This window comes from Antechinus flavipes, chromosome 4 (genome assembly GCF_016432865.1).
Source record: "Antechinus flavipes isolate AdamAnt ecotype Samford, QLD, Australia chromosome 4, AdamAnt_v2, whole genome shotgun sequence".
Taxonomy (NCBI): Eukaryota; Metazoa; Chordata; class Mammalia; order Dasyuromorphia; family Dasyuridae; genus Antechinus; species Antechinus flavipes.
In genome coordinates this window covers 456,469,079-456,541,167 of record NC_067401.1, presented here as the reverse complement: position 1 = coordinate 456,541,167, position 72,089 = coordinate 456,469,079, and the positions used below count along the sequence as shown (strand labels likewise).

Here is a 72,089-nt window from a genome sequence, read left to right as displayed (position 1 = left end):
CCCACATAAGAAGACATCATCCATTCACCTGAGAACCCACCTTCCTGATCCAGGCTGTCTCTGGGCAGCTACAGGCCATCACAAAGCCAGGGGTTCTAGAAAACACAGAATTCTGTTTGCTTGGTCTCCTTGGCAAGTCCTTCTATGAGGAAGCAAAGGGTGGGTTCAACACAAGCCATCTCACAGCCGACATTTGACTCCCACATGCAAGGTGACCATCACAGGTAATGGCTCGGACACTGTGCACCTGAGACCTCTTGGCTCCTCCTCAATACAACAGAGCGTGGGCCTGAGACCTGCTTGTCTCAGGCCAGTGCAAAAAGTTTAGGTAATTTTCTTGCTTTGAACTGCTCTTCCTCCAAAAGGGAACTCTGAGCATAACAGATCTGAGCTAGAAGGGATCCTAAAAGTCATAGTCTTCATTGAGGAAAATAAGATGAAGAGAGGGTAATCACCCAGTCATATAACCAGTAAATATCTGAGGAAAGATGTGAACTCAGACCGAGTCAAAACTTCTTTGGGCCTCAGTTTCTACATTTGTCAAATGGGCTAAATGGCCTCTGGACCTTTCTAGCTCTAGATGTATGATCCGTTCTTTAATGGTGAGAACAAAAAAGGGGGCAGGGGAGGATATAGATACTACTAAGCTATTCTGAGAACTCCTTGGGAGTAGGGGCTATTTTTGCCTTTCCTTCATCTCCAGCCCTTCACACAGTGCCTGGTGCGTAATGGATATTTAATAAGTGCTCTTTGACTGTCTGGGTCACTGATAAGGTGGAGTAAGTACCGGAGCAGTCCAGACGCTGATTCAGAGCTCTCTGGTCATTCTAAGTAAAGGGAAAAAATTGACTATCTTAGGGCATTGAGAGCAGGAAAAGGGCCACTTAGACCTCTCTCTTATCAGGTTGGAACAGATAATGGCTTCCCTTAAAATCTGTGGAGAGGGAAGAGGGGACAAGAGAGGGACAGAGAGGAAGGGGGGAGAAAGGCCAGGAGAGCTGGAGTATGCCATTTGGAAGAAGGGGTAGCTGAACAAGATGGCTGTATGAAATCACATCATATGTCCTAACAGAGCTAACAGATGGTGAGTAAAAATCAATTCATCTGCCAGGGAGGAAAAGGGTGCTGAAACCAGCAAAGTTGGCGGAAAGCTACCATAACTTCAATAAACTCCCCAATTTCTGCTTTTGTTGGGGACAAGCCAGAAGGGATTTTTCACTTTAATTCCTTCTCCTAAGGGTTGTGTTTGGAAATCCTCCAAACCACTAGTTAAAAGACTTGCTTCATTTGGAGCCTTGAGTCCAGGAGAATTCTATGAGTCTTACATCATCTTCCGTGACCCATGATAGCCAGGATGTGTCCCAAGATGGCAGGTGGGGATGCATCTTGAATATTTTGTTCATCAGACCTAGATATCAGCTCCAGGGCAACAGAGCATTGGGAAGGATTTAACAAAGGGTAGTTATCTTGGTGTATATGGATTGCTGGTCGTGGAATCTGAGGTCAAATCTCATGTCCTGCACTTATTAGCTTGTCATCCTGAGCAAGTCATTTAACCTTTGTTTCCCTCAGTTTCTTCATCAGCAAAATGGGATAATATGAGCTCCTACTTTCTAGGTTTGTGAGCCTCAAACAGAATCCTAATTGTCAAGTGCTTAGCAAATTACCTGGTATATCGTAGATGCTGTGTAAATGTTAGCTATTAATAATTAGTGGCAAATTTCCATGTCAGGTAATTTGGAAGAAATAGAACTGAAATATCTAATAATTGAGAGGCCATGGCCGCAGTCAAGCGAGTGCTGAACGATGCCTAGAGTGAAGCGTTCCACTGATGAGTTTTAGCTGATTTTCCTTCAACTGCTGTTTTATCATGGGAATGATGAACATCACTTTGGCCTTTCCCCCCTCAGCAAATTTAAGAGGGCTCATTTAAAGGCTTAGTTCTCCAGAGGTACCATTGTGCTCCTGCTCTGTGGCTCGGCAGGTTGAATCAATATTCTTCCTGCTGCCCTGTCCATGTTTGGACTGAATAATCCTAGAGTTGGGTAATTTGGGAGATCACGCTTGAATTAAGTGGAGCACTAATGGGCAAAACACCTAATTTTGGCTGGGTTATCAGACAGCCTTAGAATCTTGCAAGTGGCAAGAAGGACTCCAGGAGCCATCTACTATTTTTTCCTTGATAAGAGGTGATGCAGTTTTGCTCGCATATAGCTGGTGACCAAGAAATCATTACTTAGGGGGAAAAACCCATTCTGTTGGTATATGTCAAGTAGGTAGAAAGCCATATCTCATGCTGAGCTAAAATCGACTTCTTTGTCGGTTCTTTGTTGGTTCTAGGTCAGTCCTTTGGAACTACACATCTCCATTCATAGCATATTCACAGCAGCACATGACATTTCCTAACCTTCCTGCCCTTCCGGTTCTGGAACTGTTCACCATGTCCAGATTAACTTTGTCATCGTCTTGGATGGGATGCCTTAATCTACTCCCCTGTGGCTCCACTCAGCCTAATCTACCCATCCTGCCTCCAACTCTCTGCTGGCCTTCAATCTTTCATTTTCCACTGTCTTTCAGACATTGTGCACTCAGGATGTGCAAAACTAAACTCATTCTCTCTTTCCCTAAACCCTGCCCACCTCCAAACTTCCCTATTGCTCTCGAGGGTACCACCATCCTCCCGATCCACCAGACTAATAACCTAGAGATATCCTGGATTCCTCACTGTCTCTTCTATTCCATATCCAAGATGGTGCTGTGTCCTTTCAATGCCATCACTGTAGCTTTTCTAGAAGAGTCCTTTCCCAACGCTGCCCCCCACCCTGGTAGGGGCACTTCATACCTGCATTAATGTAAGAGCTGATGGAGAATCTGCCAGCCTCCAGTCTCTCCCTACTCACTTCATTCAGAAACTAAAATGATTTTCCCAAAGCGGAGGCTCCTTTTTCACTACCCCACTTAATAAAGTCTAGTGCTATTCTATAACCTTAGGTAGATTGAATGAGCAACAGTAATCACATCATTCCCTTAAGAGTAACCACAAAATCCTCTGTTTGCCATTCAGTTTTTCAGGACCTTCCCCCTTTTACCTTTCCAGTCTTTGCTCATCTTTCTCCCTGACACTCTGTGACTCAGTGACACTGACCTCCTGGCCATTCCATGAGCAGGACCCCCATCTCTCTGGCTATGTGCATTCTGTCTGGCTGGAATTCTCTTGCTCCTTTGCTCTGCCCACTACCTTGTCTGGCTTCCCTTAAGTCCCAATTAAAATCCTTTCCTCTGCTTCTCCCCTCTTAATCCCAGTGTTTTTCTTCTGTTGATTATTTTCTGTTTATCCTGGGTGCACTTTGTTTTGCATATATTTGCTTGCATGTGCCCTCGTCCCTCCCCCCCCCCCCAAAAAAAAAAATCGCCAGCTTTAAGGTGGGGACTTTTCATTGCTTTGTATCTGAAGAACTTAGCAAAGCTTGACTTAGAGTCAGTATTTAATAAAGCCTTCTACTGGGCGCCAATGGGGTTTGTCTTTGATATCTCTGCACTGGGCAGTTTCCTGCATTTCACCTGCCTTGGTATCCCCAGAACTTAGCATGGACCTGGAACCAAATGCCCACTTAATGAACACTTGTTAACTGACTGATTGAAATGGCAAAGCCAGGGTTCAAGAGGGACTCCGCAATTCTAGGTCACTTGACTCCAAATCCAGTGCTCTCTCCGAGTCCACTTACCATGCTGCCTTCACTGACTCTTTCCCTGATTTAAGTCCATCCACCTTGGCCATAATCTATCTCACCATATATCACAGGGTTCCCTTTTTGTCTGCTCTGTATCTGTGACTAACCAGATCATGGCGTGCCCTTCATCCTGATAAATTGGAGCACGTTCCAAAGGATGGTGAAGAGAACAGAGACAGAGAAGTAGAGAGAGAAAGACAGAAACACAGTCAGAGAGACAGAGAGAAAAATGGAGATAAAGAGGGACAGAGAGACAGAAATAGAGACAGAGACAGACAAAGAGACAGAGATAGGGAGACACTTACACAGAGAAAAAGAGAGACAGAGAAAAAGAAAGAAACAGACAGAGATGAATATGGCTATCTATCTATGTGTATCTCAATTCTACCTGTCCAGATTCAATATGATAGAGTAAATGAGTACCCAACTTCTAGTCAAAAGAATGTGGTTTCCTTCTCAGCTGAATCTCAAGCAAATTCTTTAACCTCAGTTTGCACATCTGCAAAATGAGCAAATAAGCATAGCAGAAGGTTCCTTCCTGCTTTAATCTTAAATGCATGTAGTTTGCCCCACTGGCAAGGACGATTGACTCACAACAGGCATAAAGCAGTTTAATTCACAAGTCCAGCAAATAACTGTTCTGGGTGCTTATCAGAGAATAGCCAACATGGAAGTCACACAAATGAATAATTTGAGGCCTCCTCCTGTTCAAAGATAAGAAATGTCACAAGCCTAAGTTCCGTGGGCCCAAGGGGAAATGCTTATCACATTGCAAATCGTCAGTTTGCTGAGAGTTATAACCATTTGTTTTCCCTTTGGTCAAGCTGAACTCTGCCTGTTTACAACTTCAGCAAAATTAATAAGGCCTCAATTTAGCTCCTACTGTGTGCAGAGCACTTGTGAGATGCTGGAGAAAGATCAAAGTCAAACATGAAACAGTAGTTCACATTCTATTGTGTGTATATTGGGAGGGGTATATGGAAATTTATATATTACAATAATCTACAATGTGATTCAGATAAGTGAATAAAAGTATATAGAAAGAAAATACAAAATTTTGGGTGGAAAGGACAACAGAAACTTTTACCCATTGCTTCTCATTTTGCTTGTCTCAAGGTCCTAGGTGTACACTTACGGGGGGCGGGGCGGGGGGGGGGGGAGTGATTATCTAACTTCATCTGCTAGAAAGCCTTTCTGATATGTTGTCCTCAGGTGAGCAACTGTTGATTCATACTTCAGTATCTTTTAGCCAATTAACAAGAGGTAATTTTTCAAAGGGAAGTTTACTGCAAAGATATAGCAATAATAGACATTTAAAAATTAAGGCTGGAGAGGGAGTGTTCTATCACCCTCTTCTATCTATTATCTCAGCTTTTGCAAAAGTAAGCTCTACCTTAAAGTCATTGCCACAGAGCATCCCTCCACAGAGGTCATTTCCAAATGTGGACTAACCATTGGATAATCCAAGGCTCTGCTTATGTGGAATTGAGAAGGTGGTCCACAACAGGATGATTTCAGGAAGGCCTGGAGAGACTTACACGAACTGATGCTGAGTGAAACGAGCAGGGCCAGAAGATCATTATATACTTCAACAACAATACTATATGATGACCAATTCTATTGGACCTGGCCATCCTCAGCAATGAGATGAACCAAATCAGTTCCAATGGAGCAGTAATGAACTGAACCAGCTACATCCAGCAAAAGAACTCTGGGAGATGACTAAGAACCATTACATTGAATTCCCAATCCCTACATTTTTGCCCACCTGCAATTTTGATTTCCTTCACAGGCAAATTGTACAATATTTCAGAGTCCAATTCTTTTTATATAGCAAAATAACGGTTTGGTCATGTATACTTATTATGTATCTAATTTATATTTTAATATATTTAACATCTACTGGTCATCCTGCCATCTAGGGGAGTGGGTGGGGGGAAGGAGGGGAAAAATTGGAACAAGAGGTTTGGCAATTGTCAATGCTGTAAAGTTACCCATACATATAACCTGTAAATAAAAGGCTATTAAAATAAATAAATTAACTAATTAAAAAAGAGAGAGAGAGAAGGTGGCCCAACTAGCTCTTCTGCTGTTCACAAGCTTCTTTGAAGACTTAGCTCAAAGGCCATCTCCTAATAGAAGTCTTTCATGACTCCCCCAATTCTTAGTGTCCCCTTGAACTACTAAGAGTTGATTTTGACTCTATTTTATCTTTTCTGAACATATATAAGCACATCCTCCCCCAGTAGAATTTAAAGTCTTTTGGGGCATGCAAGAGCTGTTGCATTAAAAAAAATCTTTATATGTTTGTTACCAAGAGTCAAGACTGAACTGAACCTAATGGAATGATGTGCCCAGCAATAGTATACTAACAGTACTGGACAGCTCCCCTTTCCATCTTTAGGTCCAGAATCTGATTTCTATACATTTCCCTCTGCCCCTTGGTACAACCTTCATATTATTGCCAATCAACTCTTGTCTATTGAGAGCACTCAAACTTCAAACTGCGGTTTCTCCTGGAGGTTGTGGCAATATCGTGGCTCAGATACCTTTCAATGGCTTCAGAGAATTTATTACCCTTCCTTGCTCAGAAGCTGAGGGCTTTTCAAGAGGGTAATTAATACTCATAAAGCACTTTGCAGATGAAAGGTGCTATCCTTCATAAGTTTTAAGTAGCATTGAAATGCGATAGGCAGAAAGTGCATTAGCAATGAAGCTATCAGGGTCCCTTTGGCTGAAGCAACCCCGTAAGAAATAGTTGAGCGTGAAATACTTTAGCCAGTTCCACGTTTGCCTGCTTCACTTAAAGAGGTGAGACGTTAAAATCTATAATTGCTGATAAATCACTGGCTCTTGATCCCCAGACTCCACAAAAGAAGCAGTCAGATGCATGACACTGTTGCCAACTAATGAATGAATAATGATCTGTTGAATGTTCTTAACAACGATAAACCTCGGGTAGACTTGTCTAGTAAAGAGAATAATGGATAGAGGGTGCCAGGAGGAAAATTGATGCTCCATGTTAGAAGGAACACCCCTCCCCCCACTTCCTGTTAGAGCCATCCTAAAGAGGAAAGGGTGTTCAGGAAGTGGAGAGTGTTCTTTCAGTGGAGATCTCAAAGCCAAGTGTAGGCAACCACTTGTTGGGTCTACGGAAGAAGGATGTGGTTTGCAGATATGGGCTATTCTACATGGCCATGGCGGTCCCTTCCAACTCAGAAATTCTGTATTTCTGCAAGAGGATCTTTTGTGTTGAGAGAAATGTAGGAACTTTGACAACTAAGAAAGTAATAGATGAAATTCAATCAATCAACAAACATTAAACACTAAAGGATGGAAATCGAAGAACACCTTGAAAGCTCACTGTTTTTAAGGGACACAGTGCATTTGCAATTACTGCAGAGTAAGAGGACAATTCTTATTCTAAAATAATTTTTATGATATCTGCTTATAATTGTTTGTGTGTGATTCCACAGATGAGTAAAAGTATATTTAAAAGTCCTATTTCTCTTGAAACAACTGAAATACCTCATCATCCATCTATTATTTACCAGGAACTGTGCTATGTGTTAGAAATCCAGGAACAAAATTGAAATAGTGCTTGCCCTTGAGAAGTTTACAACAATATGGACAACATATACATGTATAAATATATAAAGAGTATATGCAAAATAAAAATAAGACCATGATGGGGGGGGCAGACTGTTGGGGAAAACGCAGAAAGACATAGATAGAAGGTCCCATAGGGAAACTCTGGATTTTAAAAGAGAAAGGTAGAGAGAGGGTCCATTACATGTATGGGCACAGGCTGAGCAAATACATGTTGATGAGAGTTGGAAGGTTATATGAGAGGCACAATAGGGAAGCTTAACTAAGGAATAGTAAGAATGATGTGTAATGAGACCAGAGGTTGTGGTGGGATCTCATTGGTGCTATGCTTTAAAGGTCAAACAAAGCAATTAATATTTGACCCCATAGATCATAGGAACCCACTGGAGTTTGTAGAACGAACCTAAATTCAGATCGTGGCTTTTTCAGTTACTGATCATGAGCAAACCTGATTTCTGAAGGCAACTTCTTCTATTTAATGAGATCGATAATAATCACATTTGAACAACAATTCACAAGGTTTCTATAAGGAAAAAAATCCAACCCTTTGTAAATGTTAACAAGGCCTGTAGAAATGGGAACTAATTTTATAGAACAAGAGAATGATATTGGCTTTGAAGCTAAATGGCCTGGATTCACATCTCAAATCTGACATGTTATTTGTGTGACCTGGGGAAGTCTCTTTAAGTTGCCTTGCCCTCTGTTTGTAAAATAAATGGATTGAATTCTCTATGTCTGAAAGTTTTTATCTGGGATATAATTCTATGAGTAGCTGAAGTGAGACTTTTTGAAAAATATGCAAGTTGAAATAGGACCAAAGGGCTCCTGTTACTCTTATTTCTCATTTTGGGTGTTGAAAAATGGCCTTTAAAGGATGGACCCTAGCAAGACACCAAAATTGCTTTAAGAATAACGTGGGAAGAATTGAATGGAAAAGTCAGGATTTCTGGACATATTTTTGAGGGAAGAGTTAGTTTTTGTAGTTTAAATGGAGCAGCAGAAGTTGGTATTTTTTTCTCCCTCCACCCCCAGGCACCCACTGTTTGGGCCAAATGTGCTTCTGCCCAAGTGCCAAGGAGCCACGAATTCCCAAGTCATTTGATCAAAACCAGTTTGCATTTTAACCAAACTTTCTATATGGTCATTTGTTCTATTATTCAACTTATCATGAGATCTGTGACCATAAAGACCTCCTATCATGTTTGAAGAAATATTAACTCCTATTATGAAGAAGTTTTAAAAAAGAACTCAATGAAAATAGATAGCATTTTACTCTTCCTTTTCCCTCCTATAATTGGCTTTAGTCTTTCTTTGGTTCTTCTTCAGGACCATACTATCTGGCTTTTGTCTTTGTGTCTCAGCCTCCAGCTCAGGGTCTGCCATATAAAACAGTGGTTAACTGACTTTTTAGGTTCACACAGCTAGAAAATGTCTGAGGCCATATTTAAATGCAGTTCTTCCTATCTCCAAGCCTGGTATTCTAACCACTGAGCCACCTAGATGCCCTTCCATTACAAATCTATGAACCTATGATACTTAAAAAAATAAAAATGTCAGCTAAAAGTATGAAATAAAAATTAAATTTTCTAAGAAGTAATATTTGTATTAGTCTGAGGTCTTTTTCTAGCAGTACAAATAATAATTCAAATAAGCAAGTATGTATTATGTGCTTTTTATGTGTCAGAGTATGGGAAGTGCAGGAGGGTTGATATTCAGGTTCACGATTTCACTGGTCTAAGGCAATCGGTCTCTCTCTCTTTAGTCTTAGGATCCCTTTATACTCTTAAAAATTAAGAAGTACAAAGGGTTTTTAATGTGGCTTACATCCTTGGATGTTTACATTATTAGAAATTAAAATTGACAACATTTTAAAATATTAGTTCATGGAAAATAATAATAAAACCATTACATGTTAGAAAAATTGCAGGGCATTCTGGAGGGAAAATCAATCAATCACAAGAAATTTGATGTTTAATAATATATGAGTTACCAGTTTAGAGAGAACCATAAACTTTTTATTGGTCCTGAGGTGACCTCTTCATCAATGGATATGAATTGGGAATGGAAATAGTGTAGAACACAAAGAATACTCTCATGGTTGTCATATCATAAAATAATCTATTCATAGAACTGTCCTTTTTATGAATCTGATTATTTTTTATTTAGGTGTATTTTATTTGTTCATTGGAATGAATGAAAACCTAAAAATGGGTGAATGTCATGACTGTTATTAGCACAATATTTTAAAGTTGGCAAAACACTTAACATATGCTATCTTATTTGATCTTCACAATGACCCCAGGAGGTAGAAGCTGTTTTTACCTTCATTTGATGATGAGGAAACTTAGGCAAACAGAGGTTAAGTGATGTTCACACAGCTAGTAAGATTCTAGATTTAGGGGCAGCTAGGCATAAATGGATAAGTGGATAAGAGGACTGGCCCTGAAGTTCAATCTGGCCCCAGACACTTCCCAGCTGTGTGAACCTGGACAAGTCACTTAACCGTAATTGCCTCAGAAAAAAAATTCTGCATTTGAACTCAGGTCTTCCTGACTTCACGTTTAGTCCTCTATCCATATACGCTGGCTTTTTTGAGAAAAAAAAAGGACACAACAATTTGAGTCTGGAGATGTATAGGACTTGTATTATTTATCTTCTAGGGCTATTGTGGGGCTTAGTTGAAATAAAGCACCTGAAGCCTTGTAAACATCAAAGTGTTATATAATATAAGCAAATCATCATAATAATATTATGAGCGACATTGTTTTGATTAAATCAAGTCTAGCAAATGCAGAATTTCTCAAATAAAATTCAAAATCACTCAAAACGTTTGCTATGAATAATAAATAAATGCATATTGATTGACTGACTATCTATTCAGGAAAAATCAAGTAGATGAAGAGTGTCATTTGTCTGGACTATTTATCCAATTGAATGGACAATCTATAGAAAGTATACATCAATCTCTATATCTGGGAGACACCTTACAATTGAATGATAAGCAGGGGTGAGAAATGAAATGAACAAAAGAGAAGAGCATGACACATTTTAAGGGGTAAATAAAAAAGTTCTTTTAATTATCCCAAGATTCTTCATGAAACATAATTCTAGGCTGTTTTTTTAATATTCGTATTCTTCCAGTGAAACCATATGGTTACAAATCCAGAAACAGTATGATTTCCAAAACTCATGGAATAAGCTTAGAATAAAAGATAGAGGGGTTTCAGAAGTCATTTAGATGGATTCCTTTCTTTTATAGAGCAAAGAAGTGAAGAGACATCTAAGAAGACTCAGATATTGGATTGCAACCCTAGTCCTTGAACTCTTTTTTTTTTTTAATTTAATTTTTTATTTAATAATTACATCATATTGACACTCGTTTCTGTTCCGATTTTTTTCCCCTCCCTCCCTCCACCCCCTCCCCTAGATGGCAAGCAGTCCTTTATATGTTGGATATGTTGCAGTATATCCTAGATACAATATATGTTTGCAGAACCGAACAGTTCTCTTGTTGCGTAGGGAGAATTGGATTCAGAAGGTATAAATAATCCGGGAAGAAAAACAAAAATGCAGATAGTTTACATTCGTTTCCCAGTGTTCTTTCTTTGGGTGTAGCTGCTTTTGTCCGTCATTTATCAATTGAAACTCAGGTCTCTTTGTCAAAGAAATCCACTTCCATCAAAATATGTCCTCATACAATATCGTTGTCGAAGTGTATAATGATCTCCTGGTTCTGCTCATTTCACTTAGCATCAGTTCATGTAAGTCTCGCCAATCCTCTCTGTATTCATCCTGCTGGTCATTTCTTACAGAACAATAATATTCCATAACATTCATATACCACAATTTACCCAGCCATTCTCCAATGGATGGGCATCCATTCATTTTCCAGTTTCTAGCCACTACAAACAGGGCTGCTACAAACATTTTGGCACATACAGGTCCCTTTCCCTTCTTTAGTATTTCTTTGGGATATAAGCCCAATAGAAACACTGCTGGATCAAAGGGTATGCACAATTTGATAATTTTTTGGGCATAATTCCAGATTGCTCTCCAGAATGGTTGGATTCGTTCACAACTCCACCAACAATGCATTAGTGTCCCAGTTTTCCCGCATCCCCTCCAACATTCATCATTACTTTTTCCTGTCATCTTAGCCAATCTGACAGGTGTGTAGTGGTATCTCAGAGTTGTCTTAATTTGCATTTCTCTGATCAATAATGATTTGGAACACTCTTTCATATGAGTGGTGATAGTTTCAATCTCATCCTCTGAAAATTGTCTGTTCATATCCTTTGACCATTTATCAATTGGAGAATGGCTTGATTTCTTATAAATTTGAGTCAGTTCTCTATATATTTTGGAAATGAGGCCTTTATCAGAACCTTTAACTGTGAAAATGTTTTCCCAGTTTGTTGCTTCCCTTCTAATCTTGTTTGCATTAGTTTTATTTGTACAAAGGCTTTTTAATTTGATGTAATCGAAATTTTCTATTCTGTGATCAGTAATTTTCTATTCTGTGATCAGTAACCTAGTCCTTGAACTCTAAAGAAAATTCTCTTCCCACTGTGCCATGTGACAAGTCAGAGATCCATGTTGGATATGGGTGGGTTGCAACTCGTTGTAGATGAGTAACTACACGGGAACAGCAGTATAAAGAAATTCATTACAGAATATATGATTAGAAAAATAAAGAATTCAAGGAAGGGCTCTATCTACTACATTGGTTTGATCGCCTGTTGTGAGCTTTTTGGAAGACAAGAACAAGAATTGCATTGGATGGTCAATAAATGGATTTCAATCTGCATCACTGCAGATAATATTCCTGCAATTATTATCACAGATTCATTGGAAGTAGTTGAGCATCGGAAAATGAATGGATGCCCATCAATTGGAGAATGGTTGAGTAAATTGTGGTATATGAACGTTATGGAATATTACTGTTCTGTTAGGAATGACCAGCAGGATGAATACAGAGAGGACTGGTGAGACTTATATGAACTGATGCTGAGTGAAATGAGCAGCACCAGGAGATCATTATATACCTCAACAACGATACTGTTTGAGGATGTATTCTGATGGAAGTGGTTCTGTTCGATAAAGAGAGCTAATTCAGTTTCAATTGATCAAAGATGGACAGAAGCAGCGACACCCAAAGAAAGAACACTGGGAAATGAATATAAACTGCTTGCATTTTTGTTTTTCTTCCCGGATTATTTATACCTTCTGAATTCAATTCTCCCTGTGCAACAAGAGAACTGTTCGGTTCTGCACACATATATTGTATCTAGAATATACTGTAACCTATTCAACATGTAAAGGACTGCTTGCCATCTGGGGGAGGGGGTGGAGGGAGGGAGGGGGAAAATCGGAACAGAAGTGAGTGCAAGGGATAATGCTGTAAAAAACTACCTTGGCATAGGTTCTATCAATAAAAAGTTATTAAAAAAAGGAAGTATTTGAGCATTAAGAATAGTTATGATGTCAGAAAAGCAAGGTGAAAAGTTTCTAAACAGGGAATACCTTTTGACACAGACATTCTACGGCTAGACCTATGATCCAAGACGATCAAAGAAAGAGGAAAGAGTCTTAAATGTACAAAAATATTTGTCGTAGCTCTTTTGGGGTGGCAAAGAATTGCAAACTACAGGAGCACTCACTGATGAGAAAATGGCTGAATTGTGGTAGATGAACTTAATGGTTTCTATTCTGTTATTTGAAAGGATAAAAGAGAGAATTTCAAACAATTTTGGGAAGACTTGATAAACTGCTGCAGAGTAAAATGAGTAGAAGCAGGAGAATCAGAGAACAATTCTGAAAGACTTAAAAAAATTTCTGATCAACCATGATTCCCAAGGATCATGATGAGGAATTCTGCTTACCTCCTGACTTAGAGATGAATGGACTAAAGATGCCCAATGAGTTGCATTTTTATATATGGCCAGTGTAGAAATTTGTATTGCTTGACTGCAAGTAAAAAGAATCCTCATATTTTAGCATTTATTATATGTATTTTTTGGGGTAAGAGGAGAAGACAGAAACAAGTGTTTATTCATTGAAAATATGAAAGCAGCATTTATTATGACAGCAAACTAGCTCTCCAGCCTGTGTGTTCAATGAACTTTTCATTTCCATGCTTTGTACTTCATTCTCTGCAATAGATAGAAAAGACTTGTGTATTTAATGCTTAATAATCTATCCTGATAAATGAAGGGAATAGCTGATTTTTATTTTAGAAGAAGCTGATAGTAAAGTTGTCAATTACTATCACGACTCAACCAAGATGATTCATCAATGACAGTCTGTGCCATTATTTCAGATACTCAAACCCCTCATAAAATCCTAATATCATCAACATCCAAACCAGAAATGCTTCTCCCATGTCAGAGAAGCCATGAATGCTAATAATCAGAGCCAGAGGACCATGGTCTAGGGCAGTGCCCTAGCAGACCATACCAGCTCATACCAGGGAAAGGTCCATATTTCTCTTTCTAAAATATTAAGGCTGAAATCAAGGGATAGTTTTTTAAGTGTTCAAAAAGCTGGCTTTGCTATTTGTCAAATGAGTCAGCATTTTACAATCATTTAAACATCATTTTACATTTTCAGAGTGCTTGGCAATAATGTTATTTTATAATGTGGTTAGTGCCACAGGAGATAGAAAGCTGGGTTTGGGGTCAGGATGACCTAGGGCCAAGTCTCGATTTTGACAAGGGGTGGCTGAATGATTCTGGGAAAGTCATTTAACCTTTTAGTGCCCTAGACAACTCTTAAACACAGATTAGTAAACTTCAGCCAGAAAGCTAAATCCTACCTTCTCCTCCCATTTTTGTATGGCCATAGCTGAAGATTGGTTCTGATATTCTAAAATGTCAAAACCATTTTAGCTTTGGGTATAAAACAGTTGATGGGATGGACTTAGTAGTAGTTTGCTGTTCTAAGGATTTAAACTTTTTTTGTTCTCAATAAGATTTTATTTTCCCAAATATACATAAAGCTAGGTCCCAACATTTATTTTTGTAAAATTCTGCATTTCAAATTTTTCTCCTTCCTTTCCTTACCTCTCTCTTCCCCAAGACAACAAGTAATCTGGTATAAGTTTCACATGTATAAGCCTTTCAAACATATTTCCATGTACAAAAAAAAAATCAGACCAAAAGGGAAAAATGAGAAAGAAAATTAAATGAAAAACAAATAACAACAAAAAGGTGAAAATACTATGTTTTGATCCACATTCAGTTTCCATAGTTCCCTCTCTGGATCTGTATGACACTTTTTAACACGTCTACTAGAATAGCCTTGAATCACCACATTGGTAAGAAGAGCCAAGTCCCTCAGTTGACTGTCATGTAATTTTGTTGTTACTTTGTCCAGTAATCTCTTGGTTCTGCTCGTTTCACTTAGCATGAGTTCTTGTAAATCTTTCCAAGTTGTTCTGAAAATAGCTTGCTCATCAATTTTTATAGATTAATGATATTCTATTATATTCATAGACCATAACTTATTCAGCCATTCTCTAAGTGATGGGCATCCCCTGAATTTCCAATTGAGGACATAAATTTCAAAAGATTTACAAATCTGCAATGGTAGGGAATTGTCTCATTGAGAATTTCTTTCTAATGATTATTAATGAAATCAAAGGTCCTATTTTAAAAATAGTTATGGAGTTATCATTTATCAGACCAAGTCAGAAATTAGAGCAAGAAGAATCCTGTAAGATTATCCAGTCAAAAAAAACATTCTTTTAGAGATGAGAAAATTGAGGTTTAAAGAAAAGAAATTACTTGCTTAAAATTATGTTATGAGTGTCTCATGGAGTCTGAATGCTTATCTTGGTGTTAGTAAATGTACTTTAGTGATTGATAGATTAGAAACTGCATCTCCTGGCATGCTGTCCAATGCTGTTTCCATAACTTCACCTGCCTTCCAAATGATCTTAATCTTTTGGGGATGGTGGATGAATATTACATTTTGAGCAAATAGACATGGGTTCATATCCCAGCTCTGCCATTTATTATCTGTGTGACAAGGGCAAACAGCCTAATGTCTCCAAAACTCCTTTTTCTCATCTATAACTGGAGAGGGTTGGACTATTTAGTCCAATTAAATCTCACACCTCTGAGATCTTGTTGAGCTTTTGCTCTGTGATTCTGTGAAATGTATATTGCTATTTCATAGAGACAATAGGACCTGTATAGAATGGATTTTTTTTTAAAGCTTATTCAGTTGGGAATTACAAATAGGGAAATTTTACTGCACAAAATTTCCTCACAATTGGAGCTATCCAACAGTGGAACATGTTTCCTGGACAATTGTCAGTGGTGAGATCCAAGCAGCAGCTGCAAAGGTACTTGCTGGTTAGGCTGTAGAGGGGAATATGGAGCTGTATAGAACTAGCTCTTGAGGACCTCTCCAACTCTGAGTTTCCAGATATAGGGCCTAAGCTGGCTACAAGTTAAAGGAGCAATGAAGGCCAGCAAGATAACATGAAATTTTGGAATTTGGCACAAATTTAATGGCGAGTGGGTACTATTCAGCCAACAAGCATTGTCTTGGGCCATCTGCTAAGTCTTACAGACACAAAGAAAGACAAACACACAGTCCTTGCAGTCAAGGAGGTTGTACTTTACTGAGGAAGAAAACAGACAAATAACTATACTATATATAAAAATAAACTGTCAGTGAAAGCTTCACTCAGAGGAAGAGACTACTAGTAGGAGGTGTGAATGGACTTTTACTTCAGATGGGATCTGAACTATCTTGAAGCATATGGAATAAAGTTAGAGTCCAAGGAGTCTTACTTACCAGGTAACATAAGTTCTGTGAGTGGTTGAGGCATATTAGAAACAGAAAGGATGGTTCTTGAGAAGACTGAAAAAACAAGGGGTGAGGATATGTAAATGGTAGAGGCAGGGTTAAGTTAAAAAAGACTGGGAGCCAGGGCATGAGGGTGAAAGACTGAGAGGTCCATAAATGGCAGCACTAAGGATATCATGAGGGTGGAAAAAAAAACAAGATGGCTTCTGAGTCTTGACAGCCAAGAGAGTCTAAAATGGTCATGGGTAATAAGGCATATGCCAGTTTTTCTTAGCTCTCTGGATCAGTAAATATGAGGGTAGCATCCATTCATAGAAAGGATGATAAGACATCATCTACCTCTATGAGAAGCCTAAATTTCTGTGAGCCCCATGGGACCATAGGTTTGGAACTGGAAGGATTGTAGATATAATCTATTGCAATTCCTTCATTTTGGTGATAAGGAAATGAGGCTCAGAGTGGGGAAGTGATCTGCCCAAATATGAGTAACTAAGGTATGAAATGAAGGATCTTGGATTCTCTAAATGCAGAGATCTTCCCAATGTACTACAATGGAGGAGGGGTCCACAGAATCCAGTGGAAATTGGAGTATAGAATAGGGATCCAGAAGAGGGAGCATGGAATTTGGGAGAAGTGAAAGAGGCAGTACAACAATCTGGAAGGGACTATAGAAATCGGCTAGACCAACTGTTTTATCATTTGCTTCATCTTAGATAAACGGAAATTTAAGTCTAGAGAACTAACTGGGCTTTTCCAGGAAATCTGTTAATTATAGCTCAAAGACAGCTGAAAAAGCAAGTCATTGCAATCAGTAAAGGCAGGAAGGCTCATTCTAAATAAAGACTCACTTACTGGAGGAACCTGCTATGACAGAGCCTTCTATGTAGTGAAGGGATGTGGCAGTTAGCCAAATGAACCACTCACAAAAGCTAGCACTAAAAGTGAGAAAAGTTGGGGGTCTCATTTCCAGAAAAGTACAGAGGATAATAAGAATCCCCTTGTAGCCCAGGAAGTGTGTGCCATGTTTGTTAAATCTGACAGTTTTGAATATTACTTTATGGGTGTATGAAATTCAATGATTCTTTTAAAAAGATGAAAGGGCTGAAGGGATGTCTTTACATTTCAGGCTATCATGGATAATGAAATATTCCTCAAAATAAGAAAGGTATCAAAGAGAAAACAAGAAAGAAAAGAAGCTCTAATAAGAAAGAGAGGAATTCTGATTGTGGGATGGGAGTTTGAAGGGAGAAAAAATGTGACACACAGAAAGAAAATATGAAGAAATGTTGAAGGTTTGAAGTTATATAAAATGTATGAAGGAGATAGAACTGGACTAAGTTTAGAGAAATCTAATGTCCAAAAGAATCTTACTAAGTATATTCAGATGATGGAGGAAATAGCCTGAGGAAAAAAATTAGTTTTTCTGTGATTTGGCTTCAGATACAAATCTGGATCTGCAATGAAGTCAATCTGAAAGGGCTGATCAATTTGCTTTTAGATAGATTTAAAAACTAGATCAAGAGAGCTTTAAATGGAAAATTAGGAGACTGAGAAAAGTACCTGCCCACATTCACCAAACCAGATGTCACAGAGAGTAGCAAGGATAGAATGATAAGAATACCAGTAACTTAGAAGAGGAAGTATCAGAGAAAAAAGACAACAATGAAATCCATGCTGCCATTTATCAATGAACAAAGTTTGCATAACAAACAAGGTAAGCTAGAAATTCACAGACAAGCAGGTAAATTCTGCCCTCAACATCATGAGTCTTACTGTGACTTGATGAGATAGAATTCCAGATCAAATTGTAATACAGAATGAAAAGGAATAATCAATAAAACAGTCAGCATTTGTTAAGTGCTGACTATATGATAGGTACTGTACTACAAACACACACACACACACACACACACACACACACACACACGAAATAATCCTTAATGTTATATTCTTTTTGGTCTTGGAATCTTTTTATATTCATTTTTTTAATTTTTATTTTATGTTTATATTTATTCATTTATTTATTTATATTCATAAAAATTATTAAGGACCCTTCCTGAAAGGGCATTTATTTTATATGTTATATCGAATGAGTATTTTTACTAGATGTTAGAAATGAAAACATTTTTGTATTTTTAGGAACATAGTTTTTGCCACCCAGATCCCCTGAAAGGATCTCAGAAACTCTCAGAGATGGTCTCTGGATCACATTTTGAACATTATTGCCTTATGCAAAAAGAAAAGAATAGTTGAAAGATTTGGGGATTGTTTATTTTTTATGGCTATATTCAGGTGAAGAAGTCCATAAGTTGGAGAGGAAAAAGCATAGTGGAAAGCAGTTGGATAGAGATTAATTATTAATATAGACTAAGGAGTCCCAGGCCTTAATATTCTTAACATTCTAATTTTAAGACTTCTGAGATTTTTTTCACTTATCCTTCACTAAATTTAAGTAAGCTCCTTGAAAGCAGGGATTGCCTCAAATTTTCTATTTTAATCTGAGTACTTGGCAAGCACTTAATAAATGTTTTCATTCTTTCATATTTTCATTCATCCATTTATTCATTCATGGATGAAATAACAGAAGCAATATCAGAGCGGAGTTCACTTGAAACCCCCTAATTAAAACCAAACAATGGATAAAGAATTTGAGAAACCTGATTTAGAGGAATGGTCCATAGGAATGGAGAAATTCAATTATCATGGCACTGTCTAGAAGACTTGTCTCTGCTGAAAATAAAAGAACCTGAAAAATTATAAAACTTGCTTTAAAGTAAAATGTTTTTTCAATGTAGAGGGGACAGAGCATAAAACTATTATTCTGGGTCTGATTATGATCAACAAGGAGGGACTGGTTGATGAAGTAGAAATTTCGAGAATGTTTTAAAGAACAAATCATAGAAACAATCAATATTTTCATTAAAGAGAATGAAAATAATGAGACAATGTATCAAAACCTATGGGATACAGCAAAAGCAGTTATCAGAGAGAAAATTATATCTCTAAATGTTTGCATCAATAAATAAAGATGCAATTAGTACATGAATTGGGTATGTAATTAAAACTAGAAAACAACAAACTAAGACTCTCCAGTTAAACATAAATTAGAAATCCTAAAAATTAACAGTGGGATTAACAAAATTGGATATAAAAATATTGAATTAGTAAATAAAACTAACATTTGGTTTTATGAAAAGACCAATAAAATTGATGAACCAATAGCTAATGTGATTTTTAAAAGCGAGGAAAAACCAGATCATTATTATTATAAATTAAAAGTATGAATATGTCACCAACAAAGATGAAATCAAAGCAAGTATAAATAGTTATTTTGCCTGATTATATACCAATAAATGTAACCATTTAGGTGAAATAGAAGAATATACACATACATATAAACTGCCTAGGTTAACAGAAAAGGAAAGAGTATCTAAATAAACCTATTTAAAAAAAGAAATTAAATATGCCACAGGTGAGCTTCCTAAGAGAAAAAAAAGCACCAGGTCAAAAAATTTATAAGTGAATTCTAGTATAAATTTAAAGATCAACTAATTCCAATATTAAATAAATTATTTGAATAATAGAAAAAGAAGGTGTCCTACCAAACTTCTTTTATGAAACAAATATAATACTGATATCTAAACCAGGAAGAGTAAAGGCAGAGAAAAAATTATAGAACAATTTCATTGATGAATATGTATACACAAACCACAAATAAGATATTAACTGAAAAATTGAAACAATCTATTATAAAGATATGTTAGATCAAACAGGATTTGTATAAGAAATAAAGGCATGGTTTAGCACAAAGAAAGCTTTTTAACATGATTCAGTAGACCAATAATAAAGGTAACAACACACCTCTCAGATTAGCTAAAATGACAGGAAAAGATAATGATAAATGTTGAAGAGGATGTGGGAAAATTGGAACATTAATATATTGTTGGTGGAGTTGTGAACTGACCCAAACTTTCTGGAGAGCAATTTGGAACTACATCCAAAGGGCTATCAAACTGTGTATATCTTTTGATCCAGCAGTGTCTGCTTATTTTTTCCCTGATTTGATTTTTCTCATGCAGCATGATAATTGTGGAAATATGCATAGAAGGATTGCACATATTTAACATATATTGGATTGCTTGTTCTCTAGGGAATGGAGTGGGAAGAAGACAGGCAGGAAAAGTCTAGAACATAAAGATTTGCAAGGGTGAATGTTGAAAGCTATCTTTGTATATATTTTTAAAATAAAAAGCTATTAAAATAATAAAAGTGACAAATCATATAATTACATCAATAGTGCAATTCACAAATGAGAAAAAGCTTTTGATAAAGTACAATACTCATTTATATTAAAAAAAATTGAAAATCAGGTATAATCGTTTTTTTTTTCCCCTTTAACTTGATAAAAACTATTACCTAAAACCATCAGCAAGCATTATTTGTAATGGGCTAATGTGTGACATAAGGATACCCATTATGACCAATATTATACAAAATTGTATTGGACATCTTAGCAATTGTAATGAGAAGAAAAAAACAGAAGAAATCAGAGTAGAAAATAATAAAGCTATTTTTTTTTTTTGCAAATGATATACTTGAAAAATCCCAAAGATTTAATTTTAAAAGTTAGTTGAAATGATCAATTTCAGTAAAATAGCAAGATATAAAGTAAATCCACATAAATCATTGGTATTCCTATATATCACCATAAAATTCTGCAAGAAGAGATAGTAAGATATATCTCGCTTAAAAATACAAGTATAAAATACCTGGTAGTATACCTGCCAAACTCATGAACTATGTGAACAAAATTATTAAGAAAAGAAACAAACTTTTTCATACAAATAAATTGGACATATGATTGGAGAAATGTTAATTGTTTATGGTTAGAAAGGGCAATATAATAAAAAATACAATTCTATATAAAATAATATATTTATTTAAATCCATCCTAATTAAGTTACCAAAATAATATCTTACTGAGTTAGAAAAATACTAACAAAATTCATTTTAAAGAATAAAGGATCAAGAATATCAAAGGAACTAGTGAAAAAATGTAAAGAAAGGAGGCTTAGTAGTACCAAATGTTAAACTATATAATAAGGCAGCAAGTATTAAAATTATCTGGTCCAGTCTAAGAAATACAAAATAAAGTAAATATAAAATTTACAGCAGCAAATAAATATTTGATTTGACAAGTGCAAAGACAAATTTTGAGGATAAGAATTTATTATTTGGTAAAAGTTTTTGGGAAAGCTTTAAAGAAGTCTGGAAGAAATTAGACATAGATAAATACGTTATGCCATTTGCCAAGATAAGGTTAAAATTGATACATGACCCAGATATAACGAGAAATATTACAAGAAAATTTGAATAATAAGGAAGATATAACCTATCAGACTTATGAATAGATGAACTATTTATGAGCAAATAAGAGATATAGAACAGTGTGAAGTGTAAAATCATGGTTTCAATTACATTAAATTAAAAAAAAACATTTTGTACAAATAAAACAAACGTAGACAAAATGATAAGAAAACCAAAAAAAAAAAAAATGGGGGGAGATCTTTATATGTAGTTTCTCAGATAAAGATCTAATTTCTCAAATATGTAAAGAACTTTGACAAATCTATAATAATACAAGTCATTCTCAAGTTGATAAATGGTCAAAGGATATGAAGATGCTTTTTTCCCCAATAAATCAAAACAATTTGTATGAAAAGTGCTCTAAATCATTATTATTATAGAAATGCTTATTAAAACAACCTAGAGATATCATTTTTCACCTGTCAGAGTGACTAAAATGATTGAAAGAAAAGTCAACAAATGTTGGAGATGAGATGAAAAACTTGGGATATTAATTGACTAATGGCAGAACTGTGAATTGATCTATTTTGGAGAGCTATCTGGATTATGCTCAAAGAATTATTAAAATGTCTTTATCCTGTGACCCAGCAATATCACCACTAGTTTATTTCTCAAGCTAATTAAGGACAAAGGAAAAGCAGTCCTATATTTTCTAAAATATTTATAGCAACTTTCTTTGTGGTGTCAAAGAACTGGAAATTTCAGGGATGCTTGCTAATTGAGGAATGACAAAGCAAACTGTGGTATATGATCATGATGAAATACTACTGGGTCACAAAAAATGCTGAGCTTAATGATCTTATGATATATATAGACTTGCATGAAATAATAAAGAGTAAATGTAGCATAATCAATAAATATTGTATAGTAATATTGTTTTAAGAATAACTTTGAGCAAATAAGTCATTTTGGCTATCATAAATACCCACATTTGCTATAAAGGATCTATGAAGAAAGACACCATCTGCATCCAAAGAAAGAACTGATAAATGTAATAATGTATAGAATGATTTTACACACACCACACACACACACACACACACACACACACACACACTTTTGTCTAATAGTAGTTCACTCTAAAGTTGAAGGGGAAGAGAAGAAAAAATAGGGCAAAAAGAAAGTTATATTATAACTTCAGTATATATGTAAAAGGAATAGCAAGTTGTACACAATTTTTATATTGTGCATCTTTTTTTCCTATCTACTACATTATGAAAATGTTTATTTTGTTTTTAAAATTCAAAATAAAGTAAATAACTTTAAAAATTATGAGAATTAGGGAAATGATGAGTATATTTTAGAATTTGTGATAAGCGAGGAGAGAAAATCCAGGTAAAGTTAGAAATGTACCCTACAAAACAGATTCCAAAGAGTTCAGAGCAAGGACAGAAATTCCCCAGAGGGACTCAACCTAAGAGAAGGGACAGAACTGCAGCCTGAAATTCATATAATGAACAAAAAGGAAAAGAAAGGTAATTGTATACATTGAGGATTATCAATTTGTAGTCCATAATTTTCCAAGGGATCCATGAATCTATTTCCAAGAGTCCATGAACTGGGACAGAAAATAAATGACATCTTTATTTTTATTCATCTCTAGTTGAAATTTAGTATTATTTGAATTGTGAATATAGATAACTTTTTTTTCCTAAATGAGGTTAATGTTTCATCAGCCTAGGAGATTCACCACACACACACACACACACACACACACACACACACACACACAAATTCTTTAGAAGTCCTGTCTATGTAGATCATTGTGAATGTATAGAGAATTCATCAATTAACTTAGAATTTTATAAGACATGCAAGAATTGGCACCCATAAGGAAATTTTAGATGAACACAAAAAAGTGGTCTGACCGAAGTGAGTGTGTAGTAGCTGAAGAACCAGTATTGATCTGGATCCAAGTGCTGGCTTTGACTCAGTTTTTCTATGTGACTCCATCAAATTCATCTCATTTTTAAGGGATTCCACATGGTCCAGGGGGTTCTTGATTTTCCATTTTTTTTGGAGCTATATTGGGATCAAAAACAAAAAAGGACTACCTTCCATGGTACATAGGATGAAGATCACTGATGACAAGACTACTCAACATTCATTTTGCTTCTGTTTTCTCTGAAAAAGTCTTGAGATGGGAATGAATAGGAAAAAAAATAATAGGGAGTTGATAATCATGAAAAGTAGAGAGAGCAAATATTTACTCTTGACAGGTTCAAGTCATCAAGCACAGATGAGCTAAATCATTGAATACGGAAAGAATGGGCAGATTTAACTACTAAACTAGTGTCTGTGATCTTTGAAAGATTGTGAAGAAGAGATTCCATAGCCAAGTCAGTAAGCAAACAAACATCTATTAAGCTCTTACTGTATTTCAGGATGGGCAGCTATTTAGTGCAGTGGATAGAGTGACAGCTCGGGAGTCAGGACTTTGAATCTGATTCAGACACCAACTAGCTGTGTGGCCCTGGGCAAGTCAGTTAAACCTGTTTCCTCATCTGTCAAAAAAGCTGGAGAAGGAATGGAAAGCCATTCCAGTATCTTTGCCAAGAAAACTACAAATGGGATCATGAAAAGTTGGAAAAGACTAAACAACAACAACATAGGTCAAGTACTATGAAAAGTGTAAATATTGTTCCAACTTTTTTTTAAAAAAGGGACAATGTGAACAATAGACTAGCAATCCTGTTTCAAATAGTGTGAAACAATATAATGATCCATGACAATCCAAGAGAACTAATGATGAAGGATACCACTATTTACCTCTAGAAGAAGAACTGATATTGTTTAAATAGAAATTGAAACTTATTGTTTTTCACTTTCTTTCTTTTCTTTTGTTTTGTCTTCTTATACAAAATGACTAATATGTAAATGTTTTATATAATTGCATGTGCATAACCTATATCTGATTGCTTGCTGTCCCAGAAATGGGAAATTAAGAGAAAGATTGAGAAATAGAATTTGGAAATCAAAACTTTTTTTTTTTACTTTTTTTTTATTATAGCTTTTTATTTACAAGTTATATGGGTAATTTTACAGCAAAGACAATTGCCAAATCCTTTGTTCCAATTTTTCCCCTCCTTCTTCCCCCTTCCTCAGATGGCAGGTTGACCAATACATGTTAAATATGTTAAAGTACAAATTAAATACTAAATAAGCATACATGTCCAAACCTTTATTTTGCTGTACAAAAAGAATTGGACTTTGAAATAGTGTACTATTAGTTTGTGAAGAAAATCAGAAATGCAGGCGGACAAAAATAGAGGGATTGGGAATTCTATGTAGTGGTTCATAGTCATCTCCCAGAGTTCTTTCACTGAGTGTAGCTGGTTCAATTCATTACTGTTCTGTTGGAACTGATTTGGTTCATCTCATTGTTGAAGAGGGCTACGTCCATCAGAATTGATCATCATATAGTATTGTTGTTGAAGTATATAATGATCTCCTGGTCCTGCTCATTTCACTCAGCATCAGTTCATGCAAGTCTCTCCAGGCATTTCTGAAATCATACTGTTAGTCATTTCTTACAGAACAATAATATTACATAACATTCACATATCACATATCACATAACTCACAATCTATTCAGCCATTCTCCAATTGGTGGGCATCCACTCAGTTTCCAGTTTCTGGACACTACAAAGAGGGCTGCCACAAACATTCGTGCACATACAGGTCCCTTTCCCTTCTTTAAGATCTCTTTGGGATATAAGCCCAGAAGAAACACTGCTGGATCAAAGGATCACAGTTTGATAACTTTTTGAGCATAGTTCCAAATTGCTCTCCAGAATGGCTGGATGTATTCACAATTCCACCAACAATGTATCAGTGTCCCTGTTTTCCCGCATCCCCTCCAACATTCGGCATTATCTTTCCCTGTTATTCTAGCCAATCTGAAAGGTGTGTAGTGGTTTCTCAGAGTTGTCTTAATTTGCATTTCTCTGATTAATAATGACTTGGAGCATCTTTTTATATGGCTAGAAATAGTTTCAATTTCTTCATCTGAGAATTGTCTGTTCATATCCTTTGACCATTTATCAATTGGAGAATGGCTTGATTTCTTATAAATTAGAATCAATTCTCTATATATTTTGGAAATGAGGCCTTTATCAGAATCTTTGACTGTAAAATGTTTTCCCAGTTTATTGTTTCCCTTCTAATCTTGTCTGCATTAGCTTTATTTGTACAAAAACTTTTCAATTTGATATAATCACAATTGTCTATTTTGTGATCAATAATGATCTCTAGTTCTTCTTTGGTCATAAATTCCTCCCTCTTCCACAGGTCTGAGAGGTAAACTATCCGATGTATTTCTAATTTATTTATAATCTCATTATCCTAGGTCATGAACCCATTTTGAACTTATCTTGGTGTACAGTGTTAAGCATAGGTCAATGCCTAATTTCTGCCATACTAATTTCCATTTTCCCAGCAATTTTTGTCAAACAGTGAGGTCTTATCCCAAAAGCTGGGGTCTTTGGGTTTGTCAAACACTAGATTGGAAATCAACACTTAAAAAACCTCAAATGTTAAAACATATTTTAATATGTAATTGTGGAAAAATATTAAATCAAATAGTGTTGAAATTTAACTAATATTAGGTGGTATTTAAGAGGAGTGAGAGGATTAGGACAGCAAGTAGTTAATGGTAGGATTTGAGTGAACCACACAAACTCTAGCTTGTGACTCGATTCTGAAATTAGCTCAGTTCCTTTTCTACTCAGTTATGGGTCTAGTACAAATTTTGTTCTATGAGAAAACCTTATTATATTGTTTGAACCTAATCCTGTATGGCTGAGAAACTAGACAAACTCTATTTGCTGCTTAAAGATCCTTAATTAAGGACTTCAGTTATGCTGACCAGAAATTCAAATATTGATGTAAGGAATTTTCTTATAATTGTATATTTCAAATCCACATGTTTTATTTGAAAATTGACCCCATATGGAACCATTAGTTATAGTTTCCATGCTTCTTTGATTGTTCACAGACACTTGGGAGGGTGGGTGACCTCCTTTACTAAACTTGGAATTGGGGTTAAGATGGCGGAGAGGAGGCTCACAGTTGCATAAGCTCCGCGCTTTCTCTCACTATCCACTTCATTACAAGCCTCTGAATCAATGCTTGACTGAAAAAAACCCACAAATAGTTACAAAGAGAAGCCATCCTTGAGATCCGCCAAGAAAGGTCTGTCTTTACTGGAGGGCTGGGGCGGTTTTAGATCGGGCGCAGGCGGCGGGCAGCAGCAGTGAGGGCACAGGAGCAGACTGGAGAGGGGGTGGGGAGTGATCGCAGCCGTCTCTGCGGGGAGAGCTTCGCTACAGGTTTGGAACCTGCAGCAAATCAGCAGCCCAGCAGAGAAGCTAAAAACACCGGGGCTGAAGAACACAACCCCAAACAGCTGGAGTCTCTCAGGACCTGGCCGCCCCCCCCCTTCCCCCCCCTCAGTGACTCAGCACGCTTTGGGATCTCAGAGCGCAGGCGCAGCACAGTCCTGCTAGTGCCTCACTGCTGCCACCTGCAGTCTGTAGAGGAAGCTCGGTAACACACCCAGCCCCTCCCCCAAAGAAAGACTCCAGTTTTTTCTGTTTTTCTTGGGTAGTTTGTCTCTGATTAATAGACAGAATGAGCAAGAAGCTGAAGAGGACTTTAACCCTTGACAGCTTCTACACAGATAGAGAGCAGACTCTAAATCCTGAGGAGACTAAAAACAGGCAGTCCCCAGGTGAATCCCCAAAGGAGGAGATCGTCTGTTCCTCAGCACAGATGAACCTCATAGAAGTGATTAAAAAGGCTCTCACAAGGGAGCTAGAAGAAAAATGGGAAAAGAGCCTGGAGAAGTCAGTTAAAGAGAGAGTGGATAAAGAAGTAAAATCCTTGAAAAATAGGATTAGTGAACTGGAAACAGAAAACAGCTCTCTAAAAAACAAAATTGGCGAAATGGAAAAAAATTCCACAGAACAAAAGAACTCAATTGGACAATTAGAGAAAGATTTTAAAAAAGTGAGTGAAGAGAATACTTCACTGAAAATCAGAATTGAACAAGTGAAATTGAATGACTCGAGGAGACAAGAAGAATCAGTCAAGCAAATCCAAAAAAATCAAACAATGGAGAAAAATGTGAAATACCTTCTGGGAAAGACAACAGACCTGGAAAACAGATCCAGGAGAGACAATCTGAGAATCATTGGACTCCCAGAAAAACATGATGAAAAAAAGAGCCTGGACACTGTCTTCCAGGAAATTATCAAAGAGAACTGCCCAGAAGTCATAGGAACAGAGGAAAAAATAAACATTGAAAGGATTCATCGATCACCCACTGAAAGGGATCCTAAAATCAAAACACCAAGGAATATAGTGGCCAAATGCCAGAACCCTCAGATGAAAGAAAAAATATTGCAAGCGGCTAGAAAAACCCAATTCAAGTATCAAGGAGCCACAATAAGGATCACCCAGGATCTGGCAGCATCCACATTAAAAGATCGAAGGGCCTGGAATATGATATTCCGAAAGGCTAAGGAACTTGGTATGCAACCAAAAATAACTTACCCAGCGAGAATGAGCATCTTTTTCCAGGGAAGAAGATGGACATTCAACGAAGTAAGCGAATTTCATCTATTTCTGATGAAAAAACCAGAACTTAACAAAAAGTTTGATCTACAAATATAGAACTCAAGAGAAATCTAAAAAGGTAAAGATTAATCTTGGGAACTATATTTTGACTATATAGATGTATAAAGAATACATGTATACCTTGTTCTAGAAATTGATGTGGAAAGGACATTGTACCAGAAAAAGGGTAAAGTGGGGGTAGTACATCTCATGAAGAGGCATAGGAAACCTATTATATCTGAGAGAAAGAATGGAGGGGGATGAATATAGTGGGTATCTTACTGCCTTCAGAATTGGCTTTAAGTGAAAAATCTTAAGACATATTCAATCTATGGTGAAACTTCTCCCATCTCATTGAAAAGTGAGAAGGGAAAAGTGGAAAGGGAAGGAATAAGCTAAGCGGAAGGGAATACGGGAACTGGGAGGGAAAGGGGTAAGATAGGGGGAGGAACTCTAAGGCGGGGGGAGGGACACTAAAAAGGGAGGGCTGTGAGAAGCAAGGGGTGCTCACAAGCTTAATACTTGGAAGGGGGGGAAAATGTAAAGAAAGGAGGCTTAGTAGTACCAAATGTTAAACTATATAATAAGGCAGCAAGTATTAAAATTATCTGGTCTGGTCTAAGAAATACAAACTAAAGTAAGCATATACTTTACAGCAGCAAAGAAATATTTCATTTGACAAGTACAAAGACAAATTTTGAGGATAAGAATTTATTATTTGGTAAAAGTTTTTGGGAAAGCTTTAAAGAAGTCTGGAAGAAATTAGACATAGATCAATATGTTATACCATTTGCCAAGATAAGGTTAAAATTGATACATGACCCAAATATAACGAGAAATATTACAAGAAAATTTGAAGAACAAGGAAGATATAACCTATCAGACTTATGAATAGATGAACTATTTATGAGCAAATAAAAGATATAGAACAGTGTGAAGTGTAAAATCATGATTTCAATTACATTAAATTTTAAAACATTTTGTACAAATAAAGCAAATGTAGTCAAAATGATAAGAAAACAAAAAAAATGGGGGAGCTCTTTATATACAGTTTCTCAGATAAAGATCTAATTTCTCAAATATGTAAAGAACTTTGACAAATCTATAATAATACAAGTCATTCTCCAGTTGATAAATGGTCAAAGGATATGAAGATGCTTTTTTTCCCCAATAAATCAAAACAATTTGTATGAAAAGTGCTCTAAATCATTATTATTATAGAAATGCTTATTAAAACAACCTAGAGATATCATTTTTCACCTGTCAGAGTGACTAAAATGATTGAAAGAGAAGTCAACAAATGTTGGAGATGAGATGAAAAACTTGGGATAGTAATTGACTAATGGCAGAACTGTGAATTGATCTATTTTGGAGAGCTATCTGGAATTATGCTCAAAGAATTATTAAAATGTCTTTATCCTGTGACCCAGCAATATCACCATTAGTTTATTTCTCAAGCTAATTAAGGACAAAGGAAAAGCAGTCCTATATTTTCTAAAATATTTATAGCAACTCTCTTTGTGGTGTCAAAGAACTGGAAATTTCAGGGATGCTTGCTAATTGAGGAATGACAGAGCAAATTGTGGTATATGATCATGATGAAATACTACTGGGCCATAAAAAATGCTGAGCTTAATGATCTTATGATATATATAGACTTGCATGAAATAATAAAGAGTAAATGTAGCATAATCAATAAATATTGTATACAGTAATAGCAATATTGTTTTAAGAATAACTTTGAGCAAATAAGTCATTTTGGCTATCATAAATACCCACATTTGCTATAAAGGATCTATGAAGAAAGACACCATCTGCATCCAAAGAAAGAACTGATAAATGTAATAATGTATAGAATGATTTTACACACACCACACACACACACACACACACACACACACACACACACTTTTGTCCAATAGTAGTTCACTCTAAAGTTGAAGGGGAAGAGAAGAAAAAAATAGGGCAAAAAGAAAGTTATATTATAATTTTAGTATATATGTAAAAGGAATAGCAAGTTGTACACAATTTTTATATTTCTTGTGCATCTTTTTTTCCTATCTACTACATTATGAAAATGTTTATTTTGTTTTTAAAATTCAAAATAAATAACTTTAAAAATTATGAGAATTAGGGAAATGATGAGTATATTTTAGAATTTGTGATAATCAAGGAGAGAAAATCCAGGTAAAGTTAGAAATGTACCCTATAAAACAGATTCCAAAGAGTTCAGAGCAAGGACAGAAATTCCCCAGAGGGAGTCAACCTAAGAGAAGGGACAGAACTGCAGCCTGAAATTCATATAATGAACAAAAAGGAAAAGAAAGGTAATTGTATACATTAAGGATTATCAATTTGTAGTCCATAATTTTCCAAGGGATCCATGAATCTATTTCCAAGAGTCCATGAACTGGGACAGAAAATAAATGACATCTTTATTTTTATTCATCTCTAGTTGAAATTTAGTATTATTTGAATTGTGAATATAGATAACTTTTTTTTCCTAAATGAGGTTAATGTTTCATCAGCCTAGGAGATTCACCACACACACACACACACACACACACACACACACACACACACACACACACAAATTCTTTAGAAGTCCTGTCTATGTAGATCATTGTGAATGTATAGAGAATTCATCAATTAACTTAGAATTTTATAAGACATGCAAGAATTGGCACCCATAAGGAAATTTTAGATGAACACAAAAAAGTGGTCTGACCGAAGTGAGTGTGTAGTAGCTGAAGAACCAGTATTGATCTGGATCCAAGTGCTGGCTTTGACTCAGTTTTTCTATGTGACTCCATCAAATTCATCTCATTTTTAAGGGATTCCACATGGTCCAGGGGGTTCTTGATTTTCCATTTTTTTTTGGAGCTATATTGGGATCAAAAACAAAAAAGGACTACCCTCCATGGTACATAGGATGAAGATCACTGATGACAAGACTACTCAACATTCATTTTGCTTCTGTTTTCTCTGAAAAAGTCTTGAGATGGGAATGAATAGGAAAAAAATTAATAGGGAGTTGATAATCATGAAAAGTAGAGAGAGCAAATATTTACTCTTGACAGGTTCAAGTCATCAAGCACAGATGAGCTAAATCATTGAATACAGAAAGAATGGGCAGATTTAACTACTAAACTAATGTCTGTGATCTTTGAAAGATTGTGAAGAAGAGATTCCATAGCCAAGTCAGTAAGCAAACAAACATCTATTAAGCTCTTACTGTATTTCAGGATGGGCAGCTATTTAGTGCAGTGGATAGAGTGACAGCTCGGGAGTCAGGACTTTGAATCTGATTCAGACACCAACTAGCTGTGTGGCCCTGGGCAAGTCAGTTAAACCTGTTTCCTCATCTGTCAAAAAAGCTGGAGAAGGAATGGAAAGCCATTCCAGTATCTTTGCCAAGAAAACTACAAATGGGATCATGAAAAGTTGGAAAAGACTAAACAACAACAACATAGGTCAAGTACTATGAAAAGTGTAAATATTGTTCCAACTTTTTTTTTTAAAAAAGGGACAATGTGAACAATAGACTAGCAATCCTGTTTCAAATAGTGTGAAACAATATAATGATCCATGACAATCCAAGAGAACTAATGATGAAGGATACCACTATTTACCTCTAGAAGAAGAACTGATATTGTTTAAATAGAAATTGAAACATTGTTTTTCACTTTCTTTCTTTTCTTTTGTTTTGTCTTCTTATACAAAATGACTAATATGTAAATGTTTTATATAATTGCATGTGCATAACCTATATCTGATTGCTTGCTGTCCCAGAAATGGGAAATTAAGAGAAAGATTGAGAAATAGAATTTGGAAATCAAAACTTTTTTTTTTACTTTTTTTTATTATAGCTTTTTATTTACAAGTTATATGGGTAATTTTACAGCAAAGACAATTGCCAAATCCTTTGTTCCAATTTTTCCCCTCCTTCTTCCCCCTTCCTCAGATGGCAGGTTGACCAATACATGTTAAATATGTTAAAGTACAAATTAAATACTAAATAAGTATACATGTCCAAACCTTTATTTTGCTGTACAAAAAGAATTGGACTTTGAAATAGTGTACTATTAGTTTGTGAAGGAAATCAGAAATGCAGGCGGACAAAAATAGAGGGATTGGGAATTCTATGTAGTGGTTCATAGTCATCTCCCAGAGTTCTTTCACTGAGTGTAGCTGGTTCAATTCATTACTGTTCTGTTGGAACTGATTTGGTTCATCTCATTGTTGAAGAGGGCTACGTCCATCAGAATTGATCATCATATAGTATTGTTGTTGAAGTATATAATGATCTCCTGGTCCTGCTCATTTCACTCAGCATCAGTTCATGCAAGTCTCTCCAGGCATTTCTGAAATCATACTGTTAGTCATTTCTTACAGAACAATAATATTACATAACATTCACATATCACATATCACATAACTCACAATCTATTCAGCCATTCTCCAATTGGTGGGCATCCACTCAGTTTCCAGTTTCTGGATACTACAAAGAGGGCTGCCACAAACATTCGTGCACATACAGGTCCCTTTCCCTTCTTTAAGATCTCTTTGGGATATAAGCCCAGAAGAAACACTGCTGGATCAAAGGATCACAGTTTGATAACTTTTTGAGCATAGTTCCAAATTGCTCTCCAGAATGGCTGGATGTATTCACAATTCCACCAACAATGTATCAGTGTCCCTGTTTTCCCGCATCCCCTCCAACATTCGGCATTATCTTTCCCTGTTATTCTAGCCAATCTGAAAGGTGTGTAGTGGTTTCTCAGAGTTGTCTTAATTTGCATTTCTCTGATTAATAATGACTTGGAGCATCTTTTCATATGGCTAGAAATAGTTTCAATTTCTTCATCTGAGAATTGTCTGTTCATATCCTTTGACCATTTATCAATTGGAGAATGGCTTGATTTCTTATAAATTAGAATCAATTCTCTATATATTTTGGAAATGAGGCCTTTATCAGAATCTTTGACTGTAAAATGTTTTCCCAGTTTATTGTTTCCCTTCTAATCTTGTCTGCATTAGTTTTATTTGTACAAAAACTTTTCAATTTGATATAATCACAATTGTCTATTTTGTGATCAATAATGATCTCTAGTTCTTCTTTGGTCATAAATTCCTCCCTCTTCCACAGGTCTGAGAGGTAAACTATCCAATGTATTTCTAATTTATTTATAATCTCATTATCCTAGGTCATGAACCCATTTTGAACTTGTCTTGGTGTACAGTGTTAAGCATAGGTCAATGCCTAATTTCTGCCATACTAATTTCCATTTTCCCAGTAATTTTTGTCAAACAGTGAGGTCTTATCCCAAAAGCTGGGGTCTTTGGGTTTGTCAAACACTAGATTGGAAATCAACACTTAAAAAACCTCAAATGTTAAAACATATTTTAATATGTAATTGTGGAAAAATATTAAATCAAATAGTGTTGAAATTTAACTAATATTAGGTGGTATTTAAGAGGAGTGAGAGGATTAGGACAGCAAGTAGTTAATGGTAGGATTTGAGTGAACCACACAAACTCTAGCTTGTGACTCGATTCTGAAATTAGCTCAGTTCCTTTTCTACTCAGTTATGGGTCTAGTACAAATTTTGTTCTATGAGAAAACCTTATTATATTGTTTGAACCTAATCCTGTATGGCTGAGAAACTAGACAAACTCTATTTGCTGCTTAAAGATCCTTAATTAAGGACTTCAGTTATGCTGACCAGAAATTCAAATATTGATGTAAGGAATTTTCTTATAATTGTATATTTCAAATCCACATGTTTTATTTGAAAATTGACCCCATATGGAACCATTAGTTATAGTTTCCATGCTTCTTTGATTGTTCACAGACACTTGGGAGGGTGGGTGACCTCCTTTACTAAACTTGGAATTGTGCCTTTTTGTTCTCCCCCTCCCAACTTTGAAAGTCCCTAGAAATCAGATAATCTAAGATCACATTATTGCCTTTTAATTCATGGGCCTTATTTTATTTTTTTAATGCATAGGAGTATATTTCTTCTTATATTCAGGTCCAGGCCTAACCTAAAAAGGCATGGTACTGCTTTGTTAGGCAATTAATATTCATTGCTTAATAAAGTGATGTGCTTGAATGATCAGATCTTTGTTTCCTCAGATATTTCATCTTTCCCCCCACCACATATAGCAGATGGAACCAAGATGAGATGAAGTTAAATTTTTACCTCTGATGCTTCTGGATTGTGTGACATTGGACAAGTCACTAAATCTCTTTAGGCCAGTGCTTCTTTATCTGTAAAGTTAAATTAATAAAAACTATAGTAACTGCTTCAAAAAGCTTTTATGAGGCCTAAATAATTCCTCCAAGCTTCCCCTAATGTAATAACAACAAAAATAATAGCTAGTAATTATATAACTTTGTAAAATACATTTCAAATGTCTGGGAGGTCAGAACTATAAGTATCCTCATTTTACAAATGAGGTAACTGAGACAGACAGAGGCTAAGTGAATTGTCTATGATCAGTAAGTATCTGAGGCTGGATATGAATTCAGGTTTTCTTGACTTTGGGTCTAGCATTCTATTCACTGAGCCACCTAGCTCCCTCTTAAATTTAGTCTGTATTCAGTTAAGATCTGTTTTTACATGTTCTTATAAATGAAGATGTTTATCTGCCTTAATAGAAAATTGACTCCTTGAGTACAAGAATCGTTTCCTTTCTGTCCTGATATTCTTAAATCTTGGTATCCTCAGTACCTTGGACAGTGCCTGAGGCTTAGGAGACTCCTAATAAATATTAATTTCTTAATAATTTAGTAATATACTTTAAAAACTTTTTTTGTGTTATGTGAATATGTGAATTTTAGATGTTCTGATTCCCTCTTTCTGCCTTTCTGTCTCAGTCTCCGTCTCGGTTTCTCTCTCATTCCATATATGTGTGTTTATGTATATAGGTATGCACACACTTGGTATGTATATATAATACACAAATGGATATATATAAAGACATATACATATATACATGCATATATGCGCACATATCTCACATATATGTATGTATATATACATACACATGCACATACATACATGCACAATTAGGTGGTACAATGCATAGAATACCATACCTGGAGTGAAGAAGACTTTTCTTCCTGAGTTCAAATCCAACCTCAGATATTTCCTAGCTATGTGATCCTGGCAAGTCATTTAACCTTGTCTGCCTCAGTTTCCTCATCTATAAAATGAAATAGAAAAGAAAATGGCAAATCACTCCAGAATCTTTGCCAATATATGGGATCACAACGAGTTGGATATAATTGAAAAAGGACTAAATGATTAAAAATAAATGTTAGCTAGTACTAGACAAATTAGACAAGAAGTAAATAGACTTTACTATGTTCTAAAACTTGAGAAGCTTTGTGGACAGTGGATATCAGAGAATTTACCAGAACAGGGAGCCCTGTGCTTCTTGGGTGTCTCTTGAGTGTGGGGGAGAGAATGGCATGGGAGGGGAGATCACAAAAACATAGATTTAAAGTCACAAGGGTCCTTAAATTATCCAATGCAGTGCATTCCCCTCTATTTCATAGATAATCGTCATTATTCAAAGAAACCTCTGGGTTAAGGGGATGACATATCCAGTCACTCCTCTAGATATTATTGATTATATGCCATTATTCGTGTCTCAATTACTTCATCAAGTTGGATGTAAGAACAGGGTTTCTACTACTGTTACAAATGAGAATAGATCATGATTTTGTTAAATGCCAAAACATCCATTCCATTTTATATTGCTTGGTTGTCCTCCTACCAATCTCATTCATGGATTGGAATATACATTGAAAACTAGACTTGAAGTCTTAGTGTTGTCAAGCTACAAAAGCTTAAAACAGCATAGACTTCTGGGACACTAAATGCTCGCTACTTCCAAATACTCTGGGGATTTGAGCAACTTGCCTAAAGTGACACAGTTTAGTTGGTTTTTAAAAGCAGCAAGAAGCCCAATGTCATTAGATCATGGAGTGTGTCATGGGCTGTGAGGTAGGTGAAGATTGGAAAGCTAGGCAGGTGCCAGCTTATGAAAAGCTCTGAATGCACTTATCTCAGAGGTGCTAAGAGGTCACTAGAGTTCCTTGAATTGGAGGAGAGGTAAATGCTCAGATCCATGCTTTAGCAAGGTCAGTTGGGTAGAGGATGGACAAGTTGACTAGGGCTTCCATCCTTTCAGAAGATCACAATAATTATCTTCAAGAGTCTGAAGAGTTATCACATGAAAAGAAGTTAAATTTCTATATTTCTATCATTTCATGAAGTGAAACAATTTGGGATCAGATATATGAATGACTCTGCAGGTAAAGATCAAGGGACTGTTCATAATGGAATGGAAAAGTACTGGAAAGGGGCTAAGTTTGTAAGGTGCTGGATAGAGAGGTTCATTTCAGCCAAACTATTCAGGGAGCATAGGTGAGCCTGGAGGCCTTCAGGAAGAACTGACAGCAGTCCAGGCTGAAGTAAGCTTTTGATGAGGGAGGGAAAGAAGGGGGAGAGCTATAGGAACTGTTGAGTAAGAAATGATGATGCCATTGAAGGAAAAAAAAAGGGTGCAATGGGGCCTTTGATGACAAAAATGAACCCCTCATATCTATCTACCTGATAAAAAATGTTTAATGGACTGGCAAACCATCATCCCATGGTCTAAATCCCATCCACAGCCTGTTTTTTTTTTTTTTTTGGCAGAAGAGTTTTGTTCTTTTCAGTTAGCATATATTGAGCTCCTACTGTATTCCAGGCATCATGCTGAGCACTGGACATACAACCTATCCCATCTCCCCCAAACCAAACTCAGTCCCTACTTTCAAGAACCTCAGAAGAAGCAACCCACACAACATGAAAATAACAATATTGAAAATGAAGAACTTTTGCAAATCAAAATTATCTCATTATAAAGCCCCTTTATAGTTCACAGGACAGAAAAAAAAAACAGGCAGCTGGCAGGGCTGACAGCACAGGCGACAATTTGCTGACCCCTGCAAAAGTTTAGGACTGAACCCACATTTAAGGTCTCTCTAATCCATCTGCAGCTCACCTCTATAAACTTGTGTCATGTTTCTTCCCTTCACAAACCACACCAGTCCAGCAGGCTGGCTCTAAAACCAACGTTCCATTTCTTATTACATCCCCTGTCACAAGCTGTTCCTTATCCCTGAAATGCTGAGGACCCCTAGCTTCTCTCAAGGCTCAGATAAGGAGCCATCCTGAGGCAGTAAGGTGGAGTGGATAGGGTGCTGACTTTGGAGTGCTGCAGAGCTGGATTTCAAGTCTGTCCCTGAAATTTGTTAGCTTTGTCATCTTGAGTCAGATATTTTGCCCTCCTTGGCTTCAGTTTTTGCATCGGTAAATTGGGGATAATAATACCATTTACCTTACAAGATAGCTGTGAAGAGCAAATGAAACAACAGATATAAAGGGCTTTACCAAACTAAAGTGTGCTAAAAATGCTAGTTATATTTGTCATTTATTGGGACACTGGGCCTAATGTTTCTAAATGAGCAAAATGAAGAGATTCAAGTCAACCATCCCTAAGGTCTAAAATTATGATCATAAAACCATTCCCAATCCCCTTAGTTGTGAATGCTCTTTCCCTTTTCAAATTATCTCATTGATATTTATTGATATCTGTGTAGTGATATCTTTATTGATATGTGTAGTATATTTATTGATATTTGTCTAATGATATATTTATTGATCTGTGTAGTAATATATTTATTGATATTTATGTAGGATATATTTATTGATCTTTGTAGAGATATATTTATTGATATATATGTAGGGATATATTTACTGATATCTGTGTAGTGATATATTTATTGATCTGCATAGTGATATTTATTGATATCTGTGTAGTGATATATTTGTTGATATATATGTTGGAATATATTTACTGATATCTGTGTAGTGATATATTTATTGATATCTGTGTAGTGATATATTTGTTGATCATTGTAGAGATATACTTATTGATATCTATGTAGGGATATATTTATTAATATCTGTGTATAGTGGTATATTTATCACTATATTTATTTATATCTGTTTAATAATATATTTATTGATCTCTGTAGTGATATTTATTGCTATCTGTTTAGTGATATATTTATTGATCTGTGTTATGATATTTACTTATATCTGTGTGGTGATATATTTATTGATTTTTGAAGGGAGTCATTTCCTTGAGGAAAGGTTTGGGTTTCATTTCTGTATATCCTGTTTATGGCCCAGCACCTGGTATATAGTGGGTGCTAAAAAGACATGATAATTTTTTAAAATCTTTGTTACAAGGGAAAGCTCCCAGGGTCCAGGATCTAAGTTATGTTCATTTGTCACAATTGCCTGGATTTATATAAGTAACATACATTAACATAGTAGTATGTATGACATGTAATATATCTAGTATATGTAACATGCATTAATATATGCAATGCATATTAATATGTATAACATTAATTTATGAAATGCATATTAATTTGTATTGCATTGCAATATGTAATGCATATTCCACAATATAATTAGCTGTTTAAAAATTAATTTCCATTCTTCCCAGGAGCATGTCTATTGCAAAAAGTGAAGCTCACCCTCATTTAGTTGGCCTGGATTTGCTTCGTAGAGATGTGTATTTGTTCTTTCCTCTCTATCAGTAACAGTGAGAACAAATTGATGAAAAAATAGCCTCCTGGGTATATCTGCCCCAGGATGTGATCTGGCACAACTCAACACAATTAGCAGCTTCCGTTCAGGAAAATTAGCAGGATCCAGGTGCTGCTGACAAATCAGGACAGAGTTGCTGAGCTTAATAGAGGATCTGGGTTCCTGGGAGAGCTAAGACTTATTCTGCTCTGTTCATTGTCTGTTTCCCTCTGCCCACTGACCTTGTGTTCCAAGTATGTATAACCAGTTGCACACCATTTCTGATGAGATACTCCCTATACTCCCTGAATCTCCCTGGTTATAACAATTAGCACTTATATAGGGCTTTAGAGTTTGCAAATCACTTTTTAGGCATTAGTCATGTGAGCTTCATAGCAGCATTGTAAGATAATTGTTAGAGGTTTATTATCTCCATTTCATATGTGAGAAAACTGAGTTTTAGAGAGGTGAAATTAGGTGATTAGCACTTTAGGAATTCCAACCTAATTTTGCAAGCTTGAAAAGGGAGACCTAGAGATTTTTCTAAAGGAAGTTAAGAAAAATATGACCTAGATTGGGAAAACTCCCAGATCTCTCTCTTTTTTTTCCCCAAGAAATTGCCATCTAACCATAGTTCTTGCATATTATATTAAGAAGTTGATTTTTAAAACTGAATTTTATCTTATTAGGTTCAGTTTTGCATAAAAATTCTCAGTTTTATGGTCTCAGGGGAGTCCTTTATGTTCTTCTTCTTCTTCTTCTTCTTCTTCTTCTTCTTCTTCTTCTTCTTCTTCTTCTTCTTCTTCTTCTGTAAATAGTATTTTATTTTTCCAATTTCTGTAAAGACAAATTTTAACATTCATTTTTTTAAGAATTTGAGTTCCAAATTTTCTTTTTCTTTCTCTCATCTCCCCTCCTCTAAGATGTAAACAATTTGATATAGATTATATGTATGCAATCATGGAAAACATTTCCATATTAATGCTAGCTCTTTGTGTTCTTACAAATTATTGAGGATGTCTTGATCAAGAGCTTTTGTTTATGTGGCCTATATCAATCTATTCTCACTATATGTGAAATTAAACTTTTAATAATATCATGGTAATATTGTAGACTTCATGAACTCCTTGAAAGGGTCTTGGGGACTCCAAGGTATTCCTAGATCACACTTTGAAAACTATCTCTGACTTGTAAAAATCTGGAATCCAACTGTCATCCAATGTGTTGGCCATCCAGCTTCCAGTTTTGTATTATCTGTAAATGTGATGAGTATATCAATGGATGAATGATGCATTATTAAGCACCTATAATATACATAGGTTAAGGACTAGAGCTACAAATACAAATACACCAACTATGTTTTCCTCCAAATTATTGATAAAAATGTTAAATAGTACAGAGATAAGTAGAATATACAATACAGGAGACCTCTCCCAAAATTGAAATTAAGTCATTAAAAACCATTTTTTCAGTCCCATCATTCAACCAATTCTAAATCAACATAATTGTATTGTCATCTGATGTATATTCCTCCATCACCTGTACAAGAATAAGATTTGATACTTTATCAAAAAACTTTGCTAAAATCTAAGCAAATTCTACTCATGACCTAAATCTTATAAAAATATACAAATATATATATATATATATATATATATATTATATATATATATATATATATGTAGAAAGTAAGATTCAAACCCATCTTCCCTGATTCAAAGTTTGCCTTTCTATCTCCATCCCCACCCCCAGCAATTATGATTATCACACCTTTGTCCCAGACAGTGATATCATGGGAGCAGAACTCAACCATCCTTCAAAACAGATAGAATTGAATTTATTTCTTGTTAAGAGCTTATCATGTTTCCAGGCCCCCTGCGGCCATTCCATAAATACTGACTCAACTGAATCATCTGGCAAATTATATCCCTTCTCTTGTTTCTCCTCATTCTCTGGTCAGTTTTTGGAGACCTCCATAATTATTTCCATCTCCTTGAGATTCTTCCCTTAATTTAAGTTTTATTGTCTTTCAGGAAAGTTTCCTCTTTGTTTTTGCATGTACTTAGATCACATTTTCCTTTTGACATTATTTTTCTGTCTACTTCTCAGTATCAGCCTTTCCTTCCCTCTCATCTGATTATTTCTCTTGCTGAATAAATCCCTATCTCTGTCTCTGTCTGTCTGTCTTTCTGTCTCTATCTCTGTCTTTGTCTCTGTCTTTTTCTCTACCTCTGTCTCTATTTCTGACTCTGTTTCTCTGTCTCTGTCTCTGCTTTATGAAAAGATCCATCAAAAAAGGAAAAGAAAGTGACATTTCACTTTCAAAAAAAGGATATGTGGGCTTGGAGATTTTATTATTAAATCTTCAGAACTGTTAACTTAATTCTGAAGCAGGGTTTTCCCTTGAGGAATAAACTAATTTTGTACCACAGAGGAAATCAGTCTTCTGGACTGATTTCCAGCCTAGAAAATGACAATATATAGCTAGTAGGCAAATTAAAAAAAAAGTAAACCTGGAGTTAGTAGGTCTTGGTGAAGGATAACTTTGCAGGGTTCTAGTCTTTGAGACTCTCCTAGCTGCAGGGGGAAGATTCCGAAGCATCTTTAATGTTCTAGGGCAGAAACAGGGTCCTCCCTGAAAGTCAAGGTAGCAGGGGAAAATTGAAAGGTTTGGGGAGGAGGAGGGATCAGCACTGCGTATTCAAATGTAAAGAAAGAGTCCTCCTCATCCATATGTAGGAGCAGGATGATAATGTCCTTTCCATGAACAATGGGATGGTAATAATGATATGATTACTGAGCCCAGAGCAAGCTGGTGACAGTGGGAACTGCTGGGGCTAAGGATCTCCCTGAGCACAGCCTGCCAGATGGCTAGATGAGCAGTTTGAAGTGTGGAAACTGGAGTCCCATCTACTCCTTGATGGCTATAAGTAGTGGACTGTACAGCTGAACTCAAGCTTGGAGTCCCGATGCCAACTGAGCAAATTTTTCAGGGATCAAAGGCCTCTCTTCTGGGATTATAGTCTGAAATTTTTGTTTTGGGTAGGGAGAATTGGGGCTAAGATAGGGTAGATAGGAAGATACCTTAGTATGTATGTGTCTTAAGAGAAAACAGCCTACTGAGCAACACTGGATAAAGCCACAAGTTCAAGTCTCCTCCAAATGGATGTCTTAGGATCTAGATTGGATCCATGCTGTAGTGAGGCAATCCTTTCATACATTGGCAGCTCAATAACCAGAGTTCAAATCTAGTCTCAGACACTAACTGTGAGTGACTCTGGGCAGATCACTTAACTTCTATCTGCCTCAGTTTCCTCATGTGTAAAATAAGGGTAACAATACCAATTACCACTCAGTAGTATTGTGAAGAGCAAATAAAAGGATAATTGCAGAGTGCTTAGCACAGTGCCTGGTACATATGAAGTGCTATATAAATGTCAGCTATTATTATTATTATCATCATCATCATCCCTAATAGATTCAGTAGCCCACTCCCCCCAAAGTATTTTCCAATATTTTTTATCCCTCCCCAAATCTCACAAAGCTCCCTTCTCTCAACTATATCAGTTAAGAGCCTTGTCTCAGATTTCATGGGGAAAAAATTGAGACCACTCACTGTGAGCTCCCTCTTCTCTCACCTTCCTCATCTCCCAACACCCATACATTTGTCCTCATTGACAGCATGGCTGAAAACATCCTGCCCAAAGCATGGGAACAAGCACACAGCCTTGTTTCCCTCCACTGGTGATTGGGAAAGCTCGAGAGCCTTGTCCATGGTCCAGAACCCTGACAAGTACGCCATCATGAAATTGGTGTACTATATTGAGCAACTTCTCTAGGCGACCAAATTGTGACATGGAATCAAAGTCAGCTACTGCGCTGATGGCACATCCTTCAACTTGAAAAGCTTATCAGCCAAAACTAAAGTGCAGGGAGTGATGGTGCAAGATTTTTTGTTTGCAGATGGTTGTGTGTCCTGTGCACCCTCTGAAGCTGAGACGTATTCCAGTGTGGATCAATTCTCTGCTGCTTTGCTAATTTTGGCCTAATAATTAACATCAAGAAAACAACCATCTTCTATTAGCCAGCACCACATTATCCATACGTGGAACCATCAGTTACAGAAAATGGTGAACTGTTAATGCTGTGGATAAATTCACTTACTTTGGCAGGATACTTTCCAGGGATGTCCACATTGATAATGAGGTTGATACACACATTACCAGAGTTAGCTCAGTGTTTGGGAGCCTTCAAAGGAAAATGTGGGAGAAAAGAGATATGGGACTGACTACCAAACTGAAGGTCTACAGAGTAGTTGTGGCGACCCCGTTGTTGTATGCCTGTAAAACCTGGACAGTATACCAGTGCCATGTCAGGGAATTTAATTGCTTTCATCTGAATTGTCTTAGGAAGATTCTGAAGATCCCCTGTCAAGAAAAGACTCCTTTCTTGAACTAAACTGCCAAGCATCCCAACTTTACTGCAGAGAGCATAACTCTGTATGGATGTCCATATTGTTTGAATGCCAAATGTGCAATCATCAAAAAGACTTTTATGGAGAGCTCACAGAGGGCAAGTCACAAGGTAGTCAGAAAAAGTGATACAAGGACACTCTCAAGATCCTTCTTAAGAACTTTAGAATCAATTGCATGACATGGGAGATACTAGCATGGGATTGCCCAGCATGGCGTGCCCTCATCAGAGAAGGTATTGTTCTCTATGAGCAAAGCAGAACTGAATTAGCTCAGGAGAAATGGGAGATGTGCAAGGGCAGAAAAGCCATCCCAAATGTATCTAGGGATTATTTGTGTCTGATCCATGGCAGAACATTCTAAGCTCATGCTAATCTGATCAGCCAATCAAGCATCCTGTAACTCAACTCTAACATAGTAATGTCATTTGGGTCTTATTCAAGACTGAAAGACAACAATCATCCAACCAACCAACCAACCAACCCATTCTTATATGTCTTTTGTTACTAGCTCCCCTTTCATTTCTATCTCACATAATAAGGTGACTCTTTTCTTTGCCAAAGAAAACTGTTTACAGGTACAAAGTGCTACTGTTCCATTTCTCTACTCCCTTTTGTGCCTAAATTCCTTGAAAAATCATCTAATTGGTGCCTTCATTCAATAAACTTCCCCTCTTCTCAGCTCTGGGCAGTCTTGTTTCTGATGAATTCAATTGAAATGCTTTCTTTGAAGAACCAATGATCCCTTAAAGGCCAAGTCCAAAGGCCTTTTCTCTGTTCTTATTCTCCTTGATCTCTCTGTTTGATACTTTATCTTCTTCATTTTCTCTTCTCCCTAGATTTTTGATACTCTACTCCCTGCTGATTCTCTCCCTACCTGTCTCTTTCTATTTCCTTTTGCTAGATCTTCCAGATAATGCCCTCTGTGGAGAAACTCCCAAGGCTCTGTCCTGGGAACTCTATACCATTTCTTTTGATGATCTCATTAACTCTCATGAATTCAATGATTGCTTCTATCCTAATGATTTTCAGATTTACTGATCCAATACTAATCTCTTTGTCTTCCAACTTCCAGACTCACATATCCAATTGCCTTTTTAATAACTCCTGGGTTGTAGACATCATAAGTCTGCACTGAAAAGGCTCAATTTAATTATGAATTTCAACAGACATATTCATTATTTCCCTCCCTACCAACCCTTTCCCTCTTCTTAACCTTCCTATTAATGTCAAGGACACCACATCGTCCCAGTTGCCCAGGTTCAAAACTTGAATCATCCTTAACTTCTCTGTCTCTGTCTGTCAATCTCTCTCATTCTCTCTTTCTCATTCAAGTCCTATTGATTCTACCTTTGAAACACTTTTTGATATGCCCCCTTCTGTCCTATGACACTACCACTACCTTGCAGGTTCATTCATCACCTCACACCTGGATGACTACAGGAGTCTGCTGGATAGTCTCTCTGCCATGTCTTCCCTGATTCCAATCCATCCTTTATTTAGTTATCACTGAGCTTCCCAAACAGAGGTCTGACCATATCACTGCTTTATTCAATAAGCTTCAGTCAGTCCCTCTCACCTCTAGAATTAAACATAAAGTTCTTTGGCATCAAAGACTTCCTATACTCACCTTCTCCTACCTTTCCAGTCTTCTTTCACCTCAATCTCACCATGTATTCTAAGATTCTTTCGGTTTCCCTCATGAATAACCCATTTCCTAAGTCCAGACATTTTCATTGGCTACTTCCATTTCTAAAATGCGCTCTCTCCTCATCTTTTCCTCCTGGCTTTCTTGGCTCCCTTCAAGACCCAAATAAAATGCTACTTTCTACAAGAACCCTTTCCTTATCAACTTAATGTCATGCTTTTCCTTTGTTGATTAGCTCTATTTTACCCGTGAGCTCCCATCTTTGAAACACTTAAATATAGTAGTTACTTAATAAATGCTTATTGATTGACCTGGTCTTGTGGATCAAGTGTCAGACATGGAGTCCAGAAGATCTGGCTTCAATCTTGCTTCTAATACTTTCTAGCTGTGTGACCATGGGCAAATCTCAACCACTCCAAGGCTCAGTTCTCTCATCTATAAAATTTCTAAGTGTCCTGTAAGGTCTCCCTGATCTTAAATTTACAATTTTCTGATCTGGGATAGTAGGGAACTGGATATAAGAGGATAGAATAGGATCAAGAGCATCAATAGAAGGTAGCCATCCTTACAAAGGAGGAGGAAACATTGACTCAGAATGAAGGAAGATATGAATTGAAGCCTAGAAACAGGTGGCTTAAAGTTGAGCTTATAGTTAATGATGGCTCATTCTGCCATAGCTTCTGAAGGGTGGGCAGGAATGGGTGGGTGCTTGGATCAATGGAACATTTCTTGAGCACTTTCTGTAAAGCATTGTGGGATTAGGGATTTGAGGAAAGAAAAGAAAGCTTAGGATGGCTTTAATGGGGATGCAATCAGAACTTTTTCACTTAATTCCCCAGAGAACAAAATTAGGGTGCAATGGGTAGATGTTTCAAGGAGGCCACTTTGGGTTTAATGTCACGATAACAATCTGAGCTGTCTTAGAGTAGAATGGGTGGCCACAAGAGGGGGATGGCTTTCATCTTAGTGGAGGGCTTTCTTCAACCAAAGCCTAGATGATCCTTTGATGGATATGTTTTATTGAGGATTCCTTTTACATTATAAGTTGGACTAGGTTGGAGCTAGGTTGGACTAGCTGACTACTAAAACCCCTTAAGTTCTGAGATTCCATGAATCCAAAATAGAAAAAGGAAAAAAAAATTGCAAAGTGTTTACAAGGCCCCAGGGAAGTTGAATGATGATTAGTTTATCATCAAACTAATAAGGTCTGCAATCAAACATTTGGAATTTCCCTGAAACTCTCATCTTCTCTGACCCAAGAGCAAGAACAAGAAAGGAGGAACTTGGGGGAATCTTGTAGTTGGGGGTGGCTTGGTGACCAAGAGTTTTGGCAGCTGTGAGGGCAACAGAGAGCTAGCTCACCAGAAAAGTCCAGTTCCTCAAAAACAGGGACTGTTCCATTTTTCTCTGCATCTCCAGCACTTATTTACTGTCTAGCACATAACAGACACTTAGAAATTCTTGTAGCAAAATACTTTAAATGTTGTACTTAGAATAAGGAAGATTCTTAGTCACTTACTAGCTGTGTGACCCTGAGCAAATTATCTAATCTCTGTCTGCTTTAGTTTCCTTAATTATGATGTGGGAATGATAATAGCACCTATCTCCTGGTGCTGCTATGTAGATAAAATGAGATCATATTTGTTAGGTACTTTACCCACCTAAGTACTACATAAAAGCTGATTATTAACATTATTGGGTATCCAGGTGGTACAATGGATGGAGCGGAGGCTTTGAATTCAGGAGGATTAGAGTTCAGATCTGGCCTTAGTCCTGGGTAAGTTACTTATCTATGTTTGTGTTAGTTTCCTTATTTGTAGAGTGAGCTAAAGAAGGAAATGACAAACCACTTCAGTATTTTTGCTAAGAAAACCCTGAATGGGGGACACAAATGGATATAGCAGAAAAAAGAGAGAGTCAGATTATTGTTATTATTTCTGCCATTTTTGTCCTTCTACCTACTGGCTATTTTAAAGATAAATGCAGGACGAGTGAGATATATAAAGGGGGTGGAGGGGAAGGCATTTTATCTTTCCTTCAATCCTGGCTAATCAACCACTAAAAAAATCACCTTGCCTGCAGATTTCTTTTCCAGAGAATTAAGGTCTAGGCAAACATTTCTCCCCTTAGTATTTTCTTGCTGCCTACCAAAATTCAGAGTCTCTGGGCAGTCCCTCTTCGGCACATCAGAGAACGTAGAGGATATTTTTCTTTATAACACCTTCTCTCAAAGCTTGTGCCTCAGTCCCTGGAGTCAAAGCTTCCTGATTCATACAGGGTTATCCTTTTCTAGCTGGGTGGTCATGTGGTGTCTCTCAGTGTGATCAGAAAAATGTACAGTGCTGTATAAACAACAGCAGCCACAGCTGAGAAATCTTCCCTTTCCCTCATTGTGTTTAGTAATAGGGATTTGTTTGGAATGGTTTGAGTCACTCTGGCAACATGGAGTGAAAAGATAGTATCCTGTCTGCAATGCAATGAACCAGTGTTAGACCAATCAGCATCTGCTTTGACTGATGATCAATTACATCTCCATCTAGACCAGGGAACTGTGGTTAGCCTGTGGTCTGTGGATACTGTGGTGGACCAGGAATAGGAGAAGTTTGGAGATACTAAGAAATGGAGAAATGAAAGGGGTCTCATAGGTCATCTTTCATTTCATAAATGAGAAAAGAGATCCAAAGAAGGGAAGTCAATTTATCAGTATAAGTTAATATTTGAACTCAGATTATCTGAGATTATCTGATGTGACTTTAGCATTTAAAGGTTTATAACCAACTGATTTTATCCTCACAGCTATCCCAGGAAGTAGGTACAATTGTTATTCTCATTTTTAAAATGAAGAGATAATTAAGTGACTTTACTTAGGGTTACAAAAAAGAGTCAGTGTCTGAGGTCAAATTTGAACTCAGTTCTTCTTGATTCCAAACTCAAAGTATTCACTGTGCCATCTAGGTGTCTTTTAGAGCTTACTATTTTTCAAATGAATCAAAATGCTTCTGTGATGGAAGAAATCTAATTATAAAGTTTTATTGAATTCCCACTGGAGAAGTTTTCCGATCATCACATATTTTTCTTGATAGAATAGTGTAACTATTTTGATGTATGAAGTCCTTCATGCTTTTTAATGTTAGAAAGAGAACCCTATTTTCAAAAAAAAAAAAATGGAAACCACTTGTCAAGATCCACTTCTGAAGGACAAAGGGCCCCTTTGTTAGCCCTGGCTGTGTTTTGCTAATGTCATCATGGAAGCATGGAAGTTCAAAGCTGGAGGCAACCTCTGAGGTGGCCATCTAGTCCAACCTAGATCTGAACATCCTCTAAAACATCTCCAAGTGGAACTTCAAACTTGACTTGAAGACCTTCAGGAAGGAAGAGTCGTCATTATCCTGAGGCAACCTTTTCTATTTGAAGATGGCACTTCCTTGACATCAAACCCAAATGGGTCTTATACTAGCCATCCATCCATCCATCTTAAGAGTTCTGCCCACAGGAAGCAAACTGAATCCCTCACACAGGACAGCTCTTCAAATCCCTGAAGGCAGATATCATGCTCTCCTGTCCCCCTCCCTTCAAGGCTTCAATTCACCAAATTAATATCCCCAGGTCTTTGGTCGAGCCCAATGAATCAAATAAGATAACTGTAAAAAGCACTTTGCAGTGTCTGGCATATAGTAAGAACCTTGCAAATGCCTATTCCCCTTCTTTCTCTTTCATGCAACCTCATGTAGTGTGGACCATCCTATTTTTGTTCTTCCTGATGCTCCCTGGTTTTGTGGGTTTTTTTTCCACTGTGGAACCTAGAATTGATCCTCATCACACATAGGGTGGGACCATCACTTCCCTATTTCTGGAAGCTCAGCCTTTCCTAATGCAGGCCAAGATCACCTCAGCTTTTCCAGCTGTCATATAACACTGTTGACTCCTACTGAGCTTGCTGTCCACTAAAACCTTTATGTCTCTTCCAGATGAACTCCTGCCAAACCACCCTTCTCCCTACATATTTGTGAATCTGAGTTTTGGAACCCAAGGGTAAGACATTCTATTTATTCCTATTAAATTTCATCTTGTTAGATGGGGTCCATTCTAAATCCATCTAGCTCTTTTGTTTTTTTTTTTTTTTTTTGATGTTTTAATTGCTTCATTCCTAACTTGACAACTACCAGATAAAATAAGCACTTGTTTTCATTTAAATGGAAGAACAGAAGGAAGGACTTCTTTATGAAATTATGAATCTCTATTTAGGTCAAGTTTGTCCAGACCTTTCTGAACCCTGATTCTGTCATCCAGTTGTCGCTGTTGCTTCTTCTTCACTTTGCACCAATCGAAAGTCAAGTGAACAAGTAAAAAAATGAATGTGATTCAGAAAAAACTCATGCTGATTGATTAAAACAATCTGATGACAAACTAGATGTGGCAGTCCCATGCTTGTTCCCCCTGCTACTGGGGAAGTTGGGGCCCCATGCTTGTCATCCCTGCTACTAGGGAAGTGAGTTTCAGAGTTCTGAGGTATAATTGGACTATAGCCAAGAAGTCCTCTTCTTGCAGGGCGGATGGCCATGGAGGGAAACCCAAACTGTCAAGCCAGAAATAGAACAAATGAAAGTTTCAACTAAGATCAGCTGTGGTGTTACGTGGCCACTGTACTTCCAGTGTGAGTAAGACAGAGGGAAACCTAATTTCAAAAAAAAAAAAAAAGCAAAATCACAGGACATACAAACTATGGGCATCTTCCCTACTCCTCCCAGAATATTCTTCCATTAGTCAAGAGATCCTTACTTATGTATGGATTGTTCTGAATATGATTTGTTCTGAGTAAGATTTGACAGCTGAAAAGGAAGTCCAGGGTCACCTGTTCTAGCCTCCTCCCTTTACTTTAGGAGAATAAGGCTCCCAAGGTCATACTCACAATAAGTGTCAGAACCTGGCTTTGAATACAAGTCTTTATGGCCAAATCCGGGAACCTTCTGTGACATTACATTCTTCTCTGGTTTCTTATTTTAAGTATTAATCAAGTACAAACATTGACTAGGCATTCACCACCTGTCAGCACCTTTGCTGGGGAGACAAGGTCATAAATAATACCTATAAAGGAATGGGAGGAGGGCTAAGTAATGCATGGATACAACCTGTGCAAAAGTTTGGTAACGGGGAAATGAACTATTCTACATGAGAAAGTCCCTACGAGTCACTAGAAGAAGTAATTTTTTTCTTTGGATAGTTTTGATTTTTGTTTTAAGTAATTTTAAGTAGGTTTAAGAATATCATTTTTTTTTCTTTTCCCCATCAAGGCATGGAAAGGCACCAAGCCTCATACACTTTAGACAGACTCAGGACCTTTCTAAAAATTGGGTTCTTATATTTAAGGAAACTGAGACATTGTCTGCCCTCCCTACACACATATCCCCCTCCAAATAATTGTTATATTGTTAAGAGAGGATGATTTGGATCTCTAAAGAGAAATTGTTTGTGCTTTCAGCCTTTAAACTCTTCCAAGATGTTGAGAAGGAAATCGGGTTTCAGGGCAATGCCTGACAGTGGTAGAAATTGCCTGGCTTTAGGGACTGGACTGGTGAAGGATCTGGATCCAGAGGCCATGGAGGGCACGAACCAGCATCCATCACTATCCCTTTCACTGACCCCTCTTTATCTTTCAAACAAGAATTTTGAGCTTAAGTTTTAGGTTTTGAGAAGCACCAAGGCAGGGCTGCTGTGGGCAGATGTGACAGGGGTGTTGGAAAGCACCTGAGCAGAATAGATTACTGGACTTCCACTTGAATCCTCCATAGGATTTGCTAAGAGCTGTCCTCTAATATGTAAAGTGGAGATGATAATTCTTGTACTGCCTACCTCCCAGCATTGTTCTAAGAAAATATAAAGCCTAGAGGGCAGGAGAAAGTGAATCAGCCTTAAAGTCGGCAAGTCCTGGACTCAAATCCTATTTCCTCTAGCTGGATGACCATGGACTAATCACTTGCTCCTCTGAAACTCAGTTTTCTCAACTGTAAAATGGGGGTTCAATTTAACAAACATTTATTAAGCAGCAGCATTTGAAACGTACCCAAAATACTGAAGACCTCCTCTGCCTTCAGTGACCTGTGGAAATGACCTCATTGGGCTATTGTGGGGCTCAAAGACGTTATGTCTCTTAAAGTACTTTACAAACTTTTGGGTGCCATGGAAGTTTCAGTTATTAGCATTGTAGCTACAAGTGCCTCTAGCACCAGTCACCGAACAAATGTTTCTGAAGGACTTATTATATGCTAGGCACTAAGCTTAAGCATTGGGGGGAGGGGATGCAAAATGCTTGGCTCTATCCTAATATTAGAGAATCACACACAAGCTCTCAATGTTAGAGCTTTCTTCACTTCTCTTCTACCGTTTTAATGATGTCCATATTTCCTTGGCCCTGTCCATTAGACAACTTCAGTTTCAAAAGGCAAATGCATTTCTATTTTTCCATCTCTCATTTATATACAAATGTTAACATTTCTGAAGCCTCAGAGGAAATGTAATGACCAGAACTAAAATAAGTCAAGAATCATTAAAAAACCAAATAGAAAACACATGCGTCTCAGGTCAAGTTTATATTCCAGACTGCTACTTGATTCGGTTCATTTGAGTTATGTATTCTGGAACTCTTAGGGCAATGATAATAAGGCAAACAATTTCTCTTCTGATACCTCAACAAGATTGTAAACTAGGTAAGAAGAAAAAGAAAGTTAGATATTTCCTGAGTTTGTTTGGGACCTGCAAATCCCTTTGAGTAGGAAAATTCTACGATTTCTGTTATGTTTAGATTTCATTTCCTCAGTAGTGACTGAGCATCTATTATGTTTAAGGTCTTGTCTTAGAAGCTGCTGTGTACCGCCAACATGATAACAACTTGGATATGACAAGTATTACTTCCATGTTACTTTCTATCACCCCAAACAGCTGTTTTTCACCTTCATGGCAAACTTCTGATGTGAGAATCCCCTCTTCCATGAGACCATTGACTTAATAGATAGATCCTTGGGAGTTTCCTGAAGCTCAGAGGAGATAAGTGATTTGCCCACAGTAATGGAGATAGTAGTAGAGGCAGAATGTGAAACCAGGTTATTTTTTCCTTTCCTTTTCTTTTTCCCTTCCCTTTCTTTTCTTTAGTTTTCCTTTATACTTTCTTTTCTTTCTTTTCCTTTCTTTCCTTTCTCTTGATCTTTCTTTTCCTTCCTTTTACTTTCCTTTCCTTTCCCTCTCTTTTCCTTTCCTTTCCTTTTCCTTTCCTTTTCTTTTCTTTAGTTTTCCTTCATACTTTCTTTTCCTTTTTCCTTTCTTTTCTTTTCTCTTTCTCTTTTCTTTCTTCCCTTTCCTTTCCTTTCCCTTTCCTTTCCTCTCTTTTCCTTTCCCTTCCTTTCCCTTCCTTTTTCACTTCCTTCCTTTTTCACTTCTTTTCCTTTCCCACTTCCTTTCCTTTCCTTTCCTTTCCTTTCCTTTTCCTTTTCCTTTCCTTTCCTTTCCTTTCCTTTCCTTTCCCTCTTTTTCCCTCTCTTTCTCTCTCTTTCCCTTTTCCCTTCCCTTCCCTTCCCTTTTCTTTTTCCTTCCCTTTTCTTTCTTCAATCAGTTAGAGCCAAATTCAATAAGAAGAACAAAATAGACTGGATTGGTTGTCTCTGGGAGACTGAAGTTCTAAAGATTCTAAACTCTCATCAAATTGAAAGCCCAACTTTGTAATACATATAGTTCCCTGGGATGTAACTTTTTCTGAGTCCCAAAATACTCCAGCTATGAGTTCTAGAACTTCCAGTTTTAAAACTTAACAAAATTCACAGTTAAAAATGAATATCTGTCAGAGAGCAATGGAGAAAAAGAATATGTGATGGGTGAAAGTAGATTGATACATTACAAGCAAGTCATTACATTGAAGAAATAAAAAAATCCTCTTGATTAAAAAAAAATAGGTGATGTTTGTCTGGCAAGAATGAATGTCAACTGTTATGCAGATTAAGTGCTTCACTGCTATTCTCACAGTGTACAAGGGAAACTGAGGAAATGTTCCAGCATGTCTGGTAGATGATCTATAGTAAAGAAAAGGAATAGCAAGAATGACATGGATGGGCTTTGGTTAGCATCACATGGATGAAATCATGAATCCATCTGAGAATAGATGAGTTATCTCATGAAAGTCAGAGGTAATGTCTTCTTTTCCTTTGATATTCATTTAATTTTATTTGATAAATTGGGGACAGAAGGAACTACAAAATCTCATTTCAGCCTACCATAATTTGCCATAAACTATACATAACTATGAACTATATATAATTACCATAAACCTAGTTTAAAGACATCATGGGATTGTGGAAAGGCACTCTGGGAGTAAGAGCCAAGGCATGAATTGAAAGGAACTTCACAGGTCACTTAGAGCAAACTCTGAACTAAGTTCTTCTCTCCATTCTATCTTCAATATGATCATTCAGCTTTTCCCTCAAGTGTTCTAGATATGGAGATCCAACTCTGTCTCTGGGCCCTTTCCATTACTAGATAAGTCTAATTGTCAGGAGGTTTTTCCTTTCATCAAGCTCAATCTTGTGTCTATAATCTCTAACCATAATTCCTGGTTTAGTACAGTGGATGGGCTATAGCTTTACATTGTTCCATAGTGAACTTTGAGCCCACTGAAAAACTTAATCAATTTTTTTTCAGTGAATGGCTGTCTAGCCACCACTCCTTACTTTTTACTTGTGTTACTGATTGTTTTGAACCCGGCCACAAGACTTCATATTTGTATTTATTTGTATTTATATTTATCTTTATAATTGTTTATCTTACAAGATTTGTTATATGATCCATTGAGAACTTTTTGGACCCTAGCTCTGCCATCCTCTTTTTAGCTCCTCTCCTAGGAGCCACCTGCTTATTTAAAAATCATACCACTTATACCTTTCCCAAAATCACTGGTAAAATATTAAATTAAATTCAGGGCCTGAGGTACCTGATTGCATCTGTTGGTACACAGGTTGTGATAGTAAATATTTTTTTCTATAATGAAGAACTCTGTTTCTCTGAGTAGTCAGGATTTTATTATACAAAGTGTTAAATTAAGTCAGGAAAATTCCCCTCTGAGAGCTCTTGCCAAGATTAAATTAGCCAAATGTTCCAGCAAAAGGCCCATGTACTAATCGTAATCCTCTGTGTAGAAAACAGTAAAGATGGTTTCTATGTGAGTAGATTCCCAGAAAGTATAATTATACCTCCTCACCCTAAAATCCCATTTATTATTATGTCTGATCTTTTTTTCAATCCACACTAAAGAGTGAAATTAGTTAATGCATTTTATTTTGTTTGATATTAAATAATAATTCCTGGAAGCCCATCTCTCTCAGAGTCAAAATTGTGAAGAATTTTTTAAAGGTCCAAATTACGCGTAGTTCCTTGTATTGTTTCAAACTCTTTTTAAAATGTGTGTACATTGGGTTTCAATACAGGTTAAAACCTTAATTTTACTTTATCTTTTTTCCAATAATCTGGGGCCAGTTTCCTGTGAAAAATGGAATTCTACTGTCAATTCACTTTGACCTTATGCCAATTGTCAATTTTGTAAAACACTATTTGTCTTGGATCCTGGGCAGATGGACTTTTTTCATTTAGGTGACCTACTAGCCACTGTTAGCAGGTTGGCAAATGGCCTTGAGATCAAGTTTTATTCAAATTGATCAAAGGAGCTGGCAACATGTAACCTGGGAAGGAGGGGCATGGTGGTCATGACAATGTCCTTCACCATTATGCAGTCTTCAAGAATGGCTAGCATTTATATAACACTTTAAGGTTTACTAATAATTATTTAAATGTTAGAGCATTTGATCCTAGCAACAACCCTGGGAGGTAGGTATTTTATAATCCTAATTTTATAGATGAGTAAACTGATGCAGAGTAAAGTGATTTGTCCACGGTTGCTCAGTTAGTATGTGCCTGAAGTTAGATTTGAACTCAGGTCTTCCTGATTTCAAGTCAGTATTGTGCCCATCCCTATCCATTGAGTTCTCTAGAATGGTTAAACTTGTTTACTTGGCCTTGCGCACTGAACTGAAAGCAAGGGGAAGGAGCTGCAAAAACATAGATTTGGGCTGGAGATAAGGAGTTAGAAATGCTGTGAGCTCCACAAGAATACTATATCTGTAACATTTTTATTTTTCCATTCCAGTGATCCTGTCAAAAAGGGAAATGAGTTTAGTCCAACATAATATATTCTTTTTTTAATTTAATTTAATTTTATTTTATAATAACTTTATATTGACAGAATCCATGCCAGGGTAATTTTTTTTAAAACATTATCCCTTGCACTCGCTTTTGTTCCGATTTTTCCGCTCCCTCCCTCCACCCCCTCCCTTAGATGGCAAGCAGTCCTATATATGTTAGATACAACATAATATATTCTTGAGGAAGCCACTTTTGCCCTTAGTATTCTTTGCTTCCTTTTCTCTTCTTAAATGCCCCCCCCCTTAAATAATGGTCCAGAATTTTTATAGGAATCCAGGTTAAGGTCACAGGCCTATATTTTGGATAAACAACCTTCTCCCTATTAAATAAAATCAAGCCAATTTAAACCTATCATCCAATCATCCAGTGCACTGATCACTTCTTCAAGTTCCCAGGCAATTGTTTAGCAATCACACTCACCTGCTCGAAGGAACTGGAATTTTCACCTGAGTTGTCACTGGAGGAATGATACAGCCAGACCTAGCCATAGAATATATCAGACAAAAGAAAGACCAGAGGAGATGGGAATCAAGAAGCAAGTGAAGATAATGAAAGTATAAGGGGAAAGAAGGTGGATCAAAGAGGTATTGTAAAGGACGTTCAACATACTCTCCCGAAGAAGCTCTTTCCAATTAGCCTTCACTTTCATGGACTGGTGCCCATTGGATAGCTTACAGGTTCTGGATTACACTGTAAATAACCATTCTTAAAAGTATCACTCGGAAGCTTCCACAATTGTGCTTCCTATTAACAGTCAGACAGAAAAGATTAATGCTTAATGAAGAAATTTGCTAGCATGGAATAGGAAGAAGGTTAGTTATAAAACATCTCTCTCGCTCAAAATTTGGAATACACATTCCCACAAATACACCAAATTTACTTTTTCATTTTCTTTCTGCTCCCCTTTCTTCCTCCCTCCCTTCCTTCCTTCCTCCCTCCCTTCCTCCCTCCCTTTCTTCTTCCCTCTTTTTTTCTCTCCTTCTACCTCCCTCCCTCTCTGCCTCCCTCCCTCCTTCTCCCTCCCTCCCTCTCTCTCTCTCTCTCTCTCTCTCTCTCTCTCTCTCTCTCTCTCGCTCTCTCTCGCTCTCTCTCTCTCTCGCTCTCTCTCTCATAAACCTTAGATTGTCTCAATGTTATATTCTGTAAAATAAGGAGTGGGTGCTTTATTTAGATCTCTTCTAACTCTCGAATTATGCTCTTCTTTTGATGTAAATGCTTATCCAATTAGCCATAATTGTATTTCCCTTATCTGAGCACCAAAGGGGAAAAGAACTAAGCACAGACACCATGCACTGAGTACCCCAGCACACCATCAGTAAATCTTTCCATAGTCATTGTGGGTCTGTCAGTCAACCAGCTGGGCCTCTTCATTGAGAATGATTTTCAACTCCCCTGGCAGATCAGTGAAAGCTTGCATCTAGGTAGTATTTTTTACAATGCAGCCCAGATGGAACTTCTAGCTAACGTTCAGAGGTACCATCACCAGCTCCCATTCTTATTCCACACACCAGTCACTTTTATTGTTCCAGAGCAAATGACAATGTCAGGCACTGAGACAGACAGGAGAACATAGATTGAACTCTAGAGACTTCCCCCCTTACCTTTTGTTGGCAGCTTTATGTTTCAGTCTTATAAAAATGACAAATTGGGAAAGAAAAGAGTCTGAGGTAAATGGTTTAAGTGTTTCTTTTAAGAGTCTATTTATTTCTTTTTGATATGAATGACAATAAGTAGTAGTAACTTTATGCATATGTTAGAAACAACTCACCATATAGCCTTGGCTTCCATGCTGGGTATAATGACCATGGGGCCATTAATAAATTTAAAGCTAAAAGGATCATTTGTCTTTTGAGATCAAGAAGAATAATTCTCTTCCCTCTTTGGCATGATGGCCATTTGAGCATTTGAAGACAATTTTCACATTTCCCCTAAGTTTTCTCTTCACCAGGTAAAATAGTGCCCTTAAAAATTTTTTTTTAATGTATTGGATATATACATTATATATACATTGGATATATGGATAATATCTATCTATCTATCTATCTATATCTGAGTATATTTGGAATATACTCAAACTTCACCATCCTAGTTTGCCTTCCTCTGTATGATATTCAGCTTATCAATATCATGAAAATGTGACTCTTGGAAATAAACATAATATTCTAGAGCAACGGTTTTCAATTTTTGAGAGGGGTCTCAAGACCCCTTTCTTTTCTTAAAAGTTGAGGATCCCAAAGAGCTTTTGTTTATATGTGTTATAGCCATTGTTAATTACAAGATTAGAAATTAAAGTGACTTAGAATTATTATAAAAATAATTTTGACCTTGAGGACACTCTGAAAGCATTTTAGGGATCTCTAAGGATCGTCAGATCACATTTTAGGGAACACTGCTCTAGATATTACTTTAGGGCTTTCTCCTCCCTAGTCCTGACACTGTTTCTCCTTATGCAGATTAAGACTGCAATAGTTTTTATATCATGCTGATGATTTGGATAGAGCTTGCCATTCATGAAAACCCTACATCTTTACTTCCATCTAACCATAATTCCTCCAACTTGTATTTTGTTGATTTTTTTTTGGGGGGGCCACAAAATAGGATTTTACATTTTCTCTCAACATGTTTCATCTGCCTTGATTTAGTTCATTTTTTCTAGCCTTTCCAAAACTATTCTGATTTTGACTCTTTCCTGAGTCTAGGATTTGTTTTCTCTGTAGCTTAGGCTAATAAATGAGCCAAACTATCAAAATTGAGAGAAGAAAGAGAAAGATGAATATGTTAAACTCCAAAAATCAGACAGAAAAAAACCCTGGAAACTCCCAAAACTTAAGCAAAACTCAGCTATTATATATAAAAAGAAAATGCCAAAATTGTTGAGCAGCCTTGACATTCTCTCCCCTCAAAGAATTAATTAAAGTGAATAATGGAGAGAAGAAATATGGTATGCCAGGAAACAAAGAAATAGATCAGAAAATAGATTCAGTCAAGAAAAATATGTTGAAAATAAAAGATACTATCATGGAAGAAGAATCCACAGAATGAACAAAAACCATCATCATAAGAATGAATCCCAGAAAGAGGAGAAAAATGACCACAAATCACGTTAAGAGGAATGCAAAATCAGTAGGAAATCAGACAAAGAAAAAAAAAGCAGCTTTTACAACCCAGAATAAAAGACAGATTTAGATTCCTAGGATTAGACCTTAGAGGTCATTTCATCCAAAACATTCATTTCACAGATAAAGAAATTGAGACAAAGAGAAACTAAAGTGACTCACCAAAAGTCAAGTAAGTAGTGAGTGCCAAAGTGGAGATTTGGATGCAGGTCTGCTGACTCCAATCCAATGCTCTTGCCAGTTCTGAAGTCCTCTATTCCACCTTCATCTCCACATATACGTATAGGAAGTCTAACCATGACTCTCCCATTTTGTACTTGTTGAAATGATTTTTAACCCAATTGTAAGACTTTGCATTTATCTCTATTATACTCTATTTGACTCTGGCTAGTAACCTCACATGTCAAGAGCTTCTAGAATCCAGACAGTCCCATCCAGTAGGTCTATCACCAATGATGTCTTTTTATGTTATTTCTGCATGCCAAGCAATGTTCTGTAGTTTACTTACTTTGCCATTTCACGTTCAATTGATCTCTGTGCTCACCTGCCATTTTGGTATTTTTCTGACCTTATATTCTATTATCTGCAGCCACATAACAGAACAGGAAAAAAAAATATATATATATATATATAATAGATGTTTCTTTGAAATGACAAAGACCTTGGGTTTGTTTGTTTTAAAGTGATATAAAAATCCCTCTCCTTCCTGTAACTTAGATGAATTCCTTTTTTTCTTTCTACACTGTATTGTCTACTCACAATGGCTATTCAAAATTTATGTACTGATGAATTATTCAATGAGCATTCTATCCAACTATATTGTGGGCATTATGTGCTTTTTCTAATTTTTCATCCACTTTGTTTTTCTAGTGTGATGTTAAGCACCATTTCATTTTAATAATACTGCCATTTTATATAGTTTTAAGGTTTGTGAAGTACTTTATTTACATGACTTCATTTGAACCTCATAATAACCCAATCAAATGAAAGTACCATAAGTGGGATTATCCCTATTTTATAATTGAAGATATTGAGGCTCAGAGTAATTAAGTAATTTTCTCAAGCTTACAAAGATTTCAATAATTAGTAGTGAGATTTATTAAGAAGTTGTCATTGTGCTTCCAGGCTCAATGTCATCAGTATGATTTTCTCTGCAAACCAATACTCCAGAACCAGATGGTGACTTACAGGACTGAGGATCCTATTATGATCTATGTCATGGATTGTCATTACCAAAAAAATGCACCATGATGAGTCTCTCCATCTTTAGCTCATCTAGTCCTTCAGACAATAGTTTATTCTCTCCAGAAAATGCTCTAATAATTAAAATGATAATAATTGACATATGAAATGCTTCTGTATATTATCCTATTTGATTCTTACAATAATACTGTAAGATAGTACTAGAAATATCCTTCTCATTTTATCAATAGAGAAACAGAGTCCCGGAGAAGTCGAGAAACATGGCCAGTGTCACCCAGATGGTAGAACCTGTTTGCAAAGCATTGACCTTTGTAATGAATTCTCCTCCAAAACCACAAGGCTGCCCTTGAGACATAATTGCTGTTTAGTCTAGAAGCTTTTTCACAATAGCTTTAAAAGGTAGTGATTTTTAATGTGAACTGAAGACATATGGAGGTAAAGCTCTCAGACAATGAATGCTAATGTGAGTAAATGCAAAATAAGATGGAGTGAGTTTTTAATAACAGACCCAAAGGGATTATAATAATTCACATTAACAGTGAAACCACATTTTCCTTCATCCACCAAGGCAGGGGGAAAGAGCCAAGTACACATATCCTGCAGTTACGAGGTAGATTAGATTGGAGTCACAAGACACAATTTTGAATGTCAGGAGCATTTACAGGCATTGATTGTAAGGATACCTGGAATCAGCCCCCCTCCTTAGTATAGGGGTATTTAATTATGTATAAAGGCTGAGGGCAACAAAGAGTGACTTGAAGGATAGCCCCAGAGTCAGGAAAACCTCAATTCAAGTTCCACCATTGACAAATGAGATATACATTGTTCAACCTCAACATTACCTACCGTCTCCATAATTGTTATTGTAGTCTGGCTGAGAGATATAATAATAATTACAACAGCAGCAATGATAATAGTATGTATAAAGCACCTACTATGGACAAAGAACTGTGCTATATACTTTAAAAATATTAACTCATTGGATATTTATAACAACCTTAAAAGGTAGGTTCTGTCATCACTTCCAAGTTATAGTTGAAGAAATTGCAGGAGACAGAGATTAAGTGATTTGTTGGGTCACACAGCTAGGATGTATCTGAAGCTGGATTTGAATACAGATCTTCCTGATTCCAGACCAAGATCTCATGACTGTTTTCTCTTCTTCCCTTTAATTTTTCTTTCAGAGAAGGAAATGGCCTAACAGATTGAACACTTTAGTGAGTCAGGAAGTCCTGGCTTTGAATAATGCCTCAGACACTTAATAACTATGTATCTCTGGGCAAATCTCTCTGATCTTAGTTTCCTCAATGGTCAAGTAGGGGTATTAATAATGCCTGCCTTCCAGGGTTTTTGTGAGGATCAAATGATGTAATATAGACTGGTCTGGGCTCTGTTTGAAAGGCCAAGTGACCAGCTGTGTACCTTTTATCCAGAAACCATCTTAACCAAATTCAGAGAAGGTAATGGCAAGAAGATTGGCCACCAGCAATTCGCAAGACATGAAGGAATCAGAAATCCAGTTTGGAGAGGAAGAGTGTGGTCCACAGAAATCAAGTCAGAGATCTTTCAACATGAGAAATTATACTTAAGCAAGGGAAAATACTGAAAATATTTGGCATTCAAAATTGATCTAGGAAATAGAATAGCTGTTATTTTTCTTTTAATACATTAATGCCTTTTGCTGCCTTTCATATTTATTTTCAAAAATCCCTTCCCTCCTCCCCAGCAAAACCATCTTTGGAAACAAAGATTCAATCATTCATCCATTCATCCATATTCATTATTTTCTATTCTCACATTCATTTAAAAGGAAAGGCAAAGCAGGTCAGCAAAACTAAACAACATGTCCACCTAGGCTGACAGCATGTGAGATTGCAGTCCCACATTTACAGCTGTTGACCTCTGCAATGGAGGCCAATTCATTTCCTTCATGTGTCCTCCAGGTTCACTATTTATTAGCATTTACCGTGTACTTAATAGGCACTGTACTAGGCACTAGGGATGCAAAGAAACTCCTTCCTCCCAATCCCCTTTTCATAAAGAGCTTACATTTTGATATGAAACTTCTAAGATATCATCAAGAAACTGAACACATGATTTTGGTGACTGATTTTAGAGAAATGAACAATTAGTAGAAGTTACGAGGAAGTAAATGTAAACTTGGTGTCTGAAAAAAGTTCTCAACAATTGGGATCCCCATCCTTGTAGAGGTTCTAGCAGAGACTAGATGGCTACTTATTGGGTATGACACAATAAGAATTCCTTTCATCTATGAATTGGAACAGATGAAAATTGGAGTTTTTTCAACCAATTCCATGATTGTGGGATTCTGAAATACTATCAAACGAACTTAGAAAAGATTGCTAGAGATTATAAAGCCCTGGAGACATTATTAAAGGAACTGTAATAAGATCGTGTACAAATGTTTAAGAAACAATAATAACTCAGATTTCCATAGCCCTCCAAGTTTTTGCAATAAAGGTGGATCAGGCAACTTATTGCAAAGAGACAAATTAAATCTCAAAGTACTTGGTACTTTGAGAACCATGCCAAGGAAATGATTTTCATTTAACTAAAGGAGCACAAGTGGAATAGCATTGTTTGTTATGAGTATACAGTCAAATAAGAAAGTCCAGGAATCAAACAGGGAAAGCAAGATCGGGAGCATTTCCAAGATGATCGATGGAAAATAATCAGAGGCAGTATCATCATCAGAATGTGCCACAGATTATCAGAACCGAAGAAAAAAGAAATGGATAAGAAATTCAAGAATAAAATAACAAACCTGACAAGAAAGCACCAAAAAGAAAGAAGGGGGAGGAATTTAATTATGTGGATGCCTTCGGCAAAAGACAATTATCCTTTAAAGGCAAATACTTGACTTGTCTAAGTGATAATTGAATTCTTTAAGATCTAGAGGAAGAAACAAGAGGAACTGTTATTCTAAGTTTCTGAGTAACAAAAAGGAACTGATCACTGAGGTAGAAATGAGAGGAAATTTACTAGTCCCTGGGATTTGTCACTACATCTTAAAGTCTGTGATAGAAGGGAAAACCAGACATCATTTACTAAATCTCAGTTTTGGGGAGGAGTTCAGAAAAAAAATTAAGTAGAATCACTGTCTGCTTTGTAGGGAAAATTGGCCCAAAGAAAGCTCTTGGAACCTAAATTCTGATAAAAAAACAAACAAACTTACCCACTGAAGGATGACTCATTTAGATTAGGAATACACACAGAGACACACACAGACAGTCACACACACACACACACACACACACACACACATATATATATATTTATACATACAAGTAAATGCATATATACATACAAATTATATATGCAGGTAAATTAATATTAAGGTGATTTGAATATGATATGAATAACTTCAGCATTACAGTCACTGTCAGCATGGAGAGAAAAAGCAAAAGCAAAAATCCTCTGTTCTCATATAGACTGAGTGAGGGAGACATCATATAAATAAATGAGCTTTCTACATATCTACTGAATAGAAAGAAGATAAGGTGAGGGGGATGACTCCTGCAGTGGGGGAAGCTGGAACACAGCTCCCAAAGAAGGGCAGAGATGAACTGTGAGTTGCAAGGGAAGCTAAGAGGCAAAGGCAAGGGAGAAGACCATTCCAGGCATAGAGCACAGCAAGTACCAAGACCCAGAGACAGGAAATGGAGTATTGGATTCGAGGAAGTGCAATGGGCAATGAAGTGTAAGAAAACTAGGAAGGGAGGAAAGGGACTGGTTATAAAGTTTTGAAGTGACAAATCATGGAGATTCTTTCCCAGATGAATGGGAAGCCACTGGAGTCCTGTGAGTAGGAGAGGGATGTGGTCAAATATGGGCTTTAAGAAGGTCCCTTTGGCAGCTGAGGGGATAGGAAGGGTATGAGGGGAGAGAGACTCTAGGCAGGGAGACCATGTCAAATTTTATGGCAGTAGTTAAAAGGGAGATAGGATTAGGACTCGAGCCAAGGTGCTGAGTGAGGATGGAGCCGGGAAAATATAAAAGCTATGTGAAGGTCGAAACACGCAGATTTGAAAAACACTTGGTTTTGAGAGATGAGTTAGAATGAGGAGCCAAGAATGACGTGAAGACTGTGTGATTGGAAGGGTGATGGTATCTTCAATAACCACAGGGAAGCTTGGGAAAGGGAAGGATTTGGGTAAAAGATGAGTTCTGATTGGACATATTGCATTTGAGACGTGATCGGGACATCCAATTTGAGATGTTCAAACATTAGTCAATGATATACAACTATACTTTAGGAGAGAAATGGGCTGAATGTGTAAATCAGATCATTTTCATTGAGATGATAATTGAACTCATCGGGGAGCTGATGGGATCACCAAGAGAAAGAGAATGAATGAAGAGAAAAGGCTTGGCAGGGGAGGGAGGGAATAGCCCTCGTTAGTGGGTATGGAGTAGAAGAAAAAAGTAGTGATGGAGAAAAAGTTGTCAGAAAGGTAGGAAGAGGGAGAGATAACAATGTTGTGAAAGTTTAGAGAGGAGAGGAAGGGGAAAAAGAAGGAAGGGAAGGAGGAGAAAAGGACAGAAGGAAGGAAAGGAAAGTGTTTGTAATAACTTGAAAAAGGTATAGGAGGGGCAGTTAGATGCTGCAGTGGATAGAGCACTAGCCCTGAAGTCAGGAGGACCTGAGTTCAAATCTGGCCTCAGGCACATAATAGTGCCTAGCTGTGTGAACCTGGGTAAGTCACATGACCCCAATTGTTTCAGGGAAAAAAAAAAGAAAAAGGTATAGGACCACAGGGGATGACTATGTCTTTGAAAAAAGCTAAAAAAAGGAGCAGAAGCTAGGCTACAATTGTTTGAACTCTTTAGCAAGTTATATCAAAGTTTGAGTGAGGTTAGATGTAATGAATTATTCAAACGATAAATAAAATTGTATTTAGAAGGAAAGAAATGCTTTTCAGTTTTCTTGGCAAAGTTACTGGGGTGGCTCACCGTTTCCTTCTCCAGTTTATTTCACATATGAGGAAACTGAGGCAAACAGGGTTAAGTGACCTGTCCAGGGTCATAAAGCTACTAAGTATCTGAGGATACATTTGAACTCAGGTCTTCCAGACTCTGGACTCAGTGCTCTATCCCGTGAGCCACAAAGCGGCCTTCACAACCTTAGAAGTCATAGAGAAACACTCTCTTCCACAAATATCTGAAGGTAGCATCAAAAATTGTTTTCAGGCTTCACTGAGATCTGTACAGACTGTGCTACGTCTGAGCTATGTCTGTGGATGGGACCTGGATCAAAGAATTGGACGTTGCGGTGATTTGGGATGTTCTTAAAAACTGAAGGCAATTTTCACATGTCTCAGAGCTCCTCACAGCTTTGAGCTCTGCTGGGAGAGTCCAAAGGGCCCCCCGTGTCTCGCTTAATCACATCTAACTCTGGCCTCCTAACACAGGAAATAGAAGAATATGTCCATGGGGCTGTGAACATGGCTTAATCATTGGCTTATTTTTAGGCAGGAAGAAAGGGAGGGAGACGGGAAGTGGGAGAGAAGAGAGACCGACAGACAGACAGTGATGGGGGAGAGAGGGGGGAGAGGGAGGGAAAGAAAGAGACAGAAACAGAGACAGAAAGACAGACAGAGACACAGAGAGAGGCAGACAAGAAAGAGAGAGAGAGACAAAGAAAAAGACAGAGTCAGAGACAGAAACAGAGAAAGAGAGAGACAGAGAGATAGAGACAGAGACACACACCAGAGATAGAGAGGCATACACACACACACACACACACACACAGAGAGAGAGAGAGAGAGAGAGAGAGAGAGAGAGAGAGAGAGACAGAGAGACAGAGAGACAGAGAGAGACAGAGACAGAGACACAAAGAAAAACAGAGAGACAGAGAGAAAGAAAGGGAGGAAGGGAGGGAAGGAAGAAAGAGGGAGAGATGGGAAGTAGGAAATGGGAAAGAAAGAAGATAGACAGTAATTGGGATGAGAGAAGAGAGGGAGGGGAGAGAGAAAAGAAGAAAGGAAAAACCTACAGAATGGTCTTTAGATCTCTGCTCCAGTCCAACTATATCTACATCACTGGGTTTAGTTCTGAACACAATAGTTTTAAGGACGCTGACAAACATCCAGAGGTTGGGGAACCAGGATGATGACAGCCCTTCAGTTCTTGACATATAAAGGTCAATCCAAGGAACTGGGGATGTTTAGCCTTGAGAAGAGGAGGTTTAGGGACAAATGTGTTGGCTTTCTTCAAGTACCTGAAAGGTTGTCAGGTATGGGAAAGGGACATTAAAGTTGTTCAGCTTGGTATCAGAAAACTGAACCATTCAGAGGAAATTACAGAGAGACCACTTTAGCTTGCTGTCAGCAAACATTCTGCTGCTTTCTGAAGTGACATGGGATGCCTCAGGAGATAGTAAGTTCTACCACTGGAGGTCTTGTAGCAAGGATGCATGACCATCATTGCGGTGTTTAACAGAGGCTCCTTTTTTTCCAGTCATGGGCCAGACTAGATAGTCACTGAGCTCCTTCCCAAAGCTGCAGTCCTAGGATTCTGGAAATTCTTTTAAGTGGGCTGGGGCTCAGTTTTCTCCTATTTCTTTGATTTCCTCAAAAATAATCTCTAGGGGATTAATGAGAGTCCTATGACCACTAATGCAGATGGACCACTATGGTAACAGGGCTGATTCAATGGAGTAAAAAAAAAAAAAAAGCAAATGGCTCATTTCCTATGCCACCTAGCCATCTATCCCAGGAAGTCAAGCTCTGTCTAGTGTGAGACCTTGCCTTCCCTTTGCTTTGTTCCCTTTCCCATCCCACTACTTTCTACCCCTGGACCTTGATCTGTAAATAGCAATCAATTCACTACTATCATTACTACTGGAAAGGGCATGACAGGGGATTCTCCCTATGGCCAAACCATGGTCACTTATACTCCCCTGACTATTCCCGTTCTTTTAGAGTATAGACTCTTTACTGGATTGAAAGGAGGGGTATTTCCCTTCTGATTTCTCTCCCAGTGCCCAGTACAGTGCCACTTAGCTTGTTGATTGAGTCATGATTATTTGACAGTTGCCCATTCTTTTGCATGTTTGCATCCCCATTGAATTATGGGTATTAAGGGCTGGAGCTCTCCTTGGCACGTGTACCTCCCTTATCCAGCACAGTGCCTGGCTCAGAGGAATCGCTTAACAGGTGTTCGTGCATTCATTCAGTTCATAAAATAAAATTCTGGTTTTCAGAAAGAATAGAAAAAGGTTAACAGAGTATTGCACTGGGAGGTCCTATACACACATATACATACATACACACATAAATACACTTACCTCTATGTGTGTGTGTGTGTGTGTGTGTGTGTGTGTGTGTATAAAGGTATCACACTGACCATGCTCTTTAAACATATTAAGTGATTCAAAAAATGGAAAGTCTTTCCAGAGTATCTAGAATTTAATCAGAATTAATCAGAGAATCTAGAATTAATCAGAAATTAATCTAGAATTAGGATTAAATTACATATGACATTATCTCCTAGAGTGTGACTTATTTAAATTGCAGACAATGGATAGCTGTATGACTGAGACTAAGAAGGGCTTTGACTGAAACTAAGAAGGGCCTTCCTTTTCTTTGACCCAAATTATTCTCAGACAAGTAAATATTTGGACAGAGACTGTGTTTATGGTAGAAGTCGTAGCTTTGACAGCTCTCTGTGTCCTTGCCAAAAAGAACGGCCAACTTCATACTCAGATATTGGATGTAGCCTGACCTTGGCTACGAAGGTGAGAGGTAAAGGGGAGGTTACAAACCCAAGGACCCCAGCAGGAGAGGCTGCAATGGCCGGGGCTGGGACCCCAGCTAGAACAATATCTGCTGTGAGAACTTGAATCTCTGTGGATGAAGAAACATAATCTCTGAGCTGCCGACTATTTGATTTTCCAAAATTAAGTTGCTTTTGTTACCCCAGAATCAAGGCCTTGGTTTGGCACACTGTGATGGAGAGGATTGGTGCCCTTACACGTGAATGTTTTGTAGATGCATGGTGGATGTGAGCCGTGGCTGTGGTGGCCCATCCATACTCTTGTCTGCAGCGATTACCAGAATTGGGAGCAGCACAGGCATCCAGACGCATTTGGTATCTGCTGTTTGTGTTGTGGACTTCCCCTGTCTACACTGTCTGCTCTGCCACTGCCTACAATAAACCTCAGAATGATGGGTAGGCCAGAAGTACGGCCTATTTATGGGGCATGGAAGGGGATGGTATGGACGTCAAGGATGAGCAGCAAGGAGGTTGATTTTCTGTGTGTCTGTGACTGTGGGGCCGTGTGTGTAACTGTGTGCCCATGTGTGTGTGTGTGTGTGCCTGTGTGTGTGTAAATGGGTGCACCACTTAAGGTAAGGGTATTAGAAAAATTCTAATTGTTTTATTTATTTTTTAATCCTTAATTGAGATAGCAAAGATTACTGTTACAGATGATAATGGCTTTTCTCCAAAGAAATCATTGTTGTCACATTAAATATCATTTATCTTCAAAGTCAGACAAGGGAAGGGAAGGGGGAAAGGAAGAGAAAGAGAAGGGAGAGGAGAAAGCAAGAAGAGAATGAAGGGACCAGAGAAGGGAAGGGAAGGAAGGAGGACAATTCTATTCTAAGTGAAGAGAGAGAGAGAGAGAGAGTGAAGAGAGAGAGAGAGAGAGAGAGAGAGAGAGAGAGAGAGAGAGAGAGAGAGAGAGAGAGAGAGAGAGAGAGAGAGAGAGAGAAAGTGACTAACTCAAGGTCATGCATTCCTCAGAGAACATAAAACTGGAAACCAAGTTTTCTGATGCTCTTTTATTTGCTCCACCCAGCTGCAATAAATTCCCATGGCTCCTTACTATCCTGAGGAGCAAAAATCAAGTCCTCAGTTCTGTATTTCTAACTTTTCCCAGACTGGTCCATTTCCCTCTTTCTACTCTGTCGTGGCATTCAAAGTCTTGTTTCCACTGGCTTTTTGCAGTTCCTCGAATGTGCCCTGCCCCTACTACCTGATGCCTTTCCATGGTGGGCCCTCAGCTCTGATCCTATTTCCCTACTTCCTTTAAGACTTGGCTCAGATCTCACATTTGGCAGGAGATCTTTCTCAGTTCCCTCAGCTGCTGACGTGTTTGTTCCCTATATGATTACTTTTGGTCCATTCTGTATATGCTTTGGCTATGCCGAGTTGTTTGCATGTTGTCTCTTCCCATAGAATGGGAGCTCTGTAAGGGCAGAAAATGTTTTTGTACCCCTAGAACTTAGTATGGCATCTGGCACATAGTAGCCATTTAGAAAACATTCATTAATTGTCATCTGCAGCGACTACCAGAAATGAGAGCAGCAAGGCCTTCTTTCAATTTTTAAAGGATTTTAAGCCCAGATCACCTGATCTTTGCAAAAACCAGAGAATTAAGTAACAAAGCAAGTGTATCTCCACTTGACATATTAGGCAAGTGAGCTTTGGGTTCATTGATTTGTCCAGGATCCCACAAATGATCAGTTAAAGGCAGGAGCGGGACTCAGGCCTTTCCTAACCTCTTTCTAAGATCTTTAAGACGGCACCTTGCTGTGCCATCCTTCTGCCAAGGTTAGAAACACAAAATTCAGCACAGTTTCTCATTGTTTATTTTTTTATTTAGGGAGAGGATTTCTCTCTCCTTCTATCAATGTAGTAGTAGCTCTGATATAAGTCTAGGGTACCCAGACCCTCTTCTGTGACCTGATTCAAGCAAAATCTCAGTGGATGCTAAAAGAGGATTTTCCCTGAGAAGATAATAGATGGGTTAGTGGTGATTTGGATCCCAACTTGGGGATGTTGAAATTGTCCTTGTTTGTTGCGTCCTATTGAGATAAAGAATGGCTCATGACCCTCTTTGGTATGTTGATGGCTAATCCAAGGTCATAGAATAAAGTTGTAATAAAAATTAATGGAAACAGCTGGGTTGGGAGTCCTGGGTTATCATATCGAGGGGAACTCCTGCAACCGTAAAATGGACAAGCTGTGCGGAGCCTGGCAACCAGCTCACTATCAAATTTTGATGAAAGTTTAGAGAAACAATTCCCCTTGAATCCTTGGCCAAAAAGAATTGGCTTTTATGGAGCTGCAGTCTCTCTGAAGGTCTTCCCACATTGAGAAAACCCATTTAAAAAGGGGTAGGTGCTGAAAGGGTGACTGCTTTTGACCTTGAGATTCAGGTGAGTCTGTGTATAAAACCCCATGTGGGATGGAGAAGAGCCAAAAAGAGGTAATTAAGAAAAATAGGTCATAACCTAGTAACCTAGTAAAGTATTAACTGAGTAGTTAACTTTATCACTGCCCTCCCTAGTGAAATGGAGACTTGGTGATTCATGTCACTCAAATCTGAAATGACTTTGATTTCACCCTAAATCTGAGTGCCCCAATCTTCCAGCTTCCCAGAAAGCAGAACCAGGATCAGGAAGGGCAAAATAGACAAGGTGTGCCAGAAGCAACTTTTCTCCAAATATTTAAATGGCATATCCAAAAGGTCAAAGAGAAGTAGAAAGAGGGAAAGAAACTGCTTAAGTCCTTCCAGGTAGAAGCACTTGTATTTAGAGAGCCCATTCAGGGATTAAAAAGTATTTTACTCCCATTATCTTACTGGATTCATGTAAGAACTTTTATGAGTAAGGTCATATAAACATGACTAGTCCCATTTTATATAGGAAGAAACTGGGTTCAGAAATGCTAAGAGATTTGCCCAGATTCACAAAGTCTGTAAAGGTCAGGGACAGGATTTAAGTGCAGGTATCTCCTGACTCCAATAGTGTTCGTGTCATGTCACAAATATACCTTTTCAATCGACCTGGATAGTATCTAGGTTTGGTAACAAACAATGGCACCCAGATCGCTTTGATAGCTAGAGAAATTAATTTTCCTCATTGTAAAAATGAAGTGATTGGACTAAATGAAGTCCTGTTAAATTCTAGGTCTAAAAATCTAATGATCCTAAGAGCTCTAGCACATCAGGTAAATCTCCCCATGGAAGATTTATGGAAAATCAAAACCAAAATCAACAGAATGGGCAGACCTGGATGGATTTATCTCTAATATTGGAAAGAATTTCTATATTTATGAACTCACCTTTTCACTAAAGCTTACAAATACTGGGCTTTCACATGCACTCCAGCTCGTACCATTGACTAAATCCACTAATGTCCAAAACCTCATTTTAAACATCATTTCAAAAATTCTTATGACTAAAACTCAATCCTTTGACTAGAATACAAACATAGCAAAAATGGTCTTATGGCTCTCTTCTCTTTCTGTCTCTCCCAATCCCTCTCCCCATGTGTTTCTACAAACCTCTATAGTCAAATTGCTGGAGGAACAGGTTTTAGCATCAACAAAATGCATATATTTAAAGTGACCCAAGTCAACTTCAGGAATTCTGAAGAACATTCATATTTTGGGGAACAAATACAAATCATCCTCCTTGGTTTTGTGCTTGAAATGTCTATTCCTGAAGCTTTATCATTTCCTCAACAGCCAGCTGCTTCTTCTATGGCTAACAGTTACCTCTTGATTGCCAAATCTTATGATCTTTTCATCAATATTCAGCCTTCTTGGCTTCTCAGATGTATTTTATATTATGGATCACTTTCTCTTCCTCCTCTCTGGATTTTTATGAAACTAGTCTCTCCTGCTTCTTCTCTGATTGCCCCTTCCCAGGCGTCTTTGCTGAATCAGCATCCATATCAAGTCCTCTAACTCTGAGTGTTTTCCAAAACTCTATCTTGGACTTTTCCCCTTGACTCCCTACAATGTTGCATGTAGTAAGCCCATCATCTCCAAGGGGCTTAATCATTACCTTCATGAATCTAGTTTGTGAGCCTGGGTAGCTGAAATTGGGCTGTCCCTTGTGATTCACTCCCGTTATTGGATATTTCCAGCTACATATTCCATAAGCATCTCAAACTCAACATGTCCAAAATTGAGCATCTCTCTTTCTATTCTTGATACTATTAACCTTTTTATCTTTTCATTTAATCATGAATCATTCAAGTTTGCAACATCTCTTGCATTCTTGACTCCTCAGTCTCATTCAGACTTATCCAATCCATCATGGTATCCTCCAAAACTTCTTTTGCCTCTGTCCCATTCTCCTCACCAATACTTTTCCCATAGCCAACACCTTAGTTTGTGTCCTTAACACATCTCACCTGAACACTTGAGATATCCTCTGACTTGGCTTCCTGCCTCAAATCTTCCCCCTTCCACTCATATGTCACACAACTACAAAAATAATTGTCCTAATGTTCAAGGTTGACCATGTCAAAGTATCATCATTATAGAACTGCGAGGCACATTAAAAGCCCGTTAGTCCAAATACCTCATTTTACATATAGAGAGACTGAGGCCCAGAGAAGTTGTCACGTTGATATTGATTGGTAGCAGTTAAATCCAGGTGCTGTGATTCCAAATCCATTGTGATTTGTATTGCTCCAATGTCTATTTCTTCATTCCATGAACTTCAATTAGTTAACTAAAATTTCCACCGATGAATAGATAAGGACTTTGACACAGACATTTTTACCTAGAAGCAATAGTATTCCCCACTGAGTATTTTATATCCTGTATCTCCCCTGGGTTAGTTAGATT

The 72,089-nt window shown here is 37.3% G+C and overlaps 1 long non-coding RNA gene across 2 annotated transcripts; it reads right to left on the bottom strand.

The window, feature by feature from the left end:
- Positions 1–24,782: 24,782 nt before the first annotated feature.
- Positions 24,783–35,332, bottom strand: LOC127560513 (uncharacterized). Of its 2 annotated transcripts, none has more exons than XR_007953345.1 (3): positions 35,248–35,332; positions 34,349–34,416; positions 24,783–25,029 (listed from the first exon to the last, which is right to left on the bottom strand). It is a non-coding gene; the product is annotated as an uncharacterized LOC127560513 (long non-coding RNA). The 2 variants fall into 2 exon arrangements; XR_007953344.1 differs by lacking the exon at positions 24,783–25,029 and adding an exon at positions 32,021–32,506.
- Positions 35,333–72,089: the final 36,757 nt, after the last annotated feature.